Source organism: Eulemur rufifrons, chromosome 5 (assembly GCF_041146395.1).
Source record: "Eulemur rufifrons isolate Redbay chromosome 5, OSU_ERuf_1, whole genome shotgun sequence".
Taxonomy (NCBI): Eukaryota; Metazoa; Chordata; class Mammalia; order Primates; family Lemuridae; genus Eulemur; species Eulemur rufifrons.
The window spans coordinates 54,870,473-54,931,420 of NC_090987.1; the positions used below are offsets into that span (position 1 = coordinate 54,870,473).

Genomic DNA, 60,948 nt, shown 5'->3' on the forward strand with positions numbered 1-60,948 from the left:
TCTTCTCAAGCACCGCCCCCCTCCGCCTTGCTGTCCCCGTTTCACAGACGGGGAAACTGAGGTCTACTGCGGGTAGAGGCTCTGGGTCCAGGCGGGCTTTTCTTGCCACTCGAGTGGCTGAAAGAAGCTTGCTTCTCACGCCGAATGGAGGGGCTGGGGACACGCAGCAGAGCCGGGTCCCCGAAAGGCTGCCGGGGTGTGCCCTCCGCCGGTCCCCTCCCCAGCACCCCAGGCGCCTCCAGTCCCCACCACTGCGCGGACCCGGCCCCGCTGACCTGGCGCACGCCCCGCGCCCTCCCGGCACATTCACGCGCCGCGTAGCCCCGCCGCGCGGGCTGCACGCTCACGTGCGCCGCGGCTCTGGGCCCAGCTGGCCGGCCGGCCACGCGCACCGCCACCCGCGCGCGCACCTGTGACCCGGGTCAGGTCCGCGCGTCCCCACCAGGGGCCCGACGCCCGCCTTCCCCGCGGGGCGCGCTGCCCGCACCTACGCTCCCGGCCTCACCCACAGCCCCGCGCCCCGCGCCGCCCGCAGCCCCTCTCCAGCGCCCGCGACCCCCGCGCCCCTGCCCGCAGCCTGGTGTCCCACCTGGCCTCGCCACCACTCACCGGCTCCCGGCGCGCCCGACCCCTGGGCCCGGCCCATGCACAGCGCCCGCTGCGAGCGGCGACGCGGACCCGCAGCCGCCAGCCCTCTCCCCGGCGCAGCCTGCCCGTGCGCCCGGCGGCCCGCCCCGGAGCAGCGCGGCGCGGCGCCCCTCGTGGCCACTGGGGGCAGCGCGGAGCGGGAGGGCGCGGGTGGAGCTGCGAGAGCCCCCGCCACGCAGCCTGCCTGCTCGCCTCCCAGGCCTCAGGGTCAAGGCCAAACGTCCAGCCCTGCGTCCAGGACCCTCTGCTGCGCCTCGCCTCCCACCCCTGTGGCCAGGTCCCACAGGCCAGCTGTGCCCCGCCACGAGCATCAGACGCTGCCCTCCTGAGCGTGGTTCCTGTGGACTCTGCACCCGCTTGCCTCCACCACCCCTCACCTGGCGGGCCTCTGGCGCCCCGAGTCCCGGATCACCCTCTTTCCTCAAGGCCGGACTCTGGGCGCTCCTCTGGGCTCCCCCTTCTACCATGGCCGGAACTTCGCGTTGTCTGTGTCCCTGAGTCCCATGGCACAGGGTGGGCCTCTAGGGAGACTGCACACACACTCCACCCCAGCCCGCGGCCCCCGACGAGGGAGGGAGGGAAAGCCCAGGAAACTGGCCCACGGCGAGGGGGGAACAGCACTCCGAAGACGCAGAGGCTAGCGCTGTGCCGTTCACCTTTAGAAAGGGAGAGGGGCCCTGTCAGGATGCAGTGACCTTCGTGAATTAGTTGGACCTGGACAATAAAAATTTTCTGGTTTGTCCCTGTGGAGATGTCGGGACATCTGTCCTCTACTTCAGTCAGGACCTGCCAGATGAGATGTGGCGGGAAACTCAACCAACTTGCATAACCAAAAAGAATGTATTGGCTCATGGAGCAGGAAAAGCCAAGGTCTGCTGCTTTCAGGAGTAGCTAGATCCAGGTGCTGGGGGGCCCACCTCCCCCATCTCCGAGTCCTTCTGTGGCAGCCTGGCCCGCAGCAGCTCTGGGTTGACACCCTCAGAAAGGGCGCATCTACCTGATCGTTGCAGGGAGAGCCCAGGGCTGGCATTTGCAGGCTCAGGGGAGCCCAGCTCCGGCTACTTCTGCAGCCCCAAAGTGAGGATGACAGGCCTGGGTGTTGCCGCACTGCAGCTAGGGCTGGCGTTGGCGCTGTGGCAGCCCCGAGGGTGGAACAGGGTGCTGCTCCAAGCATGCCCTGAGGGGTTGCTTCCAGAAGAATGGGTAGGTAAAAACAACAGAGTCCAGCCCATTTCTTCCACTGTTGGGGAAACTGAGGCCTGGAGGGAGCAGGCACCTGTCTGGGGCATACTGAGATATTAGGATCGATGTGGGTTGGGTAGTATCATCTGAAAGACCACCAGGATGGCGGAAGAGCAGAAAGGAGAGCTTTGTTGGTGTTATCAGTTTGAAAGCCGGGAAGAGACCGTCTCTGGCATGGACCAAAGGTGCTCTCTCTCAGAAGAGGGCAAGGGCAGGTTGGTTTTATGCCCCATGGGGTCTGTGCAACACAGTAGCGTCACACATTCAGCAGGCTTGGGGCAGGGCAGTGCTTGGCAAAGCAGCTGAAACACGAGCATGGACTTGTCCACGGCCACAGCTTGAGGTCCCACATGGGTGAGTGAGGCAGGGATATGCCCAGGGTCAGGGGAGACGGCTGCGTCCCCTGAGGTCTCCCTTGTCTTCTCCGTGTTAGGCCTGAGCCGAAGATGTGGCACGTGCTGCAGTCTCGGCTGCCGCAGGTGTGATTTAGAACCTGGGGGCAGGTGTGGAGCTCTGCTTGGAGCTGTCCCAGTTTGGGGGGATGCTGGTGGCAGGCACTACAGCCTGACCCTGGGACATGTTGGTGCCACCACTCCCCACCAGCCCAACTTCCTTCTTCACTACAGAGCACTGGGACAGAGACTGCGCATCCGAGGCCCCCACCGCCACCCAAGACATCCACCTTGTGGACATCTACTGAGGCCTGTGTGTGCGGGCGCTGTGGCAGGCACTGGGGACATGGCAATGAGCAGGACACGAGTCCCTCCCCCTCAGAGCACACAGTTTAGAGAGGGGAGGCTGAGCACTAACCATACCGGCGGGAGAATAGGCCCACCCTTCCTGAGTGTGGGAAGGCAGGGCTCAGGCAAAGCCTCCTCCACCCGAGCAGCGAGGAGCCAGCCTCGAAGCCGGTGGCAGGGCGCCGGGCAGAGGTTGCAGGACAAGGCCTGTGGCCAGCATGGATTTTTTGCAGAAAACAAGGAAGGCTGGAGAGTGCTAGGAGCCAGGCTGGAAGGGAACAGGCCCAGTGGGGCTCTGGGGCAGAGGAGCTAGGTTCTGCCCTCTGGGTCTGGCCTCAGGGCCAGGCGTGGCCAGCAGCACCCCAGCAGGACGGGGGTGCTGTCCCCAGCTGCATGGGTCTTGGCCTCTCTCAGCACCCCTGGCCCCTTCCTTGGTTGCCTCTGGCCCAGGTGACACCTCATACACATGCATGGCTCTGGGGGCTCTGAGTTTGCCCCCTGCTCAGCACTGGGTTGGTGGGGCCAGGGTCATCGTCCACCGAGAGCCCCTTGGGGATAGGCAGTGGCAGGAGCCCAGCAGGAGGTGGGCAGGGAGAGCTGAGGACAGACCTAGCATAGGCGGGAGATGGGGCAGGCCCAAGGGCTATTTGTTGGGGAGCCGCAGGGCTGGGCGCTGGGAGGATGAGAAGAATGTGTGGGAAGGGTCATAGTGCTGAGGTCTGGCAGGGGCAGTGGGACACCTTTCCCAGGGAGGGCCAGGTGCCCCTGCACAGCAGGCAGGATCTGCTGAAACTGTGGGGCCAGGGGGATTTGGGGCCATCTGCAGGTGGCTGGACTTGCGGGTTCAGAGTGTGATGTGGGCCCTGGGGGGAGGGAAGGACAGCCTCGGGTTCTGGCGGTGGCGGGACCGGGAGCCTACGAACCCTTGGCAGCACATCTGCACCCTGCTCTTGGCGCAGCCACAGTAGGTGACTCAGGAAAGAGGCTGCCAGCAGCGACGATGCTGAGCGAGATCCCCAGTAAAATCAGAGAACAGTGAGGACAGAACGCATCAATGCGCTTTCTTAGCACAACCCACAACTCTTCCATTCCTGGGGCCGGTGAAAACTCTCCAGAGTGGTTGACATTACAAGCGCAGGCCTCCAGGAGAAAGTCACCACATAGCCAGCTGCTGGTGGAGGTCACATTTAATTATCCTTCACAGTTCAGAGCCCTGCCTGCCCACTGAGTCTGGGCAGAGACTCGGTGGGAGCAAGAAAGAAAGGAAGTGTGTGTGTGCCTGTGCACGTGTGTGTTCGTGTTGTGTCCAGTGTGTGTGTGTGTGTGTGTGTGCAGTGTGTGTGGCCGTTGTTCTATGCATGTGCAGGTATCTGTATGTGCAGCTCATATGTGTGTATGTAGTGTGTGGTGAATATGTGTGGTTCTGTGTGCATGTGTGTGGTGTTACGTACATGCATGTGTTGTTATGTGCATTGTGTGGTGTGAGTGTATGTGGTGTCATGCACTGTTGTGTGTATGTGTGTGGTGTTGTGTGTATGTGTGTGGTGTTGTGTGTATGTGTGTGGTGCTACGTGCATGTCTGTGGTGTGTGTGTGTAGTGCTGCATGCATATATGTGGTGCTGTGTGCATGTGTGCACATGAGTGTTGTGCTGTGTGCATGTGTGTGGTGTGTGCATGTGTGTAGTGCTATGTGCGTGTGTGGTGCTGTGTTCATGTGTGTTGTGTGCATGTGTGTGTGGTGTTGTGTGCTGTGTGCACATGTGTAGTGTGTGCATGTGTGTGGTGCTGTGTGCATGTGTGTGCTGTGCACATGTGTGTAGTGCTGTGTGCATGTGTGTGCTGTGCACATGTGTGTAGTGCTGTGTGCATGTGTGTGCTGTGAACATGTGTGTGGTGCTGTGTGTGGTGCTGTGTGCATGTGTGTGGTGTTGTGTGCATGTGTGTGTTGGGTGAGTGTGGGTCTGGTCCCAATCTGGGTCCCCAGCAGCCATCACAAGGTTCCAAACAGAGCGGCCTGAGGATGAAGGAAGGTACCACAGATGGGATACCCCAGAAGCGGAGCCTGAGATGTGGGTGCAGGTTGCTTATGTGGGAGGGGATCCCAGGGAGCTGGGGAAGGAGGGACCGCCCAGAAAGGGTGCGTCACCATCATGGCCAACAGAAGCCCTGCCTATTGGAGACCCTTTGGGGAGCTGGACAGGAGGAAGTGCCTCAGAATTCTCCTGCTGGGCACAGGACTCGCGCACACGCTGTGCTTTCAGGTTGCTCCTGTCTGAAGGCTGAACATACGTTCACAATTCAAGGAACATTCCTGGGCAGAAAAGCATAATCTCAAAGCAGGCCACTGCCAGGCACAGAGCCGCCACCCACTGTGCTGAGCACAGGTGGGTGAAATTTCAGCACGTGGGCAAAACTTGCCTGCTACGATCATGATCACCTCTTGGGACACCCAGATTCCCTTAGGTCCCATGGTAAGTCCACGAGGTCATGTCCCCCCTGCTCTGCCCTCCTGGGGTCCCCTCACCTGCAGGCAGTACTTATGCCAGTCTAAGTGGTGTGCCAGGGTGACCCGCGGGGCTGGAGCCCTGGTTACCTGGTTGCCAGGCCCTCATTGGGCTAGGGCTACTCGTCACCCATCTTACGTTTATAACGGGACATGGAAGCGCACGGGTCCCCGAGGCCTCTCAGAGTCCGAGACGTAGTCCCCTCACCCAGCATCCTCACCATGAGGAGGCAGGGCTGAGCACCCTGCTGGCAGAGTGGCTCCCCGCGCTGTCCTGTCCGCTCAGTTGCTGGCATGAGGCGCACAGATGGAGGGTCAGAGGGACCCAGGGCGGGTCCCGGCAGGAAGCGGCGGACGGAGCTCGGTCTGCAGGCAGGGGAGGCGTCTCCTCGGGGTCTTCTGCCCCACGATCCTCCCACTGGGTCCCAGTGGGCGTGAGGGCGTGAACCTCCTCTCCCCTGCTGGGGGCCCCCCCGGGCTCTGTCGCACCGAGGCTCCACTTCTCCACGGCCGGCAGATGTCAATGTGTGTGGGAGTCCCCTGGAACATTCAGGAAAAGGCAGAGCCCAGGACTCAGGCTGGTTACCCACCCCACTGTGGTAGGCAGAATAATGCCCCGCATCCTAATCCCCAGAGCCTGGGAATATGTTCCCTGGCATGGCAAAAGGGACTTGCAGGTTAGGGTCTTGAGAGAGGGAGATCACCCTAGATTTCCGGGTGAGCTCAACGTAGTCACCTGGGTGGTTAAAGGTGGAAGAAGGAGGCAGAAGAGGAAAGTCTGAGAGCGCCGTGGCGAGGGAGGCGGGTTCTCAGAGGAGCTGCGCCTCTGGCTCTGAGGACGGAGGACGGGGCTTGGGCTGCTCCGCTCCCCAGAGCCAACGGCCTGGCTGGCAGAGTGGACACGAAGCCGCCCCGGCCTTCCCTGGGAGCCCGCTTACAACACAGGTGCCTCTGCTGAGACTTCTGGCTCCCAGGGGTTGGGTGGGGCCAGGGAATCCGGGTCTCTTAGCACGTGCCTGGAGTGGCTCTGAGCCCCGCAGGTTTGGGATCCATTGCTGAGACCATGTCCTTCACGTACATTATGGCTGGACTTGTCCCTCCTCCCAGGGAGCCCAGAGACAACTGAACTGTGCCCTAGGCCATGAGGGAGCAACGTCACCCACATTCTTACGGAGAATGACCAGGGATGCCCAACTGTTTGCCCACCGAGCCCATGGGAATCAGGCACCCACTGCGTGATCCAGACGGACGCGGCTCCTGGTGAGGGCGGAGCAGGCTGGCCCCTCGGGCACACGTGTCCCTGCCGGGGATGTTTTAGGTACACACTACAGGAACCTCCAAGCAAGGCCAAGCGGCTGCAGTGAGCATCTGTGTATGTAGGCACTGCGGAGTTCACACGTGTTTCTGGGGGACCCCACACGTGTGCAAAAGTGCCGGTGGGGGATGAGGGGAGACGGCAGTGTTCCCAGGCGGAGGCACGGCCGGGGGCAGGGACCCCAGATGTGGCTTACGGCTCTGCCATTGCCCTCTTGAAATTCTATTGATCTTTGAACTTGTGTTTTCCAAGTGAAGTCCCACAGGACAACAGCTGTGCTTGTGAGGAGGTGCGTTCACTCGCACGTCCACTACGATTCCTGGACACCCCATTCGAACTTGGGGCTCACGCCGTCCCTCGAGCACAGCATGCTGGCAGGGCGACGGTGCAGAGCGGTTCAGACTGAAGGTGAGCACCGGGGACCTGTGCCACCCCGATGACCGAGTGAGCGGCATTTGCTGCGAACACAGAGGTGCCGGCATTCCAGAAATCACAGATGAGCAAGAACACGATCGTAGCTTCTCTTACTCAGTTCCCTCGCTGGGTTAGTCAAGCGCTGCACTGCACAGGGAAGGCAGAGAAGGAACGGGCACCGGGGGCCTCCCAGAGCCGCCGTCGTCCCGCCAGGAAGCGGGGGCGGGCGTGCGGGTGCCGCGTGTGCATATCAAGCAGTGAAATAAAAACACAGTCCTGTGTCGCTCAGTGACCAGGGCATGTTCTGAGAAGTGCGTCATCAGGTGATTTCGTCGTCGTGGGAACACCCTAGGGTGTCCTCACACACACCTCGACGGCGCGGCCGATGGCTGCCCAGGTTGCACAGCGCGTGCCTGTCCCGAATGCCGCAGGCAGCCGGAGCACGATGGGAAGTGTTTGTGCATCTAAATGCATCTAAACATAGAAAAGGTACAGTAAAAACGTGGTACAATAGTCTTGCGGGACCACGGTGGGTCGCACATGTGGCCTGTCACAGGCTGACACGTGGGCGGCGCAGGCCGCGTTGAGCTGGGTTCGTGCCGCGTTTCCACTGCTCTGGTCAGAATGAAACTCACGTGCACGTATAAGCTACAAAATGCAAATTGTGTAATTTCAGTGATCCCACACAGGGGTTAAATGGCCTTATGTTTGCATTTAAAACTGACATTGAACAATGTAAAGATGAATGCTGTAGTTCATGTTGATCGCCTCAAATTTTAATTTTCTTTACTTAGAATGACATTAAATGGCGTGTGAAACACACCAGCACAAGTCGACAGAGAGAGAGATGCTGGGAGAAAGGACAATAGCGCCCCGGCACCGTTTCCCTGCCTCCCAAACAAGGGATCCCCCAGTTCATTTTGTGCTGGGCCCACTGGTTACGCGGCCGGCCCTGGGCTGAAGGGGCAGCAGCAGCGGTGGGGAGAAGTGTGTTTGCTTGGCTTTCCGGAACTGCCCGCGACAGCACCTCACCCTGCCCGCAGCGCCCTGCCTGGGTCCCAGTGGAGAACAAGTCACGTGTGACGTGGGCCAGGCCACGGCGGTGCCTGGCAGTGGGTGGCTCCCCGTGCCTGCCTCTCCCTCTCTCTGCTTTGAACCTGGTGGCGTCCGAGCCTGAAGAGGACGAGGTGGGACGGGGCAGAGTGAGGGATCACGACAACCACTAGGCTGCTGTCCCTCGGCGCCACCCCTCTCTGCTCGGCTGGGGCTGGGCCGCGGCCGGCGGGCTCCTTGTGGACGTGGCGCTGGGGGCTCTCGGAGACAAGCAGGCACTTGCTGCTCTGTCACGCTCTGTGCTGAGCGTGGGCCTCAGCCAGGGCCCTTCACGCGACAGCGGTGGTTGGCTCCAGGCTCAGCCTCGCAGCCCCTCCCGCAGGGGCCACCAGCAGCCGGGCCCTGCCCCTCCTCACAGGTAAGCCCAGACCATTCTCCCCTCTACTCCTTAACCCCTAGAGGGTAGCAGCTGCCTCTTATACCGATCTCTTTGTTACCTTGTGTTCTCTTCTGCTCTGGAAGTCTCCCAACCTGTGTTCTAACCAAGGCCCTACGTCCAGGGCTTTGCTGAGATACCTAGTGTGGGTCCTGTTCCCCTGACTGGACCCTGTCTGGTGGCCCCACTTGCTGCCAGGAGTGGGGTCCCGGGAAACAGCTCCTCAAAGGCGGCAGGGCCGACTCCCTCTCACGACGGGCAGGTCAAGTCCAGAACTCCCCGCCCCTCCTTAGCTCTTGTTCCCCACTTGGACCCGCGTGGGATGAAGCGTCAAGCTAGCGAAAAGGACCGGAGGGCGGAAGCCAAGTTCGGGGAAGGCGGGGAGCACCCGGTGCCCTCGGGCCTGGCCCCCTCGCAGGGACGGTGGGAGGCGGGGCCCCGCGAGTGTGGCAAGCCGGAGCACTGGAACGACCGCGCCGAGACTGAGTGTGCGACGCGGACCGATCACGGGCTTTCTGTTTCCTGGGGCGGACTGGACAAGCCACGGCGCCGCCTGCATTTCTAACCAGCCGCTCCCCTCTGGCTGCCGGGGGCACCAGCAACAGTACAGTTGCCCACTGGCGACGGTGCAAAGCCCTGCTCGTTCAACATCCTCGGGACATTTTGATTTTGTGTTCAAATGCATCAAAATAAGTTTATAATATAAATAATGTAAGGCAGCGCTGGGATTCAGCGTAACTGTTTTTCTTTCAAAGGAGTTTTGTAATTTAGGAAACTTGAATATGGACTTGGTATTAACTTTCGTTTTTAAAGATGCATACTGGAAAATTTCGGGGTAAAATTTAATGACGTCATTTAGTTACTTGATGCGTAAAGGAGACGTGCGAGTCAGCTGGGGCTGCCCCAACAAAGTACCACAGACGGGGCAGCTCAGACAATGGGGACTTCTTTTCTCTCAGCTCTGGAGGCTGGAGTCTGAGACCAGGGCTGAGCGAGGCTGGGCTCTGGCCAGGCCTCTTCCTCGCTGGCCCGTGCTGCCTTCTCACTGCGCCCCCCACTTCCTCAGTGGGTGCACCTGGAGACACCCCTCCATCTTTCTCGCTTCCTTTCTTGTGAAGCCACCACCCCTACGGGACTGGGACCCCAGCCCTCCTTCCTGACCAGCTGTGGCCGTCCTGTTACAACGCTTCCCACACCGCCCTTCTCAGCACTCACCCCTGCTGAGGCTGCCGCTAGATCTGCATGTTATCTGATTACGCCCACTGATGCTGGATTAATTATTCACACCATGGAGTGTTAAGGTCCCCAAAGGCAGGTGCTATGTGTCTTTTATTTTTTTTTTTGAGACAGAGTCTCACTCTGTTGTCCAGGCTACAATGCCGTGGTGTCAGCGTAGCTCACAGCAGCCTCAAACTCCTGGGCTCTAGTGATCCTCCTGCCTCAGCCTCCCAAGTAGCTGGGACTGCAGGCGAGCACCACCACACCTAGCTGATTTTTTCCATTTTTAGTAGTTCTCAGCTAATTATTTCTAATTTTTAGTGGAGGCGGGGTCTCAAACTCCTGGCCCCGAGTGATCCTCCCACCTCGGCCTCCCAGAGTGCCGGGATTGCAGGTGCGAGCCACCGCGCCTGGACGGGGCTATGTGTCTTATTTATGGCTCCACGTCCAGTCCAGGACCTGGAACAATGGAGATGCTCAGTGGGAGACTGAGTCAGGGAATGTGGGGAAGCAGAGTGGCCCGGCAGAGGGGTCCTGGAAGTGGTTTGGCTTGTGCAGAGAAGGCAGGGGTGTGCGGAGAACTGTCTCTCTGCCTCCAGCTGGGCTGCGGGCTACTCCTGGACTTGGGGGATGGCGCAGACCAAAGAAACTTCCCTGTCAGTGCCCTGGTCCAATGCTTTGTCTTCCTTATGCCTCACCAGTACACACACATACGTGCATGCATGCACACGCATGTGCAGAGAACCATGACTGCCTCGCTCCTCACTTCCAGTTTTTGCGCTTTCCCAGGACGACCTGTAAGACCACAGCACGTGTGAGCCAAGGAGCTGATGGAGAGCGGCCTTCCCTGCCTGGTCTCCGTGGGAGGCGGCTCCCCCGCGCTAGGCTGACCTGCGGCCTCCCCCTGGCTTCCTCCTACAAGCCTGCCACTCCCCACAAGCAGCTCTTTTCTATTCAGAGTTTTCTGAAATTTTCTTTAAAAAACAAAAATAGGTTACGTATTGGAACAGTTGACTCACTCCTGCATTCTGGGCTTGCACATCTTCCTGATCTGTCTGTATCCAATTTCAGAGTCAAGACTATACTGGCCTCATAAACTGAGGTTGGGCAGCTTCGAAAATCTTTGGTAAGATAAGGTTTATCTAGTTTTCGAAAGTTTAGTAAGAACAGACCTGTCAGAATGATTTGTCCTGAGAGGTTGTGGGGGGGCGTGTGGCCTTCGATTACCGCTGCACCTCCTCTGCGGGTCACCGGCCCCTGCCAGCTCCTGGAGGCCACCGAGAACACGACGTCACTGGACACCTCAGATCCCCAGCTCTGCACAGAGTGGCCGTGGGAACTCAACTTCTCTTCCTGCCTCTGTTTCCCCAACTTTACAACAGAACTAATAAAACTGATCTCATACACTGTTGAGATTAAATAAATGAAAATGATGTGCTTAGCTATTCTTCTTGAGCCAGTTTTGGTACTTTGTATCTCTACAGAAATCTGCCTGTTTCATGTAGATTATCACATTTGTTAGAACACTGTGAAAATTTCCTTTTGTGCCCATAGTTATTTCTCTTTTCCATTTTGCACGTCACTTGCATGGCCTTTTTTGTGATCAGTGTGGCCAGAGATTTGTCTTCTCTTGTTAAAATCTTCTGGGTTTTGCTAACTTTCTTCTCTCGTGTTTGTTTTCTAGTTCCTCGGTCCCTGCTCCCCACCGCCTCCTTCTGGGGCTCTGCAGGGCAGGGGCTCGCTCCGTGGCTCCTGCCAGTCTCCTGAGCTGAACGCTGAGCTCATTTTACAAAGTGTCTTGTTTTTGATAAATGCATTTAAGCCTTTGCTGGGCCCTGTCAAACGTGGCACGCAGTGTTTTTCGAGGCCATGCACTTTCAGAAATTTGAAAATTTTCCTTATGATTTCCTCTCTCACCTAGATTCCTCAGTCTCCAGATGTGTGCGATCTCTTAAAATTTATTTTGAATTTCATCACATCATAGAAAAACAGTCCTACGATGTCGACTTTGGAATTTACTGAGGCTTCCTCTGTGGACTGGTACATAGTCGTGTTCCTTTAAGTTCCATGTGTGAGCAAAGGAATTTGCAGTTGGGTGTGATCCTCTCTCTGAGCCCAAGTTAAATGACTGTGGCATTCCGGCCTAGATCTCTGCTCCCTTCTGACCTGCGCGACCTGCCAGCTCCCAGGAGGGCGCTCACACTCCAACTGGACTTTTCGTCTTTCCGTTTCTCCCCACGGCACTATCAGTCATCACACACACACACACACACACACACGTCATGTACATTTATTTTAATTACCACTATATTTATGCTTTTAATTTTTTCTGTTTACCATATTCTTAGCTAAAAACAGATACTACACTTGACTTTATCCAAAAGGCCAAGAAGCAATGATAGTATTTTCTTTTCCTGACTAAATTTCCTTCTTCTGGCTCAAGTAATGAATTTCAATTCTATCTTTTTATCTATCAATTTTAACAACTTCTTAAAATGGACAGAGAACCTAAGTACGCCTGTACCACCCCCTCGGACCTGTCCCCCCAGCTCGGCTCCACCCCCACAGCAAAGCCGGCGCTCTGGGCCTTTGTCACGCAGTCCTGCGGCCCAGAGACGTGCCCACAGGGTGACAGTCACTCCTCAGGCTTCTCACAAACCACATCGAGTCTTCGGCAGGTTTCTCTGAAGCCAACGAGGACCCGTCCGCTGCATGAACGCTGTCGCTGTAGCTCCTACCAGATGTCCCCATGTGATGTACAACTACGTGTGTACACGTCTGTGTACACTGTGTCTTTGTCTACAAAAGTACATTCATATACCTCATGTATATATTAATTTAGAGACATTAAGAATTGGGTTGCTTATGAAAAATCAGTGGGGGAAATTACCGAGCATGTCAGTATCAATGCACGCACCTCCACACGTATGACGCACGCTGTACGCGGGCAGACAGAAACGGGCAAAGCACTTGTGGCAACATGGTGAGCTCTGGGGAATCTGGTTGGGGAAGGGTATGTGGGAATCTTTGTACTGTCTTTGCAACTTTTCTATCTGAAGTTATTTCAAAATTAAAAGTTAAAGATGTAACGAGATCAGTCAACAGGACATAGTAATCAGTTCGAGAACTTCCCTGGCCACAATTACGGCAACTTAAGTCTCAAAAAGCTTAAATAGCCAAAGAAAGAGAAAGCCAGAAAGAGAAACCCGCCCGTGAGGCCACCTGAGGCAGCCATCAAAGCAACACGCCACTCTGGACACTGGTCCCTGAGGGGAGAACGGGGAGGGAGCCGCCCTGCAGCCAGAGTCCCCCAGGGCCACCACAGCTGGGCTGACGGGGGGAGCATCAGAGAACGTCGTCCACAGGACAGATGAGCTAAGGAGATCCTTTCTCCATGGCCCTGGTGAAATTCTTGCTCGTGGCAAGGATGGTGAACTGAGGTTAACAGCATGAGACATGGTGGGTGGGGTGTCCCCAGAGGAAGCCCCCACGGTCAACCCTTCCACCAGGAGGAAAACGTCACTGTGTGGTGGAGGCCTGGACTCACCCGGCGGCCAACGCCAGCATCACCGGTAGTGGGTCAAACACAGATGAAAAGCCTTCCGGTGTGATTTCATAGAAAGAACCCAACACCACCTAAATGTATTATGACCAAAGACGTAGGTCAATCTATCAAAGCTTTAAAGATACCTTCTAGGCCCCAGGGGACGCTGGAGAAGCGGGCAGGGGGCAGCTGGGGGGCTGCCCCGGAGCTCGAGGGTGCGCGTCCTGCAGGACGACCTGCCTGCACCAGGGCTGGTTTCCTGGGGGGTAAGAAGCTACTTAATGACCCGACCGCCAGACACCGGCAGCACGAACACCTGGGTCCCGGCAAAACAGGCGAGGTGTGCTCAGGGTGACGAACTTCTGAAGTCACACCCAGCTAGAGCCGGGCTCCGCTCTGCCCGACGGAGGCATCTCTGCAGCAGCAGGAGGGCCGCGTGGCACGAGCTTCTCCAGTCACGCCGACACAAAACAAGGCCGCGCCCCGACCCGCAGACACTGGCACCAAACTAGTCGTGTTTTCTAAGTGGCCACAGGACATCCAAAGCATAGACATCAAAGGAGAGAGACGGCACTCGCCATCTGCTCCTCCCAAGTGAAAGTCCAAGGAGCTCTGAGATCCAGTGCAAGGTGCCAACTCAGTTTTCTTGAAACACGACCAGTAAGTGGAGCAGAGAATGCTACTGAAGCGCGTTCGTGATTTCCGCAAGGGATCCATCCGGAGCCTCCTTCACGGCCTCGTGGCAAGATAACCCTCCACACGGGCAGACCAGCCCTGCTGCCGGGGCGGACGCCAGCGCACGGGCCCTGTCTGGCTCTGTGCTGCTGCTCAGCGCTCACACGGGGACGCGGTTTCGGGAGGCGTGTTCATGCCATGAAACTGACAGATGTCCAGCTGGCAAACAGATGCTAGGACAGATGACAGAACCGGGATTAACTGCAATGTCACAAAATCCAGGACTTTTGATGGCCACGGGCTCCGAGTGCGACGTGGCTGTTAAAGCTGGAGCCACTGAGTGTGCTGACCGATGGGGGCCTTCGAGGGTGCACTGCTCAGGCTGCACCGGGCGCCGCGGCCCGTCCTGGGCCCGTGTTTTAGGGAGCAGCTGACAAGCAGGCCCCAGGAGTGAGGCTCGGGGGGCTTTTTCACAGGAGAGAGGGTTGGATGAACTTCGAGTTTAACCTGACAGAGGGAAGGCTCGGAGCTCACCTTTCCAACTAGCATCGGAACTGACATTAAAGCCTGCTATTTAAACTGGGTCAGACTTGCTCCATTTCACCCAAAGGAAAAGTCTAGGACCCACGTGTGGAAGTTGTAGAAGCCAGATTCCTTTAAGAAAGAACTTTCTAACAGTCAAAAGTACAAAAACTTCAGCGGAAAGGGAATTCGCTTCATGAAAGCCATGTAGACAGAGGCGGGGTGCCCAGTTGTAAGAACTCTCCAGGGCAATTCCTACCCTGAATGTGGGTGTGAGCTGGAGACCTCCTCTGTCCAACCCCACTCTACGTGGAAATGGAATTAAAGCACACTGACAAGGATGACGAGAAAATCACAGGGAGTTTTGGGGAGGAGGGGAGAAAATATTTCTGGAGAATCAACAATTTAAAACAGGGTTTTAAGTGAAAGCATTTATTTCAAAGCTGAGCACAGTACTACTACTTTGAAATTAAGAGCTGCCTCTAAAGGTTTGTTTCCATACCTTTCCATTTTGCACCCGAGGTCCACGTGGAAGGAGTGATGGGAACGATCCAGTCCACTGGAACCAAGTCCCCATCAAGTAAGAACACTGACCAGTGCTGGGGCTCAGGGTGAAGGGCTCCCCGTCTACACCCCAGACCTGTGTGCACAGTCAGAGGCCTCCTTGGCTCTGCTCCCCGAGGACACGGAGCATCTAGGAGCTGCATCTGAAAAGGGCTCTTGACACGGTGCCCACTGGGCCAGGGCTCCTCGCAGAGCTTGGTAAGACGTTGTGCTCATAGTATTTTCTTGGAAGAAGGTCACAGGTGTCATTGGCTTCTCAAAGATGTTTCTAACTAAAGAGAGGGGAGAGTGAGATTCTCAAGAGCGAGCTGCACGGCGCGGGTCAGATGGAGTGATGCCGCGTTTCCCTTCCAACTCTGACGCCGGGGGGGAGCAGGGGAAGCGGCAAACACTCTTGCTCCCAAGGGCCCCCGGAGCCTTGGTCCCTCAAACGAGGAGCGTGTCATCCCCAGGCCAGCTCCCAAAGGCCGTGCCGGACACAGCCCTCTCACATCGTGGCCACACTCAGCTGCAAGGAGCTGTGACTTGCCACTCTGTCACTGTTATTACTGATTTTGTCACCAACTTTCCTGATTAAAAACGAAAAATATCAAAGAACTATCTTATTGTCAAAGGTAACCTTATGCTTAAATTCACACGAGTAGCCACAGAATCATCAGGACAACATTAAGTAGCTAATTATGGAGTTATTTTGAAATATTACCACCCTCCCTCCTCTCCCCAGACCCCACCCCGCCTATGTGTGCTATTGCAGTCGATAAATACAACGTATTTTAGTGCTGCCTACAGTTCGACAGGGAAGGGGTAAGACGGGGAAACGGAACCCAGCCCGATACCAAGAGAAACATCTTCCTTCTCTAGAGACCTTTAAAAATAAGACTGAACTCACGTATCTGGAAAGGTTCTAGTCCTTCTAAACAGAGGAAAGACAGTGAGCCATGGAGAGCCCTTCTACACCTGTGCTTTTAGCTATCAAACACCCTCAAATGCCTCAAAAAGAAAACTGAGACGAAAGTGGCTTCCCCCATGCACAAAACCACAAGCACAGAAGCACCATTAACAGTTTTAAGTAATACAAGACTGATTGGCGAGTTCTCTCAGCCACACCTCATGAGAAAACAACTATACTAACACTCCAAATATTTGATTTTGAACTTGCATGTTTTTGATGTCAAAACTTACTTCCATTGCTTTTGAAAACTTAGATTTAGGAATTTGCAGAATATTCTCAGTAAGAGAACTAACAGAGAAATGTTTTTGCCTTTCAATGTAAAAACACTTATTAATATTGACTGAAATCAGGACATCCAGTGGCCACCCAGGTTCACGGCAAATCTGTAATCAGAGACGGCAATGTATAAACGTACAGTCAACTGTCACTTAGGAACACACAAAAATTGGACACGCTATCCATTTCTCTTTTAAAATGCAGTCTGTATTATTTTCACCAATCAAAACACACATAATATATTTTATTAAATGTAGTCTGTATTATTTTCACCAATCAAAACACACATAATATATTTTATTATAAAACATTAGGCAATGTTACTTTTGAGATATGCAATCTGAAAGGTCACACTTGGATTCATTACCAGTATGAAACACCGGAGAGTTACACTAGAAATCAACCAGACGGACTCATGATTACATGGCATTAAATCCGGTTCCAACGGCACCCCGCTCGGTGTTTCTGCGTGGACTCTGGGCGTCCGCAGCGGCCTGCGGAGGGCTTTCTCCTTTCAGCCCTGGGCTCTGAGTTCCGCATCCCAGAGCTCAGGCCTGGGATTCTGAACCTGCTGGGCCTCCCAAAACAGACGAAAGGGGAATGTACCTGGTTTCTAGACTGCTCTCCTGCCCCGACAGAACTCTGTCTGCTCTCCGGAACCTGCACTTGAAACTAAGACCCAGACAGAGGGAAGACAGTCATTTCCTTTTTGACTGAAAACTAAGCCAACAAATGAAACAAACCTAGTCCAAATTCCAGGATAATAATAAATTACCTGGTTTATAAAAATACATGTCCAAAATAGTTACTTCCCGGGTTGTGTACAATATAAATTACAAAAATAAAATAGAAAAGATGAAAAAGTTGAGCACATTTTTCAGTGCTTTATCCAACATCGGCATTTCTCCGTAGAGATCAGCTGAAACCATCGCACTGCACCAGGCCCCCGGGCGACCCCGGCTCGGGAGGGAGAACCCTGACCCTGGGCTGAGGGACTTCTAGGAACTCTGCGGCCCGTCCTCGGTGCGCTGGCTTCTACCTGACGGCAGAGAGCCTTGGCAGGAGACCCTGTGGCGCCGTGGCAGGCTCCGTCCGTGACAGCAGGCTCACTGGACACACAGACGGGGAGCGGGCGACAGCCAGTCTCGGGCACCGCACCTGCTTCCCCGTCTCCTGCTGGGCGTGGGCTCCAGGGCTCCAGGGCACTCGGCGTCAGAATTTGCACCGTGTGGGGCAGATAATGCATTTTTAAAACTCTCCCTTTTCTTTGTTTTTCCTTTTAAAGATAGATTTAGTAAAGTCTTTTAAAAGAATATGTATTAGAGAGAAGGCCATTTTATGATGTTTGTATATGTATAGTGACAACTTTCTTAGCTATACTATCGGGCCTCCGAGGCCAAAATAATCTCAAGCCATATAATAGGTGCTTCTGCTTCACTGCGCATTATTACCATTTTGTACTTAAAAGTGTCTAAATGACACAATGTATAACTATTCCTTATGTCAGTATTAATTGTGTTCATTAAGGGTTCCAGTTTCCAGTGATATGACCAACCAATAAGATATAACTGGTGCAGAGAGAACCATGTATTTTAGGTACTATTTATAATAAAGTTTCTTATCAAAGTTCCTCCTCAGAACATACTCTATAGAATGTTGATCAAACAGCTTCCAAAATAATTGAACACAAGATATGAACTGGTAACAAAGTAAGCTCCGGGGAAAAACATCATGAGCACAGGTAGGCAAATGTGATCACAGTAACTCCAACTCTGCCGTGACACTTAAATACTCAGAATCTCAATGAATTTTGAACAATTTACACAGCATAAAGTCTGAAAGTATCAATTTCAGGTGAGCAGTTTTAAATCAGAAAATATTCAATAGTTAATCTCTACTCTTCAGAGTATTTCCTTCATGTCCCTCTGCAGAGCCTTCCCAGAGCATTCGCGACTTCCCTTAGGAAAAGGAAAGGCCTCACACAACGGGAGCCAACAGCAGCAAACGGCATTCTGAACCGGCCGGGCCTCCCGAAACAGACGAAAGAGGCATTTACCTGGTTTCTTTCAGGGAAGAAAGCAAACTGAGTACGAATGTGGTGTTGGCAAAGGGAAACGCTGCCTTGTGGAATCACGTATCCCACCTTTAATGAGGGAAGGTAAGGACAGGACCCAGGCCGGGCTCCGGCGAAGGCAGGAAGCTCTCAGGGAATGGCTGCAACAACCTCTAGTGAGCATTTTGTAAAATTCTACTCTAACATCAGGCAACGAATTCAGCAATCCATCTGCCATTGTATGATTGACAGGGAGTGTTGTGTGTCTAGTAAAGAAGGTGAAGTTCTAGGTAGCATTTAAAATTAATAAGTCCAGAAGACCAAGGAAAACAGAGATAAGGTAGATAGGCTTTCAAAGGTATGTATGTCTTCAGCAGCATAAAACAAAACTTAAAATTCCGTCATGCAGTAAAGCTGAATGTACAATCAACCAGTCTAGACAGGTCAGAGAAAACAAAGTGTCCACACAAGTGTCTTGGTTGTAGCAATGACAATTCTCAGCCCCAAACATCACAAATTTAAGAAAAGCTATATTTTTTATTTATTAAATAGATTTACTTATATTCCTTCTGAAATATAATAGAATAAATCATACCATAAAAGAGGATAAGATGTGATAACATGATAATGGCCAATTAATATACATAAATCTATTTTTTTCTGGACAGACACCAAATTACTGAAGAGGATTAAGAGATAATTCTAGAAGCAGCACTACCTGGAAGATTTGGCATTTACATACTGATTTCCCAAGTATTAGGTGGGCAAGCCCAAGCAAGCATTTGTGGTCACATGCACGTAAGTCCCAAAAGTTACGAATGATGTGAAACTGTCACTACTGTCACCACACAACTTAAAAAAAAGTCACCTACTCTAACTGCTCACCTGAAATGATCTTGAACAAAATCTCTAAAAGTGTGGCTCGTACTTTCTCCTTCAGACATGATCTGCTTCGTGTCAGTCTAAGCAGGAACCTATTGGGTCTGAGCAGGCCGAGGCGTTGCGTTTCTTACATGCAGAACATGGAGTTTTCTATTGGGTTCCACCAACTCCCGAGTATGTCAGGCCCTTGGAGGCGAGAGTTCCTTCAGTGATGACAAGCCTGCTGTTTCTAACCTATCATCGACAGCCTTCAAGGGGCCCTGTCGAGGCATCCAGACTGCTGTCCGTGTCTGAGGCCAGGGTCTGCTCGGTGGACATGGATGAAATGTCGTTGATAGACGAGGACTGGGAAGGAGTGGCGTTGCTACTTACTGCTGCATCTGTGCTAAGAAAACCAAATATAATAAAATCTGAGGCACGACACTGCTGCAAATCCAGGCAATGAGACTTTAGGCCATTTCGTGGCTTTGTCCTTTTCGAGTTGCCCAATCCTAACTATTAGTATAAACAAGAGGTTAGTCAACTGCACATGTGGAACTTTTGCTTGAGTCTTTTATTAGGCCCAGAATCCCAAATATTCTTATGTCTTTCCCTGAAACGTTCTTTTCTTCCCAGAGACTAAACACATATGTGAGCATGCATAGTCATATTAACTACTTAAAAAAATACCTGCTGGATGTCAAATAGACACCAAAAGGATATTGCCAAATTTATCCTAAAACTCAGTATCACAAAAGGCTTAAGTCTGGATAGGATTCAAGTGTCATCAGATACTTGAATTATAACAATTATAACAAACACTGAATCTACAGAAAAAAGCATCAACGTTCAAAGAAATCTTTTGCAATAAATAGAAAAAAGGCTCTATACTACAAAAAGGAAAAAATTTAGTGGCCTCTTGTACATTTTATTTTTGTTTTATGAATACAGAAAACTGACATTTTAATCTTTTAAGGCAGACGAAACTATCCTATTTCCTACTATTCATATTTTAGTCTGGTTTGAACAAATAGAAAGCATGCAGGCTGCCAGAGCTTAGTGTTTGCAGTCTTAAATCTGTGCTTAGTCAACAAGCACCTCCATTCCTGCTGAAGTCATATAATCGCGAGATGTTTGACACACACGTCATGGTAAATACGAAATTCAAGAATAAGAAGCTGAGCACTTCGCACTTCCTCACACGCGCACGCACACACGACTCTCTAGTGGGAATGGGAGTGAGAAAACAACACCACAGACTTTCATCTAGTAAACAAGTAGAATACCTGGTATTAACACAGGTTAATACCACTAATATCACAGTCTTTCATAATCTTACAGTTACCTAGTCCTTAGGCTTCTGCCACTAGGTAGACCAAGTAGAAAATGGAGAATGACATGAAAAATTTTCTCAAAAGAAAACCTACTTCCATTTTACCTAGCTTTGCATCAGTGTTCTTTTTTAACTGGGTGGGCCCAGTACAAAGAGCGTCACGCACATCAAAAAGGCTTTGAGTTCAGTTTCCTCGTCTGCCGCGAGGCGGGAACAGGAGCGTCCACACCAGTCGGTCTGGAGCCCAGCACGCGGGCAAATGTCAGCCGCCGCCACTGGCACGACCGCCATGAGCCACACAGGGGCCCTGTTTCACACAGCGGTTTTCAAACCCAATGCGTGCCAGGCTCGCATTTAACATGGTGTCGCCACTTATAAAAATTGAACAGGGAAAGAAAAATATCATACATTCAAACTATTAAAGCAATCACTAACCTGAAGGCTGATCTTTCACAACGCCATTCTTGCTTCTTTCTTCCCAATCCATTACTTCTTTGTAAATTAGCTCTTCAAACAGAAATGCAAGTTAAAATGCTTCATCTGTTTCTCTGCATCTCTAAACTCTGCTTCCAAATCAACGGGAACCATTCCAAGGGCACTGTGACATGTTATTTTTAATTGTGATATATAGTCAATTCAGCAGTATAGTTTACCTGGACCATTATATCCATGTTTTGATCCATTAAATCTTTTCAATTATTAAGGCAGCAAAAAATATAGGGCAGTTCTGAATCCACAAGTGGGTTTTACAAAGAGAGAGAACTAGTGGAGTGGCTCTCAGAGAACACGTTAGAGGACTGGATGTTCTCACACCCGTGTCAACATGTTTCTCTCCATCACTACTGTGGTTCTCCAACCAGCACCCAGGCCTGGGCCATGAGCCCCTCCAGCCTGGCCAGAAATGACTCCACACACCAGAGTCTTTTTGTGGCTTCAACTTCAGTTTTCCTCAACTTCCATTTGTAAGAAAAACTATCTGCCGACTAAGTAAGCCGTTAGGGATTTCTACACTCTGGGTATTCGTGAACCTCGGCGCACTGCACGCATGCACCGAGGCCAATGCACGCGCTGTGTGCACGCCCCGCTGAGCACACACAGGTAACTGGCGCTCGCTCCCACGTCCCGCAGGGCCTCGGGCAGCCCCATCAGTGCTGACTCGCTCTGACTGCAGTTCTCAGTGAATATTGATCCTGCTTTTTAATGAAAAATTGTGACTTCGGCCCCTTCACTATGGGCTTGGTTTGTTGTGGACTGTTTGGTTAATCTTACGCTGGTAATAATACCCATTTGCATATTTTTGATTTAAAATTTTCCCCAAACTAGATTTTAAAACATATATACAACAACATGGCTTAAAAAACAAACAGAAGTTCACAGGGCCTCCAGCTCTCACGCCCCATTTCTGCTCAGACAGGGAACTTCACAGGTGATGTCTGGCCTGTGCATCGGGGTCACCTGCCGATTTGCAACACGTGATCAAGACAAGTGCGAAGTAATATTAATATGCTAAGCTCAGTTTACCAATGTTGGAAAATGTAAAGTCCTGTGAAAAAGCCCTTATTTTTCTCTCCTGAAGCAAATAATAAGAAATTCATACATGTTTCTCTATAAATCTGTTACCTTCAAGCTCTTTTTCTACTGGAAGGTGGAGGAGAGGACAAGTGGGCCGCAGGGTTCTTTGCCCGTCCCGAAGGGCGGCTGTCAAAGTGCAAAGCCTCTGCTTTACAGGACTGTAAGAAACGCCGTAAGTAAGGGTCAAAGTAAGTTCTGTCTTTACCTTTCCATTCTTCAATTGCATGTTCTCTTTCTTCCAACTGGGCATCGTAAATTTGAGGTGGTGGCTAAAATTAAATCAGACGGAAAGTCAACAGTTCAAAAAATAATGAGGCATAAAAACAGGTGAAATCGCTTGGAAGACTTCTAGTCTATGATACAGATTTAGTTTCATCCAATACATGGTTTATTAAAGATTTTTGTTCTAAGTGTGATATTCCATCAGTTTCAGAAACAAAATAATTGTGGAAAAATTAACCAAAAAAGAGAGTTATGATGGTCTTCTTAATAATCACATGACCTCAAAACACTAAAGACAGCTGCCCAAATGTAATTATAAATCAATAATCACAGGCTGCTTCCTAGAGTTCCCCCATGGATAAGGCACCATGGCAGGAACTATGGAAGGCGCCGTGTTTCTCAGAACATACTTCTAGTTTACATTTCTTCACATTAAAACTCCCAAACCCAATCCCCAACTTATAAATGGATTATTCCAAAAATCTGCTTATAAATTAGACTCTTTTTATAAAAACAATGTTTGAAATGATGGTTAAAACTATAGGCCATGACACAGAATGTGTTTTACCAGTGGCATGGAATAAGCAGGCCACTTTGTAGCCACCTGCCTTGCAGCTAACGACCATTCACACCAGTGCTGACAGGGAAAAATGCCTCAGAGTGGAGGCCGCAGCCGGGGGGCGGGGAGTACAGATGCCTGCAGGAGGGTTACACAGACTCGCGATTTTCAGCAAGCTGCTCAGCCTCTCCGACTGGGTGGCCTGAACAGGAGGATGTAACCAAAGCCCACGGCACAGTGCCAGGAACAGAACAGATGCTAATAAATTATCACCACACATCAGCACTGGCATAACGCAGACAAGTGTGTGGCCACAGCGAGAGCATGTTCACACCCGGGTGCTCTGAGCTCAGCTCCAACCCCACGTGCCCCAAAAGGGGCAGGGACCCAGGTCCCAGATAACACTTAGCCTTTTTGTAACTGGGAGCTCTAAAATCTAGAACTTGCTATCCTTCTGTAGCCATTCTGGACTAACAGACAGAAGAGCCAGGGAAATACCTTTTCAAAATCAATACTTACTGCTTCTGCTTCAGTGGGGTCGTACCAGACGGTAATATAGGGGTGGCGCAAGGCCTCGTCTACAGAGATCCGCTTGTCGGGATCAATCACTAACATTTTTGATAGCAGATCTCTGGCTTGACTCGCTAGGGTGGAAATAAACATGAAATTAATAAACTAATGTGGCGAAGCTGAGAAGAGAAGAGCACCCAGTAAAGAGTTAAATGTGACAGCACACAGCACAGCCAGAACGAACACACGTTAACTTTAAATGTTTGACAGGTTCAAGATCAACAGAATCCAAAAACTTTTAAGAGAAAGTCGAGTGGCTACTGTCACGGCAAACCAGGTTTCCAGATGTGGTTTCCACCTCTGGAGCTGTGAGGGGAGAGAAGCCTGGGGCCGAGGGGGGACCGGCAGCCCAGACCGGTGTCTGGACAGGGCCTGCGGTGGGAAAGCACAGCCAGGAAGGGGCGAGAGCGGGCGAGGCCGTGTGCTGAGCGCACGGAGCACACGGGAGTGTCTTTCTCTACGTCACGTTGAAGTGAAATGAGAATGGACTTTTTAGATCACACAATCATCTTACATTCCCACAGTATAAAACCCTTCACAGATGCCTCTGCTCAGTCTGCCTGGTACAATGTTGGCAACACAGACTTCTTTTTTTTCAATCTAGAGATAAGTACTCAGAAAAAAACCAACAAGTTCAATAAGTTAGTTAAATACAAGGCTCACCTAGGTTTCAGCAATTAAAGTTACAACACGACAGGCAAAGGAAGTTGGAGCTTTCCTGACTAAGGCACAGTTTACCCAGATGTGGACAGAAACAAATCTATTCTTTTTCCTTAAACAATTACACGTTAGTGAAGGGCACAGGAGGGCAGGGAGGACATTTTTTATCAAACTACCATCATGTTTTTGACTCTAGAATCTGTATTCAAGTGTTCTTTACACCTGAAAACTGTCTGAATTCCAACTGCCGTAATTATAACGTAAGAGTCTTTTAGAATGATTTGAATATTTTGGTTTTGGCCAAAGCCTTCGATTAAACCATCTTACAGAGGATGACTCTAGGCCTTTAGGCCCTCTCTTCTCGGAGCCGTCACAGATCACATTCTAGCCTGTAAATGACCCGATTTCAGGAGTCCAGCCACTTTATCTCCCAATGATCACATGAAAAAGTGAAAGGTTCGCCTGAATTATAAAAACAAATATAAGAAAAAAAGGATATCTTACTTTTTATTTTGTCTCGTTCAGATTCTGATGGGAATATCCAATCTGGAAAGAGTTCTTCAAATTTGATTCCAGGATACTTTGGTCTATTTTCTACATAATTCCTCACAGTTGGCTGAAGTTTCTTCATGAACTCTGCTGACGGTGTTCCTAGCTGCTCAATAACTTTATTCCACTGATCAATATCTAAGGAGTCTCTTGAGGAAAATACAACTGAAATGCCTTATATTCGTATTACATGCAGTAGCATCATTTGAAAAAAAGCTATATTTATACCAATTGACAAGTGATTAACTAGCCCACCCCACTGGGTTGGCAGAAGCATTGTGAAATGATATTCAAATTAGGTTTAGGTTTCCAAGCTAGACAATTTTTAAAGACTCCTACACTCTGAATCTTTATAAACTATTATCACAGTTTATTAAATCAATGCAATGAGGCCTACATATGCCTTCCCATTATAGTTCAAAATAAAGTTATCTTGAAACTAAGAATACCTATGACAGAAATGATTAAACATGAAATTAGAAAAACATTACATAAGCAAATGGAAATTCATTTTTGTACTGGTGCTACCTTAGACTCGCAGCTCCCTAAAGGAGAGGAAGGCAAGAGCCCTCAGAGGGACCCGTCTTAACTAACCTCTTCAGCGCACAGCCGGGGCGGAGGCCCTGCGGGCGCCGGCCAGGTGCGGCAGGAGCGGCAGAGGGCTTTCCGGGCCTGGCCGAGTCCTTTGCCAGACCAGCTGCGCACCAAATACCGGTCAGGTGCCAGGGAAGTCAGTCTCCCTCGGGGCCAACTGCCTTATGTGCACAATGCCGACGGCACTGGCTTTGCCTACTGCACAGGGCGCTTGTTGGGCTCAGGATGACTGGGACTGTGTGTGGGGAAAGTGACACTGAAACTGCACCCAACTACACGAGGGAACGCAAGCCAGAAAAATCCCGGACACAGCAACTTAAAAAAGTGACTGAGGCGTGTCGTAGAAAAACAAACTTACGAAATAACCTATGAAATAACGTAGGCAACGGGCACACGAACTCAATTTTTCCCAACTGTTATGCTTCTGAAGACCTGCTTGGGAAATGAGTTTCTAGCATTCAGATCACTCGCAAATGCTCTTTCTTCACTCCCCTGTTTCATACATGTTGCCAAATCAGGATCATGCCTACATTTCATTTACCTACTTCACACCTTTCCCTCTCTCCTTATACTTTGGACGCCTCTTCCCCATGCTCGGGAAACGGAGCCAATCTCCAGAGAAGCCTCCCAGAGCCCCCGCAACGCCCCACCCCGGCATCCGCGTGCCAATCCACTGAGGAACCATCTGGGCTCCTGGCTAAGGCACAGCCTGCCTGGCTCCAGACCCCCGCCCCGAGCCCACGCAAGGATGAGCTGCCATGATTCCTCTCACTCCTACATCACCAACACTTTGCTCTCTCCTGACGCATCCCATCACCACTCAGACATGCTGGTTTTTCTCCTATGCTAACACAGCGGCCACTTTCTCTTGGCGCCCACCTCCCCACGGGCTATCACTCCATTCCTTCACTCCTGTTTGCAGCAACACTTCTTGAAGAGTTATCTACACTGTGTCTCTAATTCCTAGCCTCTCATGCTCTCTTAAGCAGACTCCCATCAGGCTTTCTTCCCCCACTTCCATGAACGTGGTGCTCATCAAGGCTGCCAGCAGCCACCACAGAGCCCAGTGGAAGCTCCCAGTCCTCGTCTCCTACACCGTGTGCATGAGCCTCCCTCGGCCCCTTTCCTCCAGCCTCCATGGTGTCACTGGAGTGCCTTCTCCATTTCCTTTCCCTGTTCCTCCTTTGCCTCCACCCTGAGTGGCTTAGTCCCGGGCCTCATCCCTTCCCTCTCTGCAAGCCCTCGCGACCAGACTCGAGGCTTCAACGCTACTGACAGACCGACAGCGCCCACACTGACCTCTCCAGCCCAGACCTCTCCCCGGAATCCCACTGTCTAACAGACACCTCCAAAGTCTAACAGGCTCTTGGAGGGTTCGGCTTCAAAGCGGACACAGGGTGCAAGCCCTTCTCCCCCGCTGCACCCCTGCCAGCCTGCAGTGAGCCTCCGCCTCGCCCACGGACGAAGGCAGCCTCTGCCCTGGTCTGCTCTGCCCTGCTCTTCACAGTCTGCCTTAACCTCAGCAGCCTTTAAAGGAGGGAGGGAGCCTTTAAAATCGAAGTCAGACTAGGAGCCTAAAAATGGGCAAGGGCCAGATAATAACTGCTGGAATAGCGACAAAGGGTCATTTCTCTAGACAGCAGGGTGGCGAGAAGAGGGAAGATAACCCTGGCAAGCCCGGTGGGCCTTCTGAGTGTGTGCAGACACTGCTGCCCTTAACTCCCACGCCTGTGAGGCAGACCACAGATCTGGCATTTTATAAAAGAGGAAACCAAGGCTCAGAGAGGCCCTGAATTCCTCAAGCATGCACAGCTGCCATCTCACAGGCCACAGCCGGGACAGGAATGCCTTTTCTACCCCAGGTCACAATCTAAAGCAAACATCTGAGGAGCTTAGTCTGGTTTCTGGAACCTCTTCTCTTCTCCAGGTTTTCAATCTAATGTGTAAAAGAGTTACAAAATTTTCTTTGATAGTGGCTGGGGACAGTAGCTTAGACCTGTAGTCCCAGCACTTTGGAAGGCTGAGGTGGGAGGATTGCTTGAGGCCAGGAGTTTGAGACTGCAGTGAGCTATGATCATGCCACTACATGCAAGCCTGGGTGACAGAGTGAGACTCTGTCCTCTTAAAAAAAAGAGAAAATGATATTAAACTCTGTGTGAGTTTTGAGAATAACATTAGGTGACCTTTATATACAAAACCATTAATTACTGACATTGAAATATGTTAATACGTAAAGTAGGAATTTTAAATTACTTACTAAAATGGATCAAAAAGTACCCACATTTTCATTTTTGTATTTTTTGAAGAAAAAATTTCTTAATTAATAAAACAAGGCACAAATTAATTAAGAATTGAGACAAAGTGAACATTAAGTAGATACTGCTAAATTATTAATCATTAGAATACTTTGACTTTTCCCTTTTTAATGGCATTCACTTGCAAAATAAAGACATCCTTATTTATAGGTTGAAACAAGTGAATCTGAGGTAAGGCTATGGAAAACTGCTAGAAAATTCGCTAGGACAAAATAAAATGCTATCTTTAACAGCTTCACTCATTATATAATCTATGATATAGAAAATGCAAAGGAAGGTAAATAACAGGAATAAAACCTTTTCATCCCAAGTTTGTGTTGTGAAGAATTTGTAAGAAAACCATCCTCATAAAATTGTTAAAAACTAAAATTACTTTTGTAAAATACATACAAAACACTGATTCCAGAGCTTGATCTCCTTTCAAAGCAATCATCAATCTGTCAAAGGACAGAGACCATTTTAAACTTTCATAACAAAAAACAAAGACTAATGAAAAATTAAATGATTAGAACACAAACGAAAAAGGGTATATGTTAGGGTGAAAAATACTAAAGATGGGAGAATGACCATACGAGGAAAGAGGGCGATTGTAACTATCACAGTAACTACTCTCCTGTATGCTGTACCATCCATGTGACTTCCTGATCACAGTACGAGTTAATCTTTTTCATTTTATATTTATTTAGACTTCCCTAGTATGTCACAAAATAACCCTCTAGATCAATTTTTTAAAAAGTTTCAACACAATTTCAGCAGAGTAACAAACAAGAAAATTTAACATACCATTCCTCACATAATTTTCACTTTAATCTTGTTCACTTAAGTCTTATGTACATAGTGTGCTTCAGTTCTTACTCTGGGGGAAAACATTTTAATGCATATTGATAACAAAATAGTTTATTAATTAAATCACACCTACATACTGGCCTATTAAATTTAGATAGCATCTTTCCTAAAGTGATAAACTAAATAAAACAGTATGTTCATTTAAATATCAGAATATACTTATTAAAGAGTAAATTATTTCTTCTATGTGCCCAGCTATTTTTGATAAGATTACGAGCTAAGGTAATTGATTTAACTTAACTCTAAGTCTCAACAAAATTGTCACAGTCAAGTAAAAAAGAAAATGTAAAACTGAATCACTTGGTTCGTGACACTAATTTAACAGACATAATAAAGACCCCCTTAGAACATAGTCTAGAATGAGTTACGGCATTTTCCTTGTGAGCATTCGTGTGAGTAGGTGCGATCATGCTGCCTTTGGTGTTATGGAAAGCATGGCAGGGCCAAGGTCCCGGGGAAGGATACGGTCAGTGCCTTGGAATATCACACAACCTTTCACCAGCTCTCCCATGATGCAACCCACTGACCAGATATCAACTGAAAATAAAATGAAATGATAAAATTATGAAGTGCCATGAACAAAACAAAAGTGAGGAAAAGGAATTCTAACAGTGCACTAAACACACAAACATGGAAGAATAAACTGCTAGCTAAGGGTGAACTTTTTACACAATACGAATGATTGCTGACCTCTATTTTAGCCTTCGGTTTGCAGCAATCTGGGGTTTTAGTGCCAAAGATTCCAATACTTTATAGCTTAAAACAAACAAACAAACAAACAACCAGAAACAAAAAGTGCCTGTGAACACAAAGCTTTTCACGGCCGCATGCCCACCCCTCCCCCGCAGGCTCTCGGGCCAAGCGCGGGGTCTCTCCCTGTGAAGGATACAGTCTCTTCCTGGAAACAGGACTTTGTGGAGGACCATTTCTGCCATGATGCACCCGACAGACCAGATGTCCACTACCAAATACCAGGTGATTAAAAAGCAGCTCGAGTTCCCCATCTCCTTTCTCCACACCCCTCCCAGACAGAGACAAACCCAAGAAACTTCACCAGCTCGTCAGTGGGAGCTTTTATAAAACACTGACGCCACACCTTCTGCACGATCGCTCTCTACACTGCTGTGTCAGCAAGGCAGCTGTGCTCAGCGCGGGAACAGCCTGCTCGGCTGGGTTCCGGTGAAGCCCTGCCAGAGGTGCCACCCTCATCTGTGGGCCCCAGCTGGACCCCAGGCCTTGGCCAGCGCAGGCAACACTATCTACGTGCCCTGCCGGGCAGCGGGTGGGGAGAAGTTAACAGGGGAGCGGATTTTCTCTCCCTTCCACGGGAAGCACACCGAGCTCTGCCTCCCGAGTGGGAGCACAGGTTACAAACACACACTGAAGCAAAACTCCTTTCAGATGACTTGGGCAAACTTTCAGCTTTTTTTTTTTTCTTTTTTTTAACAAGTAAATGTAATTTAGTTCTTTTCAACAAATTTGTTAAAAGCTAAGTTTCAAAGAGCTCTCAGATTGCTAGAATAAGCTAAATTGTGATGTTAAAAAAATACCAATTTTACATGGAAGAGAAATGTTGCATTATTCCATTTATACTAAACTCAAAAAACCAAGTAAACCAACAAGCAAAGCCAGTCTCCGGGCTGGAGATCAGGGTGACGGCCACCTCGTGGGCGGGGCCGGGGGCGTGGGGAGGCCTGGTGCTGCGGTTCTGAGGTGTGCTCCCATCGAGCTGCACATGCAGGATCTGCGCGCTTTCCTGTGAATGGGTTATATTTTGATAAAAAGTTCAAAAATACTAATTTCAAAAGTGGGTTTTTAAAAGTCAATGATTTTAACCAATGGAAATACAAAATTATTTCTTATCTATGGACTATTATACTCTCTTATATTTCATATGGTTCAAAGGAAAGAGAAAAAACTAGAGATGGCCACTAGAGCTATTTCAGACACCACAGCCTCTTCCACGCCCGTCCATACTCACCGTTCTCTTTGTAGCCCATCCCCAGGATGACTTCGGGTGCCCGATAGTACCGTGTTACCACGTAGGGCGTCATCATGAAGTTGGTGCACGCTGTCCGGGCCAGGCCAAAGTCAAGGATCTTAAGGGTGCAATCTGATTTCACTACGATGTTGCTGGGCTTCAAATCCTAGGAAAGAAATGGTTTAAGTGAACAAAATGAGCAAAGCATGCGAAACAAACTATTTCCCACTAGAAAAGGTCTGTGAAGCCAGTGACTGCTGAAGTGTGTGAGTGCAGGGAGGAGGACAGTTGGAATCCAACTCTGGGATTCTGCAACAATTCCGGAAAACTCAAATCAAAACTAATACAAATCAGCCTAAAGGGCTTCCCCTCACCCCTATGTGGAAACATTTATGATCCTCCTTTGCCTAAAACCTTCTGAGAACTTCCATGCCCCTTCCTGTGGCCTTCCAGCCCCTCACATCCACCCCCACTCTACCTGGCCCTCCTTCCGTTCCTCTAACCCCTGGTTCCCTCCCACTGAGGCCCTCACGCTCACTACTCAGTCCAGAGCAGAGCTGTTCGGTAGGTAATATAGTATGAACACATGGATCACTTACATTTTCTAGTAGCCATGTTAAAAAGTGTCAACAGAGGCTGGGCGCGGTGGCTCATGCCTGTAATCCTAGCACTCTGGGAGGCCGAGGCAGGAGGATCGCTCAAGGTCAGGAGCTCAAGACCAGCCTGAGCAAGAGCGAGACCCCGTCTCTACTAAAAATAGAAAGAAATTATCTGGTCAACTAAAAACATACATAGAAAAATTAGCCGGGCATGGTGGCGCATGCCTGTAGTCCCAGCTACTCGGGGGACCGAGGCAGGAGGATTGCTTAAGCCCAGGAGTTGGAGGTTGCTGTGAGCGAGGCTGATGCCACGGCACTCTAGCCCGGGCAACAGAGCAAGACTCTGTCTCAAAAAAAAAAAAAAAAAAAAAAGTGGCAACAGAAACAGGTGAAATTAATTTTATTATTGATACAGCATATTTATTTAACCCCATATATCCATACTATTATTAATATCATTTCAAAATGTAATCAACATAAAAAATTAGTGACATGTTTTACATTCTGCGTTTGGTACTGAGTCTTTGAAGTCCAGTATGTATTTTAGGATTGCAGGGTAGCCACATTCCGAGTGCTCAACAGCCTGTGTGCGCAGTGGCTCCACTGGGCAGCGCAAGTCCCACAGGCGCTTACCTTAGAACCTTCCCGGGGCTCTCCCTCTGGCTGGAAGAGCCGTCCCCTGATCACCAATCCCAACTCTTCCCGCCCCCACAAGGACTCCCCACTCCCTCCAGGGCACCCGTGCTATGTCTCCACAGCCTGCATGTGCCACAGGTGAGATCACCTGCTCATCCTGTGCTTCCCAGCTCGCCTCGTGTCCCCAGTGCTGACTCTGAGAGCAGGGCGGCAGCTGTGCCCTCGGGACTGAGCAGCACACCGGGTGCACGCACGCACAGGAGCCACGCTGACTGAACACGCATGTCGTGCTCCGCTGCACGTTCCACGCCGCAACACGACTGCCGCGGTTTTCCCCTCGTGACGTCAGGGCCTTTCTCCCGCTGAGCCTCCACACTCCAGCTCCTTCCTTAGGCCACAGGAGTTTGACCTTTGCCTGTGGACTCACCCAGAAACTGTGACTTCCGAACACCCCCATCTATTCTTCTCACAGGATATGCAAGTGTAGCGGGCCATCACCCTGCCAAGCCACCGCTGCACGGCAGCGCCAGGGGCTGCTGTAGGTGTGAAGCTGCAGGTGCCATAAAACTGCCCAGCGCCTGGCTGCCACCGCCTCCCAGCGGCCGGGCCGTGAGAGGGCCGCAGGCACGCCGGCCACGGTGACGGTTAACTGTGATGTTAACGGCATGGGCACAAAACCCGTAACAAACTGACAACAACTACCATATACTGCAATACTACTAAACGCTCTTTCTAAATTTCCTGGATTCAGTAAAATTTAAATTGTAAGTAGATAATGTTTAAAAATGTGATGAAAGTCTCTACCAGGCCTCATAAAGAGGCCCCCAGCTCCTCCATCCCACCTCAGGGCACTGCACAAGTGGCCCCTCTCACGGGAGAGGCCCGGGGCGAGGAAGGCTCGGCCCTCTGCCTGACCCTGCTGCTCCGCGGGAAGGGCGGCCAGGGACGTGGCAGCCCCGACTCCAGCCAGGACTGTCCTCTGCTAGGAGTCCGTGATGGAGCAAAGACTACACAAACCCATTTGTTTTCTAGTTTTCTTTTCTAAAATCAAACAATACAGCAAGAACAGGCATTTTGGAATACAAATTACTAACAGATAAAATAACGCTCAACCTCACAAAATTTTTTTTTAAAAACCCAAAATGACAAGGAACCATTTTGAGCCTATCGTGTGGCAATGCTGAAAAGAAAGCAGCATCCACACTGGCAGGAGGACCGAGAGACCCTCCTCGCGCTGTCGGTGGGGGCCTCAGTGGGGACTTTCTCTTTAGGAGGCTGATTTTTAAAATATGGGAAATGTATATGCTTTACTACCCAGCACTCCCTGAAGTCCGCCCTGGCCTAGGACTGGCAGCACAGCCGCATGACTGAGCACAGGGCAGCCCGGGGCCCACCAAGGGCAAACTCAGCCATGGGAGGAGCCACCTCAACAGGCCACCTGCCTGCGAACCCCTGATGGAGTCAGAAAACATGCCCGTTTTGAGATTCCATCTGTCAGGTTAAACACACTTTACTGCCATCTGCCAGAAAACTGCGATAATAAAATGCCAATTCGGGCCGGGCACAGTGGCTCACGCCTGTAATCTTAGCACTCTGAGAGGCCAAGGCAGGAGGATCATTTGAGCTCAGGAGTTCGAGACCAGCCCGAGCAAGAGTGAGACCCCATTTCCTAAAAAATAGACAGAACTTTGGCCAGGCAACTAAAAAAAAAAAAAAAAAAAAATTAGCCAGACGAAGTGGTGCACGCCTGCATTCCCAGCTACTCGGGAGGCTGAGGCAGGAGGATTGCTTGAGGCCAGGAGTTTGAGGTTGCTGTGAGCTAGGCTGACGCCACGGCACTCTGCCAGGCTACAGAGCAGGACTCTGTCTCCGAAAAAAAAAAAAAAAGCCAATCTGGACTTTCAGGGCAGCTCGTCACCCAGGTCCCCCAACGGGGAAGTGGGTAAGGAGGTCCAGGCTCTGGGGCTTTCGCCCACCCTTTTCCCAGGCAGCCTCCACAGTACATCCAGCTTCCAACACTCAGCTGGACTGCAGCCTCAAGACTGCAGAGCAAAGACAACTGTGCCACTTCAAATCTCGGAAACCATCTAGAACACGGAAAACAAGAAACGCAAGTTCAGATCCAAATGACACCTGGATTTGAGGGCGCAGCCCCCAGGGGTACAGAAGATGGCTCCCAGGCCCGGTACCCCTGTGGGCAGCAGTGAGGGCGCCACGAAGCGTGGCGGGAGCACGGGCAGGGGCTCACCTTCACCACCGCCTGCGCGGTCCCCAGCTCCAGACCCACTGCCTGAAGAGCCGTCCCAGGAGGAAGGACCCTGTGCATCGTGACGAGCGTCTGCTGTCCGGCTTTCCCTGGTCCTGCGCCACAGGTGCATACAGCCATTTACTGGGGTGGCTGTACACTGGGGAAGGAGAAGAGCCAGACATTCTGAGGGTGGTCGGACGCAAGTTCTAAGTGGACGCTGAAACCCAAAGGCCCCAAGCATCATCATGCCTCCTCCACGGGAAGGGTCCGTAGGGCCAGGGCATACATGCAGTCTGGCCCAGGTCTCTTCCGGCCACGCCAGGACAGAGGGTAGCAGAGTTAACACAGGCCTGAGGCAAAACTGTACAGGAATATCTGGGTTCAGCCTACTCAAGTGCGAACCGTTTCTGACCCTCCTTTCCGTCAGTATGGAAGAATGCACTGTCTCAATCAACATGACACTCCTGAGGCTCTAGGAACCACACTGCGTCTGTGACCATGGACCAGTCTCATCTGGCCATACTCCACTGGTAATGGCCAGTTATTTTGTAGCAACAGAGCTAACAAGCTGCAAATTATACAGCCAAAGCATGCACAGAAAACTTCAGCTTCAAATAATACTTGGAACTAAAGTCTCGCCTCCCCCCAACCCTGCCCCGCCCCGCCCCACTCCCTGGAACTAAAAGACCAGAACCCGAGTGCTGGACACTTTCCAAAGCAAGGGGTCTGTGTCCAGGAATGTCCAGTGCTACAGACCCCTCCCCCTGCCTTACCACAAATGGTCCTGTTTGAAGTCCTTCCGATCAAAACCTACCCTGCCAGTGCTTTGCCTACCGACCTGTCCTCCCCCACACACGAAACCTGCCCCAGACACCAGCTCGGGGAGAAAGATTTGACCTTCACCCCTTGTCTCCTTGCTGGTTGACCTCACAACAAAGCCTTTTTTTCTTCTTTCTTTCTCAAAGCCAGTGCCACAGTGTCGGCTTCTGTGTGGGGACAGTGAGCTCATGCCTGGCAACACGGCCAGCACAGCAGCCTCACTCTCCAGGATCCCTCCGGTTTCTCCAAGGGCAAACGAGTGAATTAATCTGAGAGATGAAAGGGACCCCCGTCCCTGCAGCCTTGAGGTTTTAATGGCGCATCCACCGCTGCAGGGGCAATAATATTTTTGATTTATTATCTTGAAGATGGTTTCGGGTTCCCATTTAGCCTCCTCCCAGTGATAACTGCCAAGGAACTCACGTGGGGTTTGCTCCGGCTGCCAAGGGCAGCAGTCCCAGCCACACAAACAGGGATGGGGGGATGCCCACTGGGCGGCCCGAGGACCCAGAGGCCGACTGTCAGCCGCCAGACTCAGACCCCTCAGGAGTGAAGGTCTGGGCCACACAGGAGGTGAGCCGCGCTGAGGGCTGCGAGTACGGGTACTGCGGTGACGGGGCCACGGCTCACCCCACTAACCTCTGTCTCCTCCATTTTCCCTAAGAGGGGGCCATGGAAGCCACAGGGATCCACTCCCAGCCTACGTGGAAAAGCGGGGCTGAGAGGGCAGAGTGGGCTGCGGGGGCCACGGAAAGGCGCTCCTTGGTCCCGCTGTGGGAGTGCAAGTGGCAGACGGCCCAGCTGCTGCTTCTGTCCTGGCCACACACACCTCCCACAGAGGTCTCAGCCAGGTGTGATGGGCAGGACAACGGAGGCAGACCTGTTCCTGTGAGATACACACGTTCCCTGGTGGGTGACAGCTCCCACAGGGCTGCCCGGCAGCCTGGGCTCTGCCTCACTCCCCCTCCCTGGGCCGGCGCTGCCCGCTGACAGCTCCCCCTTTCCTCTCCTGCTGGCCTTCTCCCAGCAAGCCTCTCCCTGTCTAACCCTGCCGAGGCGTGCTGCAGCCTGCAGTGCAACCTCCTGCTCTACAGAGATGGCAAGTGGCAGAGTAACAGCAAATGGCAAATGACTTGGCAGAGTAAAAGAAATGCCAGCCGCTGTGACTGGGCCATGGCAAGACAACTGGACCACACCACCCAGGAAAGGCTCAGGAAGGGAGCCACAGCTATTGCGGAGTTTTTTCTTTGCAAGCCCTGGTAAGGAGCAGTTAGCTGTCCCCGACCCCCACCTCCACCCCAGATGGGAGGCCTCTGCTCCTGCCCCACTCCCACTGGCCTATCGTCTAGTTTTCTCAGGTCCAGCACTGACAGACGCACTGGCATTAACACGGCAGGCCGGGAGAAGGTGAAAGCCTCCAGTGAAAGCCTGCCTTCCGCCATGGGACAAGCCCAGCTGCGCCCACACAGACCTGCACCACCAGCAGTCACGCTTAGGTCCCTCCGTCAAGGGACTGGAGGAGCCTTTTCTAGAGAAACTAAAAGGTGCCCAGAGAAAAAACCTACAAATGGCAATACCTGTGGCCCTAGAGACACCCCCCTCAACAATCCACCCGTGCACCCAGCATTTCCAGTCAGCTTCTAATGCTTCAGCCTTGAACATAATCCAACAACAGAGGATGATCAGACGTTTGGGGAAGGGAAAGACTTAACGTACTAAAACAGGAACTAAGGGTAGAGAAAGACCATGCAGGAAGTAACAAAAACCTTAAAAAAAAAAAAAAAAAGTTTACTCTCAGAGAGATGATTCTGAATCCACGTAACAAGAACAGAGGGCTACAAAAAGGAACATTTAAGGATAAAAAAGAATGCCAACTAACTGGTGCTTCAGAGAGAGGGAGAAAAAAAATAAAGAATGAAGTGAAGAGGGCACTCTGAAAGAAAGAACATGAATTTCTCAGACCTCTATAACACATTCTTCCAGACTGAAAGCTAAGTACCCAGCACAATTAAAGGAAAAAAATGTCCATATCAAGGTATATATACCATCATAACATTTCAGAGTACAAGGAATAAAGAAACAATTTAAAAAGTTTCCGGAGATAAAAACCAAGCCAAAAGCAAACCCAGAGCAGCTACAAAGGGTCCATAATAAGATGGCCTTAAGAGTGCTCCGACACCGAGCCCGATGTCTCACTCCAGTGGGGCGACTGATCTGTAACTAAGAATTCCACATCCACCCAAACTGTTCATCATGTCAGAGGGCACAATAAAGAGTTTCAGACATTTGAGGCCTCAAAAAAATTTCCCTCCCATGCACCATTTTTTAGGAAGCTATTAGAGGATGTATGTTCTAATACTCCCCAAACAAGGGAGTAACCTGAGAGAGAAGGAGACAAGGAAGGCCAGGAAGCAGGGGGACGCTAAAGGAAATCCCAGGGTAATCCTCCACCACGGGTTCAGGGCAACCAGTCCAGAGCAGGACAGAGGCTCCAGGAGCGAGTTCCTGAGAAAATGAAAGACCTAAGACAGCTGGATACACTGATAGAAGATTGAGACACCTGCCAGAAGGTTTAGGGTTGAATTAGCAATAAGAACCTAAAACACTACTCCCCCTTAAAATAAAAAAACAAACAAACAAAAACCTCAAACAAATAAAAGACAAGCATTATTAACTCCAGGGGCGGAAAGTTGAAAGGGAAAAAATACAATCAGGGCGTAAATGAAAGGCTCCGCTGTGCAGAGAATCTATGTGGTCACGGTGATGGGAAACAGCACGGAGCCAGACACAGTCACAGTGGCCGCCCTGGGGGGAGGGGGAGGGGAAGGGGAAGGGAATGGGGGGGGCACTGAGGGCGGGGCTGGTGAGACAGCTGACTCAGCATCTTTTGCCCCAAACTGGGAAAAAAAAATCAGTGATGAAAGACCTAAGCACATTACTTCAAGATATAGAAATAAACACCAAAATAATCAGCTGAAAGAGTTTGCTTCTAGGGAGAAAGAAATAAGAGGGAAGAGATGGGGGAACCTGTTTCTCATAAACATTCGTAGAATCATTTTATTCTTGATAAAAATACAAAACAAAAACCAACTTATTCGGCAAGGTGCAGAACAGTTAGTACAAGATGATGCCATCTTTGAAGAATATAAGTTTAAAAGGACACAAGTAGAAACAGCTACGTTGGTATTGACATCAGTAAACAGGTGTTCGTGCAAAGCTGGGATGGAAATGCATCAAGCCGCCATCGCTGGCCGTCTCCAGGCGGTAACGGAGGGCTGGGTGCTTCCATTTCTTTTAATATTTTGAATTATATAAAGTAAAAAGTGGTGGGATCGTGGGCAAAACATTATTTTTCAAATAATTAAATATTATGTTTAGTATGAAGCTATTTTAATAAGCAAAATTAAAAGTGTACATTCCGTGCATAGTATTGTAGACAGGACAAAGGACTAGTATAGTCCACATAAAATGCTTAACACACTGAAGGGTTAACTTGGGGTTCCTTCTCTTCGGAGCTGGACAAGGGTCGGGGTGGAGGAAACGGGAGCCTTTCACGCTTTGTTTTCTATAGCTGTGCACTGTTTGAAACTTTTCCCCATGAGTGTGGACCCTTCCCCGTGCAGACAGATATGGCCGAGAGCCTGGCAAGCCCCTGGATGTGGGAAGCAGGGAAGTACAAGGTGACAGGGAGGATGCGGTAAGAATGGGGGTGGGAGGGTCATCAGGAGGCAGGGGTGGCAATGGAGTCATTTTCTCGGGTCTTCTTAGGTTTCTCAACGGGGCACTGGGTGAACCAAACACTTCCCTGGGCTCGCTGTGGCCCGCTGTGGCTTGCTGTGGCCCGCTGTGGCTTGCTGTGGCCCGCTGGCCAGCAGGCGTGACCAGGCTGCAGGGACTGAACCGTCCATAAAAAGGCACACGAGTGTGGCAGCTCTTACAAGTCAGGACCAGGAGGCTCCTGTTCTCCCACTGACCTCTGCGCCCACGATGGGGAAACAAGTCAGGCAAATCATTCCCCTCACAGAATTTATAAGGCCTAAAGTAATCAGGCCTAATAATCTGGGAAATTATTCTAAAGTTGGAATTTAATAAAAGATGTATTTAAGAGGTATTAAACTTCCTTAAATTGTGTGAAGGCTGTGAAAATTTGGGGAGGAGAAACAGAATGGTGCACTAAGAAATCTTTATTTTTAATTCAGAAATCTAGTGTTTGTATTTTTAAAGTGAATTTGCCAACACTACATGTTATTTGAACTGACCACCTGGTGGCAGCACAGGCTGTGTTTTAAACAACAGCACCCGGCGGGCAACTCGGAGCCGCTCAGCCTGCCAGGCCCTGGGAGGACAAGCAACGCCGCCCCGCGGGGGCCACAGGCCGAGGCTTGCGAGGAGGGAGGGGCTCTGCCCCCAGGGAGGCCTCCACGCAGTGGCTGCGACGGAACCCACCCTCCCTGGCAGCCAGCGGATCTGAATGGATTGCTGCCACTGTACCAGCAAAACCCACCCACTCTCTTCCGTATTCATGGGCTTCACTCTTCTGGTCTCACTATCTTCTTCCCCACAGATTTCAGCTCAGAAAAAATACAACTTCTTGCTGTTGGAACATAAAATCTAACGACAGTTTGCCGATAAAATTAGCATAGTAATAATTTAGGGAATGCTGGGAATATTCCAATAAAATTATAATAATATTATCTGACTCTAGTCTCACTCAACATTTTAGTTGCTTTTAAAAAATTCTATTATGATGTTCTGTTTACACAGCTCTACAAGTCAAAAAATAACAAAAACTTATAAAACCAGCCTGGAGAATTACATGATATGCCCCTGGGTTTCAAGTGTTCCTTGCTGACAGTACAGGCAACACCGCCATCCCAGTCCCAGCCTCCGCGGGGTCCGGGCCGCCCTGCTGCCCCAAGTGCCCAGGTGCAGAGCCAGGCCGCTGCAACCAGACAGGCGGGGAAGCCACCGGCAGAATGTTGGAATATAAGAAATGGATATCTGATAAATTTTAGTAAGAGTTCTCAAGCGACTGTTTCATTCACTAATTGGCCTCTAACTTTCTTTCACCCCAAACCTAAATTCCTTGCCGATTTCAAATTCGGCAAAAACATTAACAAGAGGTGAATCTGGATAAATGGCATTTGATATTCTTTGTCCAAAAATTCTCTTGCAATTTTTTCTCTAAGTTTTAAGTTACTTCCAAATGAAAAGTCTAAAAAGAAACTTCTTCCGCAGTATCCCACTCTCTTGGGACTCGGCGTGGGCACGGCCACGGCTGCTCACCCCCCCCCTCCACCTGCGTCTGCAGCGGCTCACGCCCCGCACCAGGCCGCACACGCATGTTCTAGTCTGCATCTCTTGACACACAACAGGGGTCCATAGTTTACTTGGGTTTTCAACACTGACAAATTTTTTAAAAAATATTTTCTTTTGCATGCAATGGATTATGAAAACCAAATGATTGTGATTTTAAAAATAAAATTAATATATCACTACTTACTCTATGAATTATACCAGCTGAATGCAGGTGTTTAATGCCACAAAGCATCTGGTACAGAAGGTAGGACATTCTTTCATGGTCCAGCTCCATGTGAATAACCTGACACAAGTTAGCATCCATTAATTCCATAACCAAATACCTGGGAAAGAAAAGACCAGCCATGTACATGAAAATTATCTAAAGTTCCCTGTGACTACTAAACCAGAATTTTTATGAAATAGGAATAACATTGTACTGACTAAAGTAAAAAGATAACTTGTTTTCTTTCAATACAAGGTATCTTGAAAAGAAGCAAAGATATACTGGAACGTTGTAAAAAATTTTCCAAAGAATATAAAAACAACCAATTTACTCAATGTCTTATACATTAAAAACAAAAAAATTTTACATCATGGTAAACAGAATCGCATACATTCAAATTCTCCTACTTTTATTTTTTGCTATTGGGTCACACCTAGCTGGGTACAAACCAGGCTCACTGGCTGGAACGCACGTCCCACCCTGGGTGGGGATGCTGGTAATGGGGGGGCTGCGTGGGTGGGGGCAGGGGTATGTGGGAACCCTGCATCTCCTGCTCAGTTTTGCTGTCACTCTAAATTGAGGTGTCAACACTTGCCATCTCCACTTCTCCCATTTGTCTATAGCCTCACTTGGATCAGGCTTGTGCCCCACCACTCTGCTGAAACTGTCCTTCTCATGGCCAGCTGGCTCACGTTGCTAAATCCAGTGGTTAGTCCTGCAGTCAAGCGGGCCATGCCCTCTCCTGTGCCAGACTTCTAGCTGTTGGTGTGCCTCGCGATCAGTCCTTGGCGCTCCCCTCTTCTCTAGCTGCACTCACCACCTTGGTGGTTTCCAGTCACACCCCGCTGACTCCCCAACTCCTCCCTTCAACACAGACCTCTCTCCTGAGTCCAGGCTCATTCCCCCGACTGCCTACTTCACAGTTCCACTCGGATGTCCAACAGTATCTCGAAGTCATGGCCGAAACAGAACTCCCGATTCCACCCGCCACAGCCCCCACCTGCTCTTCTCCCAGCCTTCCTCGTCTCAGTTGAGAGCTCCTTCATCCTTCAGGCTTAGGCCAAAAATGCAGGCATCGTTCTCAATCCTCCCTCACAGCACACAGCCTATCTATCTACCAGCAAATACTTCGGCTCTACCTTTATACCTTTTCAGTGTCCAACCTCTTCCCTCCACCTTCACTATCTCCCCTCCGGCCCACACGGACCCTCCACAATCCCTCACCTGAACTGCTGCAATAGCAATAACTGGCCTTCCGTGCCCCTACCCCTTACAACGCCTTATCAACACAGACACCAGATTTATTCTTTCAAACATGAGGCGAGTGAGCTCACTTCTCTGCTGAACTCTTATTCTGACTTGCCTCAGGGCAAAAGAACACCCTTACGATGGCCTAGCAGCCCCGCAGTGTCCTATCGTGTCTCTGAGCCCACGCTCTTCTCCCCCCGCCCCGCCCCCCCCCCCCCCCCCCGGGCCCTCTGACTCCAGCCACAAGGGCCTCTTGCTGGCCTTAGAGCACACCAGGCAGGTGCCCGCTGCCATTCCCGTGTGCCATCTGCTCCCTATTTCGCCATTCCACCTGTCCCCAGGTATCTGTGGGCCCAACTCCCTCACTTCCTTCAAGGCTTTCTTCAAATGTCACCACTCACTGAGGTCCCTCCCCAGCCACCCTATTTAAAACCGCAGCCTGACTCCCAACGCCAGCACTCTGACGCCTGACCAGCTCGCCTGAAGCGCCAGTGCCCACAGCACTGACCACCTTCTAAGGGACCACGTTCTCTCCTCACTGATTAGGCCGATTGTCTATCTTCCCTGGCAGGCTCCAGGAGGGAGCTTACCAACTACAATCCTTAAGCAATAAAAGGGATTTCCACATGCTTTGGTCCCCAAAGTATGCCAAGTCCAAGAGAGTGCTTACTTAGCACAATCAAATATTTATTGAATGATTGAATATACCAATAAATTTAGGATGAAGTTGGGTATTGTGCCTCAATAGTATAGACTAATATTTCCTTCCACTGTTAGCGAGATAATTCTGTCTTAGAATCTGAAAACGCAGAGTACTTAATCACTTAAACATTTCAAATGATACTCGTAAACATCTGAACCCTACAATGCTGGCTACCAGAGACTGGAGAAAAACACTGTATAGTTTGGTAAGACAGAGTACTGACATTAACGGTCACTATCTGCTCTGAAGAATTCTTTTCAGCCATCCTTTATCTGATATGAAGATGGTAACCTTTGAGGTACAAATAAATTAATATTACCATTCATTTTTCTTAACATTTCTCTTCTACAGAGAAAAATGTCTATGCTATCATTAAAAATGTATTGTCAGGCCGGGCGCGGTGGCTAAGGCTTGTAATCCTAGCACTCTGGGAAGCTGCAGTGGAAGGATAGCTTGAGGTGAGGAGTTTGAGACCAGCCTGAGCAACACTGAGACCCTGTCTCTACTAAAAATAGAAAAAAAAAAATTAGCTGGACATGGTGGTGCACGCCTGTAGTCCCAGCTATTTGGGAGGCTGAGGCAGGAGGATAGCTTGAGCCCAGGAGTTTGAGGTTGCTGTGAGCTAGGCTGACGCCACGGCACTCTAGCCCAGGCAACAGAGTGAGACTTTGTCTTAACAAAAAAAAAAAAAAAAAAAAGTATTGTTGCTTACATTTCTTTTTTTTTTTTTTTTTTGTTGAGACAGAGTCTCACTTTGTTGCCCAGGCTAGAGTGAGTGCCGTGGCGTCAGCTTAGCTCACAGCAACCTCAGACTCCTCGGCTTAAGCGATCCTACTGCCTCAGCCTCCCGAGTAGCTGGGACTACAGGCATGCGCCACTATGCCCGGCTAATCTTTTCTATATAGATTTTTAGTTGTCCATATAATGTCTTTCTATTTTTAGTAGAGACGGGGGTCTCGCTCAGGCTGGTCTCGAACTCCCGACCTTGAGCAATCCACCCGCCTCGGCCTCCCAGAGTGCTAGGATTACAGGCGTGAGCCACCGCGCCTGGCCTCTTACATTTCTTAAGTATAAAGAAATCTCTTTACTAAATTTTCAGTCTTTGATGTATAGTGTATTACTATGATAAATAAAAATGATACTTACACATCTTGAAATTCTTCTAGAGTTTTTTGTGGTGTAAACACATTTAACAAACTTATTATCTGAAAAGAGAAAGTTAATTTTACCTCAGTATGTCAGATGATTCTACTCGATTATAAAAATTAAGTTTAACATTGAAATGTATTAAAACTGGAAAAAAAAAATCACAGCAGAACTCAGAATGTATTATTATTACTGCTTTTACCAAAATATTCCATTACCTGGCATTTGATAAAAGTTAAACATTGATTCAAAGAGGCAGGAAGATGGCTTGAGCCCAGGAGTTTGAGGCCGCAGTGAGCTATGATGACGTCACTGCACTCTACCCAGGGCAACAGAGTAAGACTCTGTCTCAAAAAAATCCAAGATGTACATTTAATCAAATCACTTTTATGTGTCTCTAGTAACTTAAATTATTATTACAGAATTTAAATACATAATATCTTTTTGGCTCTGAACATAAAAAGTGGAAATTATGGGTGGAAAAACACTAAAGAAAGCAGTATGTTTTCTGAAAACTTATATACTATGTACAAATTTCTAAAACAGTTTTGAAATATGAAGGCTAAGCTCATAATTTTCGTGTGATAAAGTGAAAAACCTTATAGCATCATATTTTTACTTAAAGAGGGTTAAAAAGCCAAACCACCCCACACACAGGCCTCCATCCTGGGACCTCATGGTATAAACAGCAAATTTCCCTGATTTGAGCACAAACACACATCCTCAATAATTTTAAATGACAAAGGGAGAGATGAATTATTCAGTGTACAGGACTGGGGTGAGTGGCTAGCCACCGGAAAAAATAAAACTGCAACCCATATTTTAATCTTTATACCAAGATAAACTCAAAATAGAATAAAGATTTAAATCTAAAACATGAAACTATAAGACATTAGAATATGGTTAAACATTTATATAATTCTGGTGTAGAAACGTCTTTTCTAAGCATGACAGGAAACCTAGGAGATTTGATTACATTAAAACAAAACCAGAAATAAATTTTTAAAACATCAGTATGGCAACAACATAAATAATGTCAAATAGAAAAAAAAAAGTAAAGGGCTTTAATATACAAAAACCTCCTGCAAATGCATAGAAAAGAGATGAGCAATCCAAGAGAAAAATGAACAAAGGCCATAAAAAGCAAGTTCTCAATAAAATAAAATAAAAATGATTAATAATCTCACTAATAAAGAATTTATCATCTATTGAATTGGCAAAAGTAAAACAAAAACACCCCCAACAATATGTATTGTTAGGATATTCTGAAGTAAAAGACATTCTTTGATACGCTTAATGGAAGTATAAAATTGACAATCTTTCTTGAAGTCAATTTGTCAACATATTTTAAATCAAAAGTGTACATACTCTTTGATCCAGCAATGTTGGCTAAGAAATTCACATGGACGAAGTGTGCAAAGATTCATGTATAAAGATATTCATTGCAGCATTGCTTATAATAGTGAAAAACTGGAAACAAATTATCCAACGACAGGTGGCCTTTTAAATAAATCAGTGTGCATCTGTACTATGTAGCCATTTAAAAAACAGCTTATATCTATGTTCATTAAAGTCTATGAGATCTACCAACATTCCAGAAAGGGGAAAAAACAGGATGAAGAATAACATGATCGATCCTGTTTACGTGTATGTGCACACATGCATAAGAACGCGCATGAAGGTGTTAATGCTAGTGATCTGTGGGTGGTGGGATTCAAGAATTATTGCTTTATTTTTTATGTTGTTTGAATCTTTAACAATATAACATTTTTTGCAACCTGAAAAAAAGGGTTTTAAAATAAATAAGTAAAATAAAGCATGCCTTGGAGAATTAAAACCAAGTCCAAACCACAGACTCAAAAGAATGAAGTTATCTTAGTTTCATATTTAATGTCCTTACACCAGAAGGATCCAGCATAAATGTTAAAACAAAGGGAACCATATAGAGTTTAATGTAATCTTAAATATTCACCCCCCTCCAAAAAAAGGGGAGTCACACAAGTTGATCTCCAAAGCCCCTTCCAGATTTAACATTTTATGGTTTCAAAACATGGCAAGGATATTAAAATAATGCTCAGTGACCACTAGTAGAACATACAATGTGCTTGACTGAATAGAACCTCATTTTCTAGAGGCATTATTGCTCCTTAACATTTAGTGCTGTGATTTCTGTGCAGATGCTGAGTACAGCTATCCTAAATGTAAAATCATCTAATAATGTGTATTTAAAACTGAGATGTCCTATACAAGGTAAAAAAACTACTTACAGAATAATGTTTTTCCAAAAAATATTTAGTTATGTCTCAATTTGTTAGGTCAATGCTGTTCCTATTTTACAGAGATGGCAATAGTGAAAACCAAATGGTTACAGCATTAACTGACATTCCTGCCTTCGTTGACTCACCTAAATTCTTGTGGACCATGACACCTTTTTCTAAGTTCAATTTCCCCAATGTTAATTAAGAATTTTACCAATAAATATAACCATTTTAATAGCCATTTTTATCAGTTTATCCTAGGTCTGAACTCAATGTATCTTCAAAGGACCCTGGAGATTAAGACATCATTGACAACATTAAAGCACACAGAAAAAATATATACATAACTTACATTTTTATGATTGACACATTTTAAGAGGACGAGTTCACGATAAGCTCTCTTTGCATGAGTTTGATTCTGAAAAGGGCGGCTTAGTTTCTTGACTGCAACATTTATTCCAAGAACCGTATCAAATGCAGCACTATAATTAGGAAATATAATAAACAATCCAATAGAATATTTTTGGAAAAAATGGCAATACAGAATGTACATTCAATGTATTACTTTTTAGTGAGTAACAAGGAAAATCTGCTTGCTTCCATTCAAGGTACTTACACACATGAGGAGCAAGGTAAGCTGGCTAAGACTGCCGGGAGGGACTAGCTCCTCTGCAAGGGCACAAACGTTGCAGCTACAGTTAAGATGGGATTCAGCAATCCTTTGCACACTGAATTCTCATTTTATTATGGAGATTATTAGGTTCAGAACCAGGTAATTTAAAACAGAGCATGTAAGACTGGTCAAGAAATGAAATCTTCAGTTTAAAAGAAGAAATTTTTTTCAAGAAGTTGAAAAAAAGATCACTGTTATCACAGCTTAAAACATAAGTATATTTTGGAGTATCACAGCAGAGGAAATGGTTGAGCTCATAAGAATATAATAAATCTAAGTCTTAGAATGATTGTACCTTTTCCCAGACCAAAGGATCTAAAAAGAAAACAGAAGCTAAAATCGCAGCTCGTGGTAAATCCCTAAGGCACAAAATCTCTAATGTAAGCCATTGCTATACATAAAATTCTTCTAGAAATACCTCCTCCTATTATGGTAAGAGTATCAATAACATCTAGAGGCGTGTTTCTAGCATCTCAAGTTCCCTGTGGAAATTTAGTGTTCATTTCCCCTCAGAAAACAGACATGAAAAATCGAGTATCTGCACATTTTTAGGTTTTAAACCTGTTCTAAAAATTATTACCTTTTGCTACTCATCAGGGGTTAAAAGCTTCTAAAGGTCATCTGCGAACCTAAGCACTGTTTTAAATATTGTTCCTATTTGTTTATTCTATTAGGCTTATTAGAATTAACACTGTATACATTTATTTTCTTCTATTAATAATGTTTTTTGCCAAACTAACTTAATTTAATCTGCTTCTAAGTTGAGGCTATCTGCTATAGTATTTTAGAATTATTAGAAACTTCGTATCTTATTTTTCTTTAATTACTCTGTAAGTCAATTCATACTATGTGTATGTGTAGATACATATGTAAATCCATATGCTCATACGCAAATGTACTATTCATATGAATTATAAAATGTAAAATTAAATCTATTTGTGAAATAAATCACAAGAATTTGAAAATGGACTTTTTGGTCTCAAAAGTTTTTGCCCAAAATTTCAGTTATGAGGAATAAGTTCAAGAGATCTATTGTACAACATGGTGACTACAGTTAATAACAATGTATTGTATTCTTGAAAATGGCTAAGAAAGTAGATTTTAAGTGTTCTCACCACCAAAAAAATGATAAGTATGTGAGGTAATGCATATGTTAATTAGCTTCATTTAGCCATTCCACAATGTATGCATATTTCAAAACAACATGCTGTACATGATAAGTATATGTTATTTGTCAATTTAAAAAAAGTTTTGGTCCAAAATGAGCCAAACAGACCAGTTCTAAGCATCTGAGTGGACACATGCTTTCCCGCTCCTAATTCTGGCTCCAGGAGCAACTACCTTCAATTATGCCTGGTTTTGGTTCTTGTAGTCACTTAACTCAAAAGAATATATTTTTATCACTATTTCTTCATTTATCAATTTTAGAAATGATCTATTATACTCCCCATTGCAAAAACTGAGACGTTAGCCACTTCCTTGAAATCCCCAATACCTCCCAGTTTTCTATTCTTGTGTTTTTAGGTTTTCCCTTGGTTAGCTCTGTAACTTTAAACAAGATACCTAAAGTTCAGGTTTCCTTGGCTTTCAAAGGAGTCTCTTAACTCCTGGATATGCAAGATGAGACTAAGACGTTCCTTCTCTTTCTCTTCTATCCTCCTCCCTTTTCCTCCAAACTTCTGTCTTAAATGGTAAAGCCTGATAACACATTTATATTTATAATTAAGCCTTCCGTGTTTCTTCTTTAGGATGTGTCTGAGAGTTGAAAATCAATACATAGAGCGTATGTAAATATTACTAACTGCAGAGTTGGGATTACACTTCATTCTCTAAAGGTCACATGGCCCTGGCCACTTGCTTGTGACACTTTCCAGCATTAAGAGCAAATGGATTCTCTTTTCTTACATTCCATCACCTGCTCGAACATCATGTCCTTTTTATATTTTAGACCAGCGGTCCCCAACCTTTTTGGCACCAGGGATGGTTTCCAATGAAGACGATTCTTCCACGCACTGGGGGTGGGGGGGTGTTGCTCAGGTGGTGATGGCGGCCCATTTCCTGACAGGCCACGGACCAGTGATACCAGGCCTTGGACCCGGGGTTGGGGACTGCAGTTTTAGACAATGACTTTTTCTAGCTTTTCCCACACACGTTTCTAATAAACTATTTTTTTCTTATTAAGAGAAGAAAAATGTACCTATTCTTAGCCTATCACCAATACTTCCTATGACAGCTTCTTACATTATCATTATTGTTTGGAATCTATTGTCTTTTTCAAAAAACATTTTTCTTGGAGCTTCTTTCAAAGCCTGCTACATGGCTATTATCCTGGGGTTTCTCTTCATTGGCCTTGACTGTTTCTTGTATTACATGTTCTCGTATTGTCTTTCCTGTTGTTGTACATCCTCAAGGAATTTCCGCAGAAAAAGGAACGGAAGATAAATGATCCTATTCCGCCCTCACCCTTGATTGATAGTTTATCTTCTAAGTTTAAAATCAACTTTCTCTCAGAACTTTAAAGGCATGTTCCACTGATTTCCAACATTGAGTGTTGTTGGTGAAAAGGCTTAGCCTGATACTGTACTCATTCCTTTGCTTCTTTTTTTGTTCTCTAGCTCAGTGTTTCATCAAAGAGTCATGTCTGTCTGTCAGTATCATAAAAGTCCCTCTCTTATCCCCCAACTAATTACTATCCCTCCTGGCCACCAAAGATAATAACTATTTCTGTTTATAATAATTACTTTCTTGCTAAACAAGCATCCTCAAGCCCCCATAGTTTATTTTTGCCTGTTTTTTTAAATCTTCTGTGTCTGACTTCTTTTGCTTAATATTATATTTAGGAGATTCATCCATTGTTGTATGTAGCTATAATTCATTCTGTGTCATTGCTATAATATTCCTTTGTATGACTGTATCACATAATGTTGATAGATATTTCAGTTGCTTTTAGTTTTCAAGCAATTACAAAAAAAGCCATAAACAGTCTTGCACATGGCTCTGGGTCCCCTATGCGTGCATTTCTGATGAGTGATAGCTAAGAGGGAGAATGCATCCACTGTATTTTAGTAGATAATGCCGAACCCTTTGCCCAAGTGGTTCTAGGCCCACTAACAGTTCATGAGGGGTCTACATCTGAGAACTGTCTGTGAGCTGTTCCACGTCCTCACCAACACTCGGTATTAACAATAGTTTAATTTTTAACCATTCTGCTGAGTGTACAGCATTATTTCATTATGGCTTTAATTTGCATTTCCCTGTTGAACAATGACATTGAGCACTTTTTCCTATGTTTATTGGAAAGGTTATTTGGATACCTTCTTTTGTGACAATGTAATTCTGTTTCCATGTATCGAAAAGACTATCCTTTCCCCACTGCTCCGTAAGGCCAGCACTGAAGCCCGTCTGTGTGCGGTTCTGTTTCTAGGTTCTTTATTCTATCTCCCTGCACCCACACCACACCACCTGATCACCACAGTTTTCTGTCAATAGTAAGTCTTCACATCTGGCAGAGGGATCCTCCTCCCTTTTCCTTCAAGGGTGTCTTGACCATTCTAGGACCTTTATTTTTACATGCAAATTTTATAATCAGCTTGTTAATTAAAAAGAAAAAAGACTGCTGAGATTTAGACTATAATCAATCTAGACAGTTTGAAAATGACACTTCTAAAGTATTAAGTATTCTAATTCATGAACATGATATATCCTATCATATTTAAGTTTTCTTCATTTTTCCTAATTCTTTTAGCTTTTTGCACACAGATCTTTCATTTTGTTAGATTTTCTTCACCTAGATATAAAAATTAATTTTTTCATCCTATTTTAAATGGTATACTTTTCAAATTTTCCTTTTCCATGGACTGATAGTATATATTAATACAAATGAAATTGATTTTTGTGGGGAAGAATAGTATATTGACCCTGTGTCCTGCAAAGGGGCTAAACGTACTCATTAATTTAACAAAAGGCAGATTATCCAGGTGGCCCTAATCTAATCACTAGAGCCCTTTAAAAGCAGAGTTTGCTGTGGCTGAAGGGAAGGGGGGGTCGGAGAGATCTGAGTCACGGGAAGGACTGAGCATGCCACTGCTGCCTTTAAGACGGAGGGGGTCACTCGAGAGCCTCTAGGAGCAGAGAGCAGCCCCTGGCTGACAGATGGCAAGGAATCGGGGACCTCAGACCTACAGCTGTAAGGAACGAGACTCTGCCAACAACCTCAATGAGCCTGGAAGCAGATTCTTCCCAAAGCTTCCTTGTAAGAGCCCAGCCCAGCCAACCTCTCTTTTTTTTTTTCTTTTGAGACAAGGTCTGGCTCTGCTACCTGGGCTGGAGTGCAGTGGTGTCATTATAGCTCACTGCAACCTCCAACTGCTGGGCTCAAGTGATCTTCCTGCCTCATCCTTCCAAGTATCTGGGTCTACAGGCATGCGCCACCACACCCAGCTCATTTTTAAATTTTTTGTAGAGACAGGGTCTTGCTATGTTTTTCAGGCTGGTCTCAAACTCCTGGCCTCAAGCAATCCTCCTGTCTCAGCCTCCCAAAGTGCTGGGATTACTGGTGTGAGTCACTGAACCCAGCTAGCCTAGCCAACATCTTGACTTCAGCCTTTTGAGATGCTGAGAACCCAGGCAAGCCCACCCAAATTTCTGATCTACAGAGATAATAAATGGGTGTTGTTTTAAACATCTAAGTTTGTGGTAATTTGTTATGTAGCAATAGAAAACTAATACATTCTCTCTTCTGTACTCTTCTGCTCTTTTGTCTCTCCAGGCTCCATTCTGCATATTTTTGCTGACCTATCTTCCAGGCCACTAATTTTCTCTTCAGTTATACCTAAAATGCTGTTAAACACATTAAGTTCATAATTCAATTACTACAGTTTTAAGTTCTAGAATTTGTTTAGTTCTTCATCAAAACTTTTCATCTTGCCTCTTATCACCTTGAACATAACATCATACCTATTTAAAAATTTGGATCTAATAATGCCACTATTAGATCTGGATCTGTTTCTCTTGTTTCTGCAGGATTTTGTTTATGTTGTCTTATCTCCTTGTGCCTAGTTATTTTCGATTGTGTATTGGACCTTGCACTTGTAAAACTGTTTGCTACCTAGAAATAATTTTATCTATTGTGTTACTATCTTCTTCCAGAAAGAATTTACATTTACTATTGCTGGGGACCCTAACAATTTAGAACTAAACTCTGTACAAATTCAGCAAATGAGATGATTTGAAGCCAAGTGGCAGTGCCTGCAAGGGCCTATCTCGGGGTCACCTTTATTTCTAGGAGGCAGTCTTTTCTTTTATTGGTCCCAACACAAAGCAAGGAAGTTCACTAGGCCTCCTTTGAGGGCCCTGGACTCTAATCCCTGTCTCCTAGCCACAAGGCAGTCCAAAATACTACCCAATCTCTCAGCTGCCCCTTCCAGAATGCCCCCAAGGCAAACACAGACCCAAATGCTGAGCTCTCCTTACTAGGCCTCTGTCCTTCCTTGGATCCTGACTTAATAATTCTTCGCTAACTTACTAGCACTCTAAGGGCAAATCTGAGCATGGGGGAGGGTGGGAATGTTGGGAGCAAACTGGAGCAGCTGTTTCATAGGAACATTTTAATTCACAGCCCTGGTTTTAGCCCCTCATTTCATCCTCATTTTCTTTTTTTTTTGAGACAGAGTCTCACTTTGTTGCCCAGGCTAGAGTGAGTACCGTGGCGTCAGCCTAGCTCACAGCAACCTCAAACTCCTGAGCTCAAGCGATCCTCCTGTCTCAGCCTCCCGAGTAGTTGGGACTACAGGCATACACCACTATGCCCGGCTAATTTTTTCTATATATATTTTTAGCTGTCCATATAATTTCTTTCTATTTTTAGTAGAGATGGGGTCTCGCTCTTGCTCAGGCTGGTCTCGAACTCCTGAGCTCAAATGATCCGCCCATCTCGGCCTCCCAGAGTGCTAGGATTACAGGCGTGAGCCACCGCGCCCAGCCCATCCTCATTTTCTATACTGTCACCTCTATACCCAGGGCTTCTTTAGGGTTCTACTATAGACAGGTTCTCTTCCTTGTTGCAAATGCCTCGTCTACTTATTCTTACTTCCTCTGTTGTTTTATCTGGATCAAGATTCCAACTACTTTCTATATTTTATGCATTTGTTAAAACTCTCATGTACTCATTATCATCCTCGTTCCCTTGGTTTAGGTGTTTGATCTACTATCTTAAATCAGAAGTTCCAAACTACTCATTACGGGTGAAAATATTAAGGCCCATAAACAAACAGTGATTCGCCCAGGTCACAAAGAACCACTGCTGTGAGGATCAGAGCTGGATTCAGAACTCACGTCTCCTGAATCACACCCATCCTATGCCTTGTGCCATTTGTCTCCTTTACCATACAAATTTTACTATAAACATTATGTTTTTATTTATTTACATTAATAGAGAGAAAATAAAACAGTATTAGGACCAGGCCAATGCTCATGCTTGTACAGAACTAGAGGAAAAGAAAAAGGAATAAAAGCTATACTGATTATTTCATGTTAAGGCCGTAATTGTTACTTCTAAGTACTGCCAGACTTAATATTAAACTTTTTTTTCAAAAGGTTGAACATTTCATAGAACTGTTTCATAAACTGAGTAATCTTTACTTTTTGGTTGAACAACTTGAGATTTTTTAAATATTATTTATTATGATTTTTATTTTTTAGAGACAGGCTCTTGCTCTGTCACCCAAGCTGGAGTGCTGTGGGGCATGATCATAGCTCACTGCAGCCTCGGACTCCTGGGCTCAAGTGATCCTCCTGCCTCAGCCTCCTGAGTAGCTGGGACTGCAAGTGCCACCACCACGCCCGGCTTGAAGAACTTGAGACTTCTTCAAGTTCCTTTCCTCAGGACAAGCCTTTGGGACCAAAAGTACAAATCTTTGGTCCCAAAAGGTCATCAGCTGGGTTTTAAACCCAGGCCTATCACTGACACCATGTGAGATGGGGAGAAAGAAAAACTGAATATATATGAAAGAAATGTACATACATTTTCCCCAATCTTGCAATTACTTAATTTTACTATATAACTTGGTTGATATTTATTAATACTTCAAAGTGATAAACATTTTAAAACTTATTTCCTAATAAATTTTACTAATGTTTTTAAGGAACAAAAACATAGAAACAAACAAATCAAAGACAACACTAAAAACAATTCAAAACTAGGAGTCAGAATACTTTATTCTGGTTCCAGCTCTTCCAGTTACTCCTGTTAAAGTCTCCAGCCCTGCCTGCACTTTGGTTCATCCCCACACCTCCCTAGGTCTTCATGAAGCTCTAATCATACAGAAGATTAACTAGTTGTATAAATCATATACTGTTGCTATTACAATATTTTATTTCTCAAAAATATAAAAACACACATTCCCCCCTGTTTTAGTTTCCCATTGCTACTATAACAAGTTACCACAAATTTATGGGTTTAAAACAACACATATTTATTATCTTATAGTTGTGGAGATCAGAGTCCAAAATGGGTCTTAAATAGGGCTAAAATCGAGATGTCAGCCAGACTGATCTTTCTGGAGGCTTGAGGGGAGAATCTGCTCCCGGCCTTTTCCAGCTTGTGGCAGCTGCCTATGTTCCTTGGCTGTGGCCCTGTGTCACTCCAAACTCTGCTCTGTCATCACATCATCTCTGATTATGACCGTCCTAGTTTCTTTTTATAAGAAGAACCCACCTGCTAATCCAGGATGATGCCCCATCTCAAGATCATTAATTTAATCACATCTGCAAGGTTCTTTCTGCCATGTGAAGTAGTAACATAGTTTCAGATTCCAGGGATTAGAATGTGGACATCTCTGGCAGGGCCATAATTCTGCTACCACACCCCCAAAAGATCACTGATGGATGATTTTAAAGTACAACAATGACAAAAGGAAGTTTTGGACCATCAAATCAATTAAAGGTATAATGGCAATATTTTAAGAAGGAATGTGATAGAAAACCCAATTCCTCTTGTCAAAGTAGTAGCTAACCTATTGTTGAGTTTATTTTAAGAAAAGCAAGCTTTTTTTTTTTTATAAACAGGATGTGCCCTAACCAGACTACTTCTCAATTCCACTTGGTGCCTCATAGCCTGGCGCAAATGGACACAAAAGAGAAAGGGGGAAAAAGAAGCTAAAATGACTTACAAATTGTTCACTTTCCCCATCAGAACATAAGATGGGAGGACACCATAAAACTGAGTATCAGTTATAGCTATAAAAATTAAAACTGTTCTTGAACACAACCGTTGTCTTTTAGAGAGATAAAGACAAGTAACAGAGAATTTTCTAATAGCATTTAGTGAATATTTACTCACTATTACTAAGATTCTAAAGAGAGGTTAGGTCAGAGTCCTGGTCATATCAATAAGTATCAGTAGTTCAAAGTAATCAACAAACCTTTCCTCAGTACAAGCATTTGGGACCAAAAGTACAAATCTGTGGTCCCAAAAGGTCATCAGCTGGGTTTTAAACCCAGGCCTATCACTGACACCCTGTGAGATGGGGAGAAGTCAACAAACCTTCTCAGTCCTAATTTCACCATTCATTTATACAATGAGGTTTATGGCAGAGGTCACAGTGACTAGATAATGTTTGCATTACTACTAACTTTCAAAAACAAGTGAATGACAAGCCAGGTGGGATAAATGAAGCCCATGTTTAAAACGATTATCTGTCTACAGCCCTAGATAACTGTCCCCAGCTAGACCTTTGCTATTTCCTGCTTCTTGCTACCTCTCTTTCTCTTCTCTCTTTCTCATGCACATGTGCCAAATTATCAGTGTCAAATTACCATCTAATTCCCAATAAGAGATGGATTATAAATAAAACGAATATTTTGTTGTTTACAACTTTTTATTACCATCCAAGTTTCCTAATGTGAACCACCTATTGACTTTAAAACTTCTTTTGGCACAACACTGGATTTAAGTACCAATATGGTTATTACCATTTGGAAGTGAAGATCAACACTATTTTAGACACAGTCTGGCATTCCTTCTCCCCTGTTAGTTTTTCTCAGAAGCTCTGGACTGCAATCTCCTCTTAGCTCCCAGGGCCTTCAACCACCTAAGCTGAAGAAAACAACTGATTTCCCTGAACACATGTCTCTGCAACAGAGGATCAGTTAAAAACCACTGATGATGATTCTCTAAGCTCAACATTTTTACATGTAAACTTAAACTCTCCTACCAAAACATCCAAAAGAGTTCTAGTTTATCTTGAATCCCCTTCTCCTACTGGCTGTAAACATCAGACGTTTAGCTTCATCTCAGTTTCTTTTAGGTACAAAGATAATCTTGTTTTCATTGACCACAAAAAGAAAAAAAAGAGTTTTGCCCAGAATAAATGTTTGGGAAGTGCTGATAACTGTAGTCTAGAAAACATGTGAAAAACTTTACCTTTAGCTGGCCAGTGATGTCGCGGCAGCTGACTGTCTTACCATGCAAGAGACTAAGGTTCAGGGTCAGACTAACGGTTCTGACGTCCTGGGCTGGACACATAGTTGAAGTGAGACACCAGGGAGAGACGGCCAGCCCAACCCCTCACACGGCATCCCTTCCTGGTTAATCCATGGAGTGACAATGACACTGACTGCCTCATCCTGCCAATGAATGGCAGGCACTGCAATGATGGTGCCTAGAAATGAATAGGAGTGATTGGGAATAAAAGGGGGAGGGGGAAAAGGTGGCCATGATGAAGAAATGAATAAAACGCCAAATTTCTGTTACAACTCACTGTCATACCTATTACTCTGATATCATAATGACAGGCAAAATGAAAAAAAAAAAAAAGAAAAAGAAACAGAAACAAATCAAAAAAGAAAGAATGAAAAATTGCTACCTATTTAAATTTATGCAGCATTCTAAGAATTTGAGTTTGTATCCTATAGCCTGACTACATATAACTAGAGCAACAGGTTGGTTCAATTTAGCTCATAAACCTATAACAAAGAGTATTTCTTAGCATTAGTATTTCTAAATTCTGATGATTCAGTTTTACTTTTTATTATAGCAAAAACTTAATCCACACTACTAAAACAGACCACACTTACCAAACAATGCCCTGGGCCCCAGAGCCAATTGGCTTCAGCTGCTGGTAGCGCTGCAGGACGGTGAAGGTGGAGTCTGCCACTTGCACGCTGTAAAACTGACTGTCACAGTCACTGTCACTCATGATGCAACGTCATGCAATGCTCCCAAGGGCTGGTACGTCGTCAGAGTCCTTCAAAGAAAAACAAAATGTGCATTCTTACTGACATTATATGTACACAGCTCACTTAATACCATTTTCAAACTTACCAGTATATAAGACAATGTGGCTACTAAGTTGATAACTCGGTTTCACCAAGTTCCGAACTTAATTAAGCAAGACACACAAAAAATGCAAAGACATGTCAGTGCTATGAGACTATTAGAAAAGGAAGAAATTTTGAGCCCAGCAAGACCACATTTTAAGGGTTTGGATTAGAAAAGAACCACCTCTGGGGAGAAGAATTTATACATTACTATTGGCCATGAAAAGACTGGATCACTGAACATGTCCCGTCAGCTTGCCTCCCGAGGGACCAGCTTATGCCTAGCAGTCTCAACCAGTGTTCCAAATGATCACTTCTAGGGTTCCTAAAGAAAAGCAAATGGACCAATCTTCTGCTAAGTCAGGTTAAGGTGATGAACCGGAAAGCAAGACCCATACGCCAAGTGACAGGCGGTTAGAGGACTGGTGACACTGGTGTGCTGTGTGTGCCCACGGGTGTGCTCCTGCCTCAGGAGGGGGCCCAGTGCTGGCCTGCAGCCCCCGAGTCCCGTAACACCACAGGGATTCGGGATAGAGATTTGTATACGGAGAACTCTGCTGTGGCCCACGGTCAATACTATCAACACTATGAAGTTTATTCACAAGCGTCTGAGTGTAAACTGGCAGCTCCCAGAAAGCAGCACTGAAACCACAGGGATTAGGCGGCAGGCTACGGTTCCCACTCTGCAGGAGCCGGGATGATTTTATACGGAAAATAAGCAAGCAGAAATCAGGGGGCCGTTACATTTATTTGGCTCCCTGGCTCTTGTCTGATGACGTTTATTTAAAAGTCAGCAAGCGGGAAAAAAAAAAAAAAAAAAGAATCAGCAAGCGGTTTATTTTGGTCTTTTTTACAATTATAAAGCCTACAATAAAATCATATATGTAAACATCCTATATTGTCTAAAAACACAAATTTAAATTTTATCCTACAGCTCCATCAAATTCCTTGCTTTTTTATTCTACCATCTAATATTTAACATCTACTCAATGAGTTTTTCGTAGTGATGATTTGTATTTCAACCCAACAGTGTTGAGGATTTTCCTTAAATGTGGAAATAAATTAATAACCTCTAAAACAAAGAACTGGAGTGAAATTAATAATTTCTCGAGCTGACCACTGCTCTGTGTTTTTCTCACCATTCTCAGGGCGGTGGCTGCAGTCACAGTTGCTGGTCTGACCAGCCACTCCTGCGGAGAGCCATCAGCACTGGAGAGCCATCAGCACTGGAGAGCCATCAGCACTGGTCACCATGCTGCATGCGATGCTGGACAAACCACCACGCACAACGACCCACACAGCAGGATTAGAGCCCCCCGTTACACTGGAGCAAGCCAAGGCTGAGCAAGTTGGAACGCCTGCCCAGGCCACACTGCCGTGACGGGACTCAGGAGCTGACCTGGGCTGCCAGGTCACTGTGCCTTGAGCTCCAGGAGGGGGAACAGGTCTGTCTCCTTCACCCCATGGCATCTCCAACTCCAAGGCCAGTAGGACAGGGAGGCTCTGGTCCCTGGGAGGGTGTGCGCATTCAATAAACCTTTGTTGATCTGACCCACACCATGGCATTTAATTCCCCACAATGCTGCTCCATTTTACTGACATCTGAAGGAATATCCTTTTCTAGAGATGAACTTATCTATAGTTTGCAAGAGGTTGAAACAATTCAACTCAACATTTAGGGGGTGCCTTTGGACAAGAAAGTGGTAAGTACTAGAGGCAATACAGCACGGTCAGGCAGGAGCTAGTCCTGAAGCAGCATATGATTCTCTACTGGGGGTGGAAGTGCGAGGAATGAATCTATTTTCTACATTATAATACACGGTAGGGGCCATAAGCAAAATGTAAACAAAATCAAAAGGCAAAAGAGATCCTACCCTCTGGCAGGGGTGCAGAAGACAAAGAAGGCTTCATGGAGGAGGCGGCATTCGCCTTAGATTATTTTGTCAGAGTTGGACAGCAGAGGCACAGAGCTCAAACTGACTGTGTCCAGACACGGTGAATTGCTCAGCTTGGCTAGGAGGATAAGTGCAAAGGATTAGAGACAGACTCGGCAAAAACGCAGGCACCCACTACAACCTGCTCGGTTGGGGCAGCTGTTCCTCTGCCATACTGTAAATCCACCAGCAACACTGGTCATTTCAAAGCATTTACTGAGCACCCACTGCGGACGAGGTCCTGTGCCAGAACACAGTGCCTGCCCTCAGTGAACCCACACTCAGGAAGAGACCCCACAAATGGAGGGTCCTAAACCCCAAAGGATAAAAAAGATCAGGGGTTATGAGGTGGAGAAGTAGCATCTATAGACAGGTGCAGGCCCACGCTGAATGTGGTAAGTCATTCGAGATTTAGTTTTGTTGGACAGAGGGAGAATGGAGCGAAGAGAGAAAATGAGGCCAGATCACCACAAGCCCGGCAGGAGCCATCTGGGCTCGGTCCTGAGGGCTGTGCGCGCCATCAAACCACCAGAGGTGTGCACAGGTGCTGAGATATTCCAAGATCCATTCCTCCCGTCCTCGCTTTAGTAACGGAAGCTTCCCCTTTCCTGTGGGACAAATGGCTGCTCAACTAGAGACAATATCTGGCAGTTTTCCCAGCAGCCAGGTATGGCCAGTTGACCAACTTCTGGCCAATGAAATGTGAGTAGAAGTAATGTATGCAACTTCCAGATCACATTCGTTTTTACAGAAAGCTGCTTGCTCTCCAATCTGTCTTTCTCCCTTGCTGCTAGCAGAAGGACCTGATGTCACAGACCCAGAGACAGAAGTCACGTGCTGTTGACGGTAGAGCTGCCCACCAGCTGGATTCCTGAAGGATCTTGTGGCACAGAGCTGCCCCCAACTCTGGGGCACCCGCCCATGCTGGGACTGACACATATCCACCTCGCCCTGTTGAGCAGTCTGCAAGTCTCTGCTACAGGTGCTTGTAACCTACACTCGGACTAGTAAGTACAATGTCAGGTTAGCTTCTTTGAATTTTGGGAGTACATAAATCATATTAGGTTCTAGAATTATTAATATAATTTCATCTCAAGATTTAAAACAATTCTAAAATTAAAATATGTTGCCCTTATTAGGAAGCAAAAAAAAATCACCTAAGAGAGAAGCTGTCAAAGCTACCTTCTCTGTCAAGCTTCGGCTTCATGAGAGCAAGAGAAAGAACCTCAAGGTAACCTGAGGAAGCATGTAATTTAGCTATTAATGAGTCAACCGCTGAGATTATATTTCAACAAAATAGACCATCAAGTGGGGCTCAGAAGACAGTTTTACGAATTGGGAAGTACACGAATGCTCCATGCAAGCACATCAGCGGCACACTGCGCTGCTCAGGCACCGCCACCAGTCTGGCCCGGGCTCCCTCCGCGCTGCTTCTGCACCGTGCGGCAGCCACCGGCCGGGCGCAACAGCTTCCGCAGGTCTGCCTTCCTCTCCCAGGCCATGAGCTCCTCAAAAGCTGGCAGGGAAAAGAGTGGATGAGTATAGGGACAGAGGGGTGGATGTGCAGGAAGGCTTCCTGGAGGAGGCAAGACCTGAGCTCAAGTCTGTTCACAGTATCAACCAAAGCATGAAGAAATGCGTACTTTTGGCCGGGCGTGGTGGCTCACACCTGTAATCCTAGCACTCTGGGAGGCTGAGGCGGGTGGATCGCTCGAGGTCAGGAGTTCGAGACCAGCCTGAGCAAGAGCGAGACCCCATCTCTACTAAAAATAGAAAGAAATTATCTGGCCAACTAAAAATATATAGAAAAAATGAGCCGGGCATGGTGGTGCATGCCTGTAGTCCCAGCTACTCGGGAGGCTGCAGGAGGATTGCTTGACCCCAGGAGTTTGAGGTTGCTGTGAGCTAGGCTGATGCCACGGCACTCTAGCCAGGGCAAAAAAGCAAGACTCTGTATCAAAAAAAAAAAGAAAAAAAAGAAAACAAAAACAAACAAAAAAAGAAATGGGTACTTTCATACATGTTGGTGAGAACTGTAAATTGGTAAAACACTTTTTGGAAGGAACATAGGTAATAGCTAATGAAAATTTTAAATGCACATGAATCCTAACCTGACAACCACAATTCTATAAATGCATCTGACAAATATATGTGTCCAAGTATTCCAGGATATTTGTGCAAGGATGTTTGTAGCACTTTTCTTGTAATAGGCAAAAACCAGAAATAACCTAAAATGTACATTGTGGACTGACTGAATAAATTATGGTATAAAAGTACAATAAGGCCATTAAACAGAATGCAGGGACTTTATGTATTGATATGGAAAGATGTCTAAGATATATAAAGGAAATAAAGCTAGGTGAAGAAGAGTGCACATAATAAATGGCAATCTACATAAAAATACACACACACACACACACACACACACTATGCTAGGAAGTATAGAGAAATGGGGGAAATGACTCATTATAACTTTCTGTTCTGATTTTAAAAAAATGCACATATTTCACATTAAAAAACTGATTAAACAAAAATTTTTTTTTTTTTTGGAGACAGAGTCTCCCTTTGTTGCCTGGGCTAGGGTGAGTGTCGTGGTGTCAGCCTAGCTCACAGCAACCTCAAACT

General features: G+C 47.1%; 1 protein-coding gene across 1 annotated transcript; it reads right to left on the minus strand.

Annotated features, from left to right (window-relative positions):
• Positions 1-18,792: 18,792 nt before the first annotated feature.
• On the minus strand, positions 18,793-59,525 carry MAPK9 (mitogen-activated protein kinase 9). Its single transcript, XM_069468604.1, has 13 exons — positions 59,481-59,525; positions 58,264-58,402; positions 56,147-56,316; positions 45,752-45,881; positions 43,142-43,200; positions 40,024-40,162; positions 30,219-30,384; positions 29,127-29,198; positions 24,438-24,620; positions 23,223-23,347; positions 22,128-22,191; positions 20,786-20,857; positions 18,793-19,418 (listed from the first exon to the last, which is right to left on the minus strand). Exons 3-13 carry the CDS (start codon positions 56,266-56,268, stop codon positions 19,276-19,278), a joined length of 1,275 nt encoding a protein of 424 aa, XP_069324705.1. The 5' UTR covers positions 56,269-56,316; positions 58,264-58,402; positions 59,481-59,525; the 3' UTR covers positions 18,793-19,275.
• Between the last annotated feature and the right edge of the window lie 1,423 nt (positions 59,526-60,948).

Excerpts from the sequence above, each read along its gene's own strand:
- MAPK9 (XM_069468604.1), bottom strand. The coding sequence starts at position 56,268 with ATGAGTGACAGTGACTGTGACAGTCAGTTTTACAGCGTGCAAGTGGCA. Across the intron at positions 29,199-30,218 it reads GATGGGCTACAAAGAGAACG|TGGACATCTGGTCTGTCGGG; the intron begins GTGAGTATGGAC and ends GGTATTTGGTAG. Across the intron at positions 23,348-24,437 it reads TGAACGAGACAAAATAAAAA|CGAGTCAAGCCAGAGATCTG; the intron begins GTAAGATATCCT and ends TTTCCACCCTAG.